The sequence below is a fragment of the Parasteatoda tepidariorum genome, chromosome 9, assembly GCF_043381705.1.
Source record: "Parasteatoda tepidariorum isolate YZ-2023 chromosome 9, CAS_Ptep_4.0, whole genome shotgun sequence".
Lineage (NCBI taxonomy): Eukaryota > Metazoa > Arthropoda > Arachnida > Araneae > Theridiidae > Parasteatoda > Parasteatoda tepidariorum.
The window spans coordinates 63,321,104-63,393,192 of record NC_092212.1 but is presented as its reverse complement, the minus strand read 5'-3'; the positions used below and the strand labels follow the sequence as shown (position 1 = coordinate 63,393,192).

Below are 72,089 nucleotides of genomic sequence, written 5' to 3'. Positions count from 1 at the left end.
AATTACATTGAATTATTGAACGTTTTTTGATAATTTGAAATGTAAACGAGCGTCTCTTGTCTGAAAGTAAATTTTCATTCCTGCAGAAGCTTCTTTCAACGTCTACTGATGTTATAGGTGCGTACTTCAAAAAGACGGTCTTACTTCTTACAATTCTTCTTCAATTAGAAAAGATTTTGCTTCACCTGTTAATATTCTATAGATTTTCTTCATTGTTTGGAAGCCAGTGTAATAATGAAAATTGATAAAAAGTAGTAAAAATTGGAAAAAATTAAAAAAAGGAACTTTAAAAAATGCATTAAAATGCAAAATACGCCCCAAAATTTAAGGAAAAATGCCCTATAAATCTAAAAGACAAAAAATGTCCAAAAATGCAATAAATGCAAATGTCATCAAAATCCGGGCCTTAATAATTACTAACAAGAAATCTGTTAAATAATCGGAATTAAATTCGTGCTGAAATATATAATCCAAAAAGAGTACTCTCATTTTTTTTCCATTCATATTCAAGAATATATCACTCATTTATTTTGTAGAATAAAGAAATTTCAATGATGAATAACTGTTAGATTTAAATAACAGAAAATTTGAAAATTTTTTTTATTTGGAAGTGAGCCGTGTTTGGAAGATTTTCACTTAAACGCAGAAAAAGACACCAGTGTTTCATGTTGTATTTCATAATTATAAAATATTAAAATGCTAAATACAATATTTTTTTACTTATTTTGACCATGCACAATGAAAAATATGTTTAATAAAAATTCTACGCCAAAGTGTTAAAACAATTATTGTGCTTTCTCAAAAAACAACAACGCAAATTTTTGCAATATTTGAGACTTTTTTAGTTTAATTATTCAATACAAATATATGTTTATTATAGCTTCTAAAATAATTAAGCCTATATCTTAATCAATTATTAGTATCTTAATATGTAATTAAATTAAGACATTAAAAAATGTAGTTATTCATTAATCTTTAATTAAATCCAATCAAAAGTTAGTAATTTCTTTTTTAATTTTTACAACTACATTTGTGCATGTTATTGAGTTTTACTTTGATTTATGTAATTAAGGGTGCTTTAAAAAAGCAGATTATAAAAACAGAAACAAGACAATAAGAAACAAGACAATCAATAAGAAGAATTTAAAATTTCTCAGTAAATTTTTCAATTATTTGAATTATTTTTGACATTTACAGGGTGTTTTAGAGAAATGTAAGTACGCTTTGAACGATCATGAATAATTTATTCCACATTTTACAAGGTTTAATTTTATTAATAAGTACATTTATAATATTCATGTTTTATAATTTTTTTTTTCAAATTGGAGTTTAAGCTTTACAGTTTCAGTAATTTTACTTTGTTGAATAGGAAATAAATTTTCTATAATATTTCTAAGTATGAATTAATTTTTGAAACACTTTCGTATTGTAAATTTTAAGAAATTTCTAGTGATAAATCATACACATTTTTTTTTAAAAATATGCAGCTATGACAGTGCTGAAAAATTCCCACGCTTTTTGGGAAAATTTCTTCTAGTGGTAACTAAGTTTATGTTTTTCTTTGTTTTTTAAGAATTCAAAGTTATTTTCAGCACCACTTCCTTCCATCTCATAGGCAACATTCAGCTATAATCTCTCAAGTTCAACATTTAACTATCCACCATTCTATAAAATATTTTGCAAAAAGCGTAGTAGTTGGCAACCCTGTAATGAGAAAATATAAAAAAAAAAATTATGTCACGTGTTTCAAAGATAAGTATTGTGGAATAAGTATGTGGCATTTGCAGAAAAATTTATTAATCTTGAAAATAACGTGAAACAGTCCCATCAATGTAGCTAAGTTTAATGTAACAAATCGTTTTACTTTAATATTAACATAGCTAATCCCCATTGGTTTCGAGTATGCTTTCAACATTTTTATTTCAAATTAGGTAGTGGTAATTAAAATAAGGCAAATTGTTATCAGTCCGTCTTTCTAATATATCTATAACAAAAAAGTTCGGTTAAAATTTTATCTTAAATAAATTTTTTTATCGTGATTATCACCACGTTAAAAATGTCATTTACCTGGTTTTTTTCACCAAACTTTTCAAATGTTAGGCGCATTATAGGAATATAAATCGGCACAAAGATCAATTATTGTTTAGCTTAAAATATAAAAAGTTATAAAACTCACTTTTAATGCATTTTTCCCAGAAAAATTTCATTGCACTTGAACCACAGAAAATTTTTTTAAATGATTATTTCAACTAGACAGTCCTTAATAGTCTTTCAAGTCAATATATGAAACTTTTTCAAAAATTCATGAAAATTAGTAAAATTTAGACACGCGAACCAAAATAAAAGAAGAGTAATATTTTATAAGGATAAAAATAAAAAAATTGAGTATCGAAAAATTGCGATATAGTTTATATAACATCTTTAAAAATTATGGATAAAAATGCTAATATCTAAAGGGAACATAAATTTTCTTAATGTTTTGAACTAAAATGAGTTATTAAAAAATTTATGATATTTAACATTTCGGTCGTTTCAAAATGTTTTCGTTTGTATAAGATAGTTAACACAATATCTTTAGAATACCAAGTTATAAACTATTAGTGTTGAAAAAAAAATTTTTTTTGCAAATTTTCTGTTGCCTTTTCTGATAGCCTTCTGATAGTGTAACCTTCACAAGCGTATGAGTGAAACTAAATACCTTTAAATCCTTGTTTCAAAGTAAAATCAAAAACAAGGTTGTGAATCGAAATTACCCTAGCAAAATACTAACATACAACTTAAAAATAAACGTTTCATATTAGAACAGAAGAAATTTAACTGTCTGGGAATAACAGATTTAATGCGAGTCTTAATTGCTCAGAGCCCTCATACAATGTAACTACCTTTTTCTTTCTATTTCTAAATACAAAACCTCACTTAGTATTCTTTGATGTCAAAAGCGAAAGTAAATACTTCTGATCCACTTTCATTAAAGGATTAAAAAAAATAAGGTTTATTTTATCTTAGTCCTTTCTACACGATTCGTAAACGCTTGAGGCGGGCACGTAAACACACCTGTTGTCTAGGCACTTGATACCAGCATGAGGTTTGAGAAATGCCTGCTTTTTTTTTTTGTTTTCAATTTAATTTTTTGATTCCTTATCTATGTGACTTGAATGGTCGATAAAATCATTAGTAATTTCCGTCAACTTTCCTCCTTCATAACTTTTTATTTTATTTTTAAAGAAGAAATGTCCAGCTGGTTAGAGATTACAAGCTTGTTCGCCCTGACCCACATTGATGGACCGCATGCTATTCCCTCCTTGTTGAAGGAAATATTATCAGGAAAGCATCTTTGTTGAGGAATCTAATTTTGATAATTTTTTCTTCTTCTCCATTTTCTTCTAAAAGTTGAGGTCTAAGGGTGAAGAGGGCATTGTAACTCGATGGATAAGACAACAGAAATGTTCAAGAAACAAAATCTCTTAACCTGTCCAGGGAAGAGCTTTAAATTCAATTTAAAACCTTTTCAAGGGTAGATTGAGATAACTCAGTTTCGACTATTCTTTTTTAAAAAAATGATTTCTGAAATTTAACTTCATTGTTTTGATTCAGTCAAGCGTAGAGGTAAAAGACACGCATTGAAAACTCTTCATTTCAATTATTTAAACTTTTTTAACGATACTGATCAACTTTTTTAACTTAAACAATAATGAAAATTTGTTCCATATATTTGAGTAGTAATATCTCTTAATATATATATATATATTCAGACCTCTATTTAACGAAGTCGCTAAATCCCGATAATAAGTTCGTTATATGGAAAATTCGTTAAATAGAAAAATCCCTTTTGAAAAACTTAAACAACGCAAACCAGGTTTCAAATTTATAAACACTAGAAATAATTAAAATAGCAATGGATACACTTTTATCTTGTAAACTAGTATCTAGTACCAATCTTTACCATAAGAGAAATCTGCATGGAAAGCAAGAATAGAACAAAACATTATCTAGTACATGAACATGTTACATACATTTTCAATAAAAAAAAGCTAACTTTATGTATAAAATTATACCTGCATTTATTATAAAAGTAATTTTAAGCAAGCATTACCACATGCGTTCGTAAGTTTAATTGTTACGGATAAATTCCTTTAATTTTGTCTGAATTTTTCGTTTGAAATGCAAACAAAAAGAGAAAGGGATTTTACTGTTCTCTGTAAAAATTAAGTGCCTTCGACAGTCAATTCGGGGTCATTTCCCCCATGAAATGAGTTAACAAGTTTGAAATGTTCTGAAATATTTTGGGCAATAAGGAAAGTGGATCTCAAAGAAAAGTTCGTTAAATAGAAAATTCACTTCGTTATTTAGAAGTTATTTTAAGAAGAAATTTCCAAAATGTTCTTGTTTCCTCGAAAAAAAATTGCAAAATAGAGGAATTCGCAAAATGAAAGTTCGTTAAATGGAAGTCCGACTGTATGTGTATATATATATATATATATGTTCAAAATGAAGAATAAAACAAAGAAAAATAATAAACAAATGAAAAAAAGAGGGGGAAATAATAAGTAAAAAAATAACAAGCAACAGTTTTAAAAAAAACTGAATGAAACTTATTGTTTTTCTTAACTTTCTTCGTGTTTTCTTGTATTTATTTATTTATATATATATTAACAAAAACGGGTTTTTTAAGTCAAAATCGAGTTTAAAAAATTAAGCAGGTACCTTAAATATTACAGTCAGAAAGTAAAACAAAATATTCACTTTAATAAATTTTGATCTAACCATCGAAATTTCGTGCATTTAGGGACATTCTTAATCCAGTTTGTTCTTTAAAAAAAAAAAAAAAAAAAAAATAAGAAGGATGCCAAATGTTGCATTATTACATACCTGCGAACTCTTCCGGATTATCCGGAAGATTTTATTTTCATATTTAAAGTGGTGGCAATACTCAGGTTATTACAATTAACTTCTTGAATTATAAGGATAATTATAAATGAGTTTGACCACCACTACATATAAATAATTACAATAAATATATAAAAGCATAATAATTCTTGCTGAAGCGAATTTCAACGTGATCAAAATTTAAATATATTTTTGAGTCAGATTGTTTTTCGTTTATTTTTTTACAACCACTCTGAAAATCCATACTCGGAAAGAGTGAAAGTTGGCAGGTATGTTATTAGGATTTATTTTGCTAAATCAGAATTTAATTTAATTTTTAAGGAAACAAAATACTTAACTTTTGGGTTTTAGTCTAACTTTAAAACAACATCATTAGATTATAATAGCATACCTGCCAACTTTTACGCATTTGGCGTAAAATTTTATTTCTATATCAGAGATGCCAACTTGCTCCGGACAGCAAATTTATATTTATAAGTGGTAGTTGATCAATTATGATTCTTAGTTTAATAAATTCAATTTAGTAGATTTTTATCTACCACTATTTTTAAATAATTCGTTGTCTTATATAATTCATAACTTTTAGTACTGTTGTCATGCTATACCTTTTAAAAAGTAAGCAAAAATAGTCAAATATTTGCAAAATTTACATTGTAGTTATTTACCGTTTTTCTAATTATTTTGGCGCGTTCGGAGCGGTTGGCATGTCTGCTATATTTAAAGTGGTAGTAAAACGTATGCTTTCCATATATTCCTCGCATTTATAAACTTAATTTATAATCTTTAAAGGCACCACTATTTTTAAAAAAATTAAGCATATATATTAATATGTAATACTCTCATGGTAATCCGTCTAAGTCTATTTTAAGTACAGCGTATGTTTCTGTCTAAAATTGTAACTTAAATTCCATTTTACTACCACTGGGGAAAATCATCATCGAAAGGAATAACACCATTACCACACTTTAAAACTTAGTATCATTACTTAAATTGTTAACCTGTCCTGGTTGTTAAAATATGTCGTTTATTAATCCAAAAATAAGCGAAAAACTATAATAATTAGCGTATAACAATTTTAATTTTAAAATTACGCTACGATCACTGTATTAGTAATAAAAATATTTCTGCACTAAAAAAACTGCTTATTTAAAGCTAAAGTGGTAATGAGTAGAAAGAAATATTCACCTGCAATAAACAAATATGTACTACCAGTTTTTCATATTTCTTTCATATGGTATATCTTATTGTGATCGAATATTAAGGGATTAATTTTTCAAAGTGATCAACTAATATGTGGTAACTATTTAAGGCAAACAATAGTTTAAATTACTACATCAAACACAAAAATGTACCTTTGTCTGACTTTTTTTTAGATATGTCTAAAAATTTTTAGATGCCATTTCGGGAATGCTATAAAATCCAAATCCATGTGCGCAGTTGTCAAAATTGTCAAGATTTTTCAAGCACGCAATAACATCATGATTTAAGATAATTGCCATTTGTCAAATAATTTAGAAAACTGTCACCAATTTAAACACAAAATTAAACATTCATTTTCAACCGGTTTCACCGGAAATAATAAGTTCTTGAGCATGTGATCATATAAATGTTTCACGACATAGCATTGCGTAACATTTTCTTGTAACAATGTTTGTTTCGTTTATTATTATTTATAAGAAAGATACATCTCTTTTCTCTTTGGTTTTAGGATTTAAGCCCCAACTAAAAGTCTTTGGTTAGTGCTTTTTTTAAAAAAGTCTTTTAAATAATGATTTTGTTTGCAGCAAAAATTAATATTTGAGCAGAATACTAATATTAACACTATGCGGTCTGCATATATTTAGTGATAAGTTTACTATGTAACCGGTTCCGTGTAACTTGCTCCGCTTTGTAAAATAGTATTTTCTAGTGGTAGCGAAATTTAAGTTACTTTTAGTTTAGTATTTTTCATTATAAGTAATTTTTTCATCACTAAATATCAAAAATTATAAGTATGATATAAAATGCAATGTTAAAGCATTAAACTACAGGTTACTAAATTAAAAAGTAGGCGTAACTATCTTTCTTTAACGAATTTTACTATATAGTTTGCTACCGCTTTATCAAAACTATTCCAGAAAGCGGAGCGGCTGGCATCCCTGTACTTTATTGTCCCTTGACAAAATGTCACATGAATATCAGGTTGCAAAGCGCGACATCTATGTGTTGTCACTGGCCACTAACGTTTGGCTTGGACATGACACCAACGTGTTGTCATCGGCTGATAGTGTATGGCTTGAGTATGGCACCAACGTGTTGTCACCGACAGTTAACCTTTGGTTTTCACGTGACAACACGTTGGTGTCACCGGACATGAAAGTGTTAATACTAGGACTTCGATTATTTTAACTTTATCTTAGTTAAACCACGAATATTAAGATTACAAACAGGGATGCCAACAGCGCATAAATATTTTACAGTGGTAGACGTTTAATGTATGATTCTTGGTTTAGTAAATTTGATTTATAGGTATTTTACTCACCACTACATTTAAACAATTTAAAAGTTTTTTTTATGCGTCGCGTTGAGTCTCGTAAAAAGTTGGTAAAACTAACCAAAAATCTGCAAATTTCAGTTTGTAGTTCTCTCTACCGTTTTTAAAAATATTTACGTTATCCAGAGCAGTTGACATTTCTATATAATACAAAATTTTATATAAAATGTTATTTTAATGGTCTGTTAAGTTTTAATTGTTTATTTTTTGCGTTGATTCTGGGATTTGAAATTCAATTACCATATATCACGAAAATTTAAGGTGTAATTTGTATTTGGTAATACATAAAGTTATTATGTATTACCATATTCAAAAACTTTATGTATTCAGTTATGCTAATTATGTAGGCAAATAAAATTTTAAACATAATATCTAACCAAATAAAAACAATTATTATAAAATTAAATGAGCTATATGATATAATATGAGCTGCATATTTTATAAAATCATTGAGATATATCTGAAATAAATTACATAATTGCGACAATTTAAAGAATCAAATATACCGATTTCTCATCGATTTTAAAAATATTTTGCATTTTTTAAAGCTGTAAAGAAAGTATTTCGCAATTTTTTTTTTTCATTTCCTGATGTAAAAAATGAAACACGTTTAACTTTTATTTAAAAATAGTAAATATTTTCTTCTATTTAAACGGAATTTCAAATTTTTAATTCACTTCCAGTTAATGACACAATTTTCGCATTTCATCATCATCAACATTTATCTGGGCGCCTGGGGCCGTTAGCGGCCTTTTTCACACAATTTTCGCATTTCATTTCATGTTCGAAGTTTATTCATTAAAATCCAGCATTTAAAGTGGTACTAAAGTTTATGAAGTTAAATTCAGCTCTGAAATAATAACGACGAGAGCTTGTTCAATATTACTTTAATTTCGTTAAACTTATTTCAGAACATTTAAAAATAATACATTTTTGTTTTGAAATATAATGTTAATGAAAAGTAATATTTGGTGGTCAAATAACAGTATTCGTCCTAAATCATTGTTCGAAGCTTCGGATGCCGACATATTTCACTTTATGAAGAAAATTTCTTCACTGGAAGCAAAACTTTATGTACTTATAGTTGTTTCTTGGTTTATTAAATTTAAAATAAAAAGCTAATTTTGCGCACCGCTACATATAAAATAATTAAGCACATTTATATACCACTTTGTACCAGTTACAGAGTTCGCAGAGTCCTATTAAAAATTAAGATGTAACAGCCAATTCTTTTTAAACTAGCAAACAAAAGTTTTCAATTTGTTTTAAACTACACAAAATATTTGTCACTTTAATTTAAAAATAACACCGTTATCACTTTTGCTATAGTTCGTTTCACCTCAATTTGGCACTACAGAGAAAGGTAGGAAATGTAATACTACGCCTTTGAAAAGTAGTTCTTCGCTATTTTGGAATTAATTACAGTTTAAATGTGCTTAAATAAATATTGTATAGTAAGAAAAGTTTATCTTGAAACATGTATTAGAAGTTTTATTATGTTTAAATGTATTTAACTTATAAATACCCTTTCTGGAAAGTGAATGTACAAAGGAGATGTTTAAATCTGGCGATAAATTAGTTTCCGAGGACGAGAAATTGGCGCGATCTTTCACGCTTAATTCTTCTTTTGTTTTGTCTTTATTAGTTATTAACTGTTAATTTGTTTTTTTTTTTGCTAGTTATTTATTGTTAGCTTGTTTGTTATAGTAATTAATTTTTATTTTTTGCATCAATTGTTAATTTTTTGGTGATTCCTTGTTAGATTGCTTTTTTTTTTTTTGCTAATTACTAAATGTTAGTTTGTTATTTTTGTTATTTTGTAACTATTAATTAAGCATTATATCGGATTTTTAAAGACTTGGGATTTTTTTTCGAGAACAGGAAAAGGCAATATCTTCTCTTATAGAGAGGTTTTTTATGGAGATTATTTTAGACAAATTCCTTTGTTTCATAGAAGCAAATATAATTCGAAAAAAAAATTACTTTTATTATAAAAGAGAACTTTTCAGAAATAAATGTGATGTCTTTATTTAAAAAAAAGAACAGTAAATACTATAAAACATAAATATGATCTTATTCATGATCAATGATTTCATGCCTATGTTGAATTTTCCTTCCCCCAAAAAACACCATTGTGGGATAAATTAATGTTCAGAAATCTATAAAAAAGAAAAGGTTGCATACAAAAATAAGTATCGAAAGTAAGGTATTTATGTTCAACTGTGTATTTATTTTACTTAGATTTAATAAAAAAATATTATATTTTTAAATATAATTTTGTTTCGTTTAAAATTAGTTTCGTTTAGTTAAAAACTATTAATAAAAAAATCTGTTTTTTAAAAATTATAACTAGAAATCAGCTTACTATTAGTATCTCAAATCAATTATTATTAGAAATGCTATAAAAAAAATCTTGTTCTTCTCTTTATTTTGTTCATTATAGTAAAATTCCTGATAAAAAAAAAAGGCGCTTTGTTTTCTTTACCGCCAATATTGGCCCCTTTCTCTCCTTTTTTTGCTACCTCATTCCTCCAACTAACTTAGAGTAACCTAGTTTCCATGACAACGACTGCAATCCAGTCTACCTGCCTTACTCTCCAGTGCCAACTTGAGGTGAAACGGAGTAAAATAAATATGCCGTAGTAAAAACATCTTGTTTTGTCCAAAAACTGGCAAAAAACATGATCCTGCTACCACTATTTATATTAAACAGGACGTCAAACGCTCTGTTGCTTGGAGATATCGGGTTCGAATCCTGCAGTTGCCCTAGATTTATCTTTGTGATGTCTTTCTCTGATTTGTGCTACATGTTCTCCAACTAGACAAGTATTTGTCAAGCCATCTTCATAATGAGCACAGAAATCTGCATATGTGTGCGTAACAATAAATAATTAAATATTTCGTATTAGGGATTTTAAAGGATTAGTCAAAAGAAGAAGAAAAAATAAAGCGGAATTCAGAAAGTTTAAGCGTTTAATATTCTACTAACTTTGTAAAATATTTTTCGAAACTTAATCAGTTGGCATTCGTGCTTTTAATTTATCAAATGGATAGTCGAGGTGGTTCGGTCGCCTCCCAATATGGAGGTCCAGGTTTGAATACCAGTGGTAGCAGGTTGTTAAGAATTTTGCTCCCTGCTTGCACCAACCACAGTGCTCCCGTAAAATATCCTCAGTGGTAGACGGATCTCAGGTTAGATTCCCCTTGTCGTCGGGCTACCAATGGAGGATCTTGCATGGTTTTCTTTCTCCATGTAACGCAAATGTGGGTTAGTTCAATCAAAAAGTCCACCACAAAGGTAGTTTGCCCCAATGCCACAGGAACTCTCTTATCTTCTGCGTTGAATTCAAAATTACAAGGTTACGGAGTTGAACATTGAAAACTGAGAATTGGATCGGCTGTTCAACGCCGGTTATGAAATAAAGTGGTCTTCTAGACGCCCTTTATAAAGGCAAGCTCGTCTCAATGCTAGGTCCCAAAGTTCCCTTGTTCTCTGGGTTGGGTTCAAAATTACAAGGCTACGGAATTGAACATAGGTACCCGAAACACCTGTGATAAAAAAATGGACTTTTAGATATCAGTAACAGTAGTGTTTAACAATAATATTTATTCTAGATGTTTTCCTATCGTAGAAATCAATGGACCATAAATGCCATGACTATGCCTTATTTTTTCATGCTTTATTTACCTCTCGTTCAACGAGGCGTTAACATAGGAAAAGAGTTACACCCCTGCATTCTATCGTCCATCAAACATATTTTCTTTTCTTTGCTAATTTTCCTCCACTTTTTTTTCTTCTCATCTAACTCTTCGGATTGTTTTCACTTCTTTTCATAAGTTTATTCACAGTAAATATGGGAATGGGCGTTTATGTTTCTTTCTTGTATGAAGAGAATTTTAATTTTTTTTTTCTTCCGCAAACCGATATAACCTCTGATGTGTCATCGCAAACCATCGCTATGATTTTTATAATTGTTGCGTATTAATATTTTATTACCACTAGATTATAAGGCCAGTAATTAAGACATGAAAAAATCGTGTTTAAAGTTGTAGCCATTGTAAAAAGTGAGAAATATCTTTAATTGGAAATATTATGTCAAATCAATTATGAGACCGGGATAGCCTGGTTGGTAGGGCACTGGGTCCATCTCCATGAGTTCGAAGGTTCGATCCCCGTCGGCCGAAGACTCCCCGTGTAGTAAATGGTGACTGATGCACGTTAAATCTGTCAAGTATCAAAGTCCTCCATGTTCCCATAGCAAATCAACACCTCTGGGTCCTCGAATCCCAGTCGATACGAATTCCGCATCCGGCTTGCACTGACCACAGTGCTGACGTGAAATATCCTCAGTGGTAAATGGATCATGGGTTAGAGTCCCCTTGCCGTCAGGTTAATCGTGGGAGATTCTCGTGATCTTCCTCTCCATATAACGCAAATGCAGGTTAGCTCCATCAAAAAGTCCTCCACAAAGTCAAAAATTCTCCCAATACTCGGCCCAAGAGTTCCCTTGTCTTCTGGATTGGGTTCAAAATTACAAGGCTACGAAGTTGATTATTAGTGATAGTAAACCCATAAAATTGGATCGGCTGTTCAACGATTCAAATAAATCAATTATCAATAAAGCACAATTAGCCTGTCACAAACAGCACATTTTTCTTCAAAACTCTAAAATGGAACTCAGACTTAAACGCTTACTCTACACCTTAATGACCTATTCCATCGCCAACCATGTACCATTTATGTACCATCTCCCCGTCACTCTTAGAGAAACTCAAAAAAATGTCTGAATAAAATACTTCGAAAAATAGCGCAAGCACGATCCAAAATACCCAACGAAAGAATCGCAATTTCAACATTGATTTTTTTAGACCATTGTATTGCGAAGCTTAATTGCAATTTTTTAAAAAAACCCAGAAGCTGTGTTTCAGTAGGAATTCATGAAATTGTTATTTTTGAAAACATGAAAGAAGACATAAGCCTCAGGCTGCTTATTTTTGTAGCGACGCATCTTTATCTAGAATACAAAATATTTAATTTTCTCTTCACTCCAATTTGTATTCCAGTTACCAGAAAGTATCACCTTAAGGTTAAATCTTCAAGATGGATGGGAAAAGGGCCGTAATCGACCTCAGACACCCAAATAAATTTTGACTGTGATGTGTTTAATGAGACTAATGTATAAATTCTAATTCTGTCCTGATTTAAAAGGTACATGGTTTTTAAAATAAAAAAAGGGTGGATATTATTTGAAAATCTTAATTTTCTTTAATTAGTTACAAATATTTTTTCAAAGCAGACATTTAAAGGGCTGCCTACTTCTTCAGAGATATTTTTCAAAGATTGAAAATGCATATTAAAAATGTATGTTTCAACAATAGATTTAAAATATATTGCCTACCACGACATTTAAATATATTTTTAAAAAAAGAGCTTGTGAGCAAATTATGATGTTTTTAGGTGTTAGCGAAAATTTTAGCACTTTAATTTTAACTTCTTTTTCAATCCATATTTCCCAGCCACTGTAAATATTGTGGAAAGCTACACATGATTTTTGAATATTAAAAAAATCATGAAAAAATATTTAATAATACAAGTCAATAGTACTAAGTTTGAAATCGAAATGTTAAAACCGTAGGAGGGAGATCGAGTTCAATGAGGCGCCGGCAGCCCTTAAAATTTTTTAATGTAAAGAAAAACTTATCGTAGCTTTTAGCAACGAGCTACAAAACAAGGTTGCGATTTTGTATCTCAATGTTTTCCAGGACTGTAATGATTACAAGAAAATATAAGATAAGTTTTAAATTACATAACTGAAACTCACTCGTTATTTTCCTTTTATAGGTTGGTGGAAAAAAGAAGAAATGTTGAAGCTACTTCTAGGACATTGGCAGGCCCACAGAGAGCCTCTCCCCTTCGTCCTTACTGATGATCCTTTATACTGTAGTCATCTCACCAAATCCCCATTTCCTGAAGTCTATTCCGTCAACAGGGTTAACCCTATATTTGAGGACGAAGAAGAGGACACTAAGAGCGTCTCCTCATCCATCCATTTAAAAAGATCCCTCAGCGAAGAGAGGAGAGAAAACGAAACAAGAGCTTCTGATGATACTGGTTATTCCTCCTGCAGTCATCCAAAAAGTCTGACCACAGCAGGAAGCCTGACGGACGATGTCGTTTCTTTGGAAGCACGACACATGAGCTCCGATTCTGATGAATGCTCCCAACCAGAAGCAGTAATCGTATCGGCTGACGTTCACCGTGTTTCGTACCCAGAGGACGTGATTGTACTATCTTCGTCAAACTCTTCCAATTGTAGTCAGACCTTCAGTGCCAATTCATACTTCGGAGGCAGCAGCGAATCGTCACAAGATCCCTTCGACAGTTTAACTATGTCAAGTACGGTGACAGAAAACGTTACCAACAACGATTACTTGCCGAAAAAAGAAGTGAAAATACCAAATTCAGCAGTCAGGGAAAGGTTGCAGAAACTGTTGGAAAGAGGAAACGATCGCCCTGAAGAAGTTTTTCTAGATTCTCTTGAAGTTAAACCCCCCGTGGAACCGGACATGGAAAAAACTAAAACTGATCTAATGAAGTCCCTTACCAGAGCCCTCAACACCAAAGTGCCAAATAGAAGCAGTAATTTACCGCAGTCAAATAATTCAGTCACTCGCACCGACAGTGCTTTAGACTTAAACGACAAATCTCTTGATCGTAGGAGTACCACTAGTTCTACCACACCAAAGACATTAAACTTCTCAAACAAATCTACCTCGAACGGAGTTACTCGCCAAGATGATTCAAGTGGTTCAAGTTCGAGTAGTTACTTAAAGCCACGAAAATATCAACAACGTGCCACTAAACACAAGGACCATAAACGAGAAAGCACTTCAAGCACTCAAGATTCTTCAGATTCGAAGAAATCCCATAAATGCAAATTGTGCGAAAATGTTCACAGGCCCTTAGCCTTTCACCAATTGCTCCCAGGTCACTGGAGTTACGACAATGTTTATCTGCCCCAAATTCCAAGAGGTATGTGCTGTTCGTGCATGCATCGCCACTCTTTTCCACATTCATCTGATGATGACGTTTTTTACCCTATATATTACCCTCCAGATATAGCTAGAGCAAGACATTCATGGGCGCCATATCCTAGTTCCCAGATGCATCTGGACAGCGCGGGAAAACATCACAAATCCTCAGAAGATCGAAGTACGTCAACATCCAGTAAAGAAAATTCCAAAGATAGCCCAAGGTACTCGCCGGATGGAAGTTCTCGAGAACACGAGAGCACAGATTCAGGACAGCTTAAAAAGTCGTTATCAGAAAGACGATCCTTGAGAGAACCTAAAAAATGCAAGTGCGAACACTGCTTGGCATCAGTACTCGACAAAGACAAGTCGCATTTGGCGTCCCACTCCTGCCCCTGCTGTTACATTCCTCATCGAAGAGTGAAATTCGCTTCTGACACAGATCTTTCTCAACACAAGCATATACATCCACCTCCTCTCCGTCTTGGAAAGGATGTCGATAAACTAATTAAAGGTGAACCAATAAATGCGGCTTTTGTAATGAATTTGCCACACTTAAACAGTCATGTCATAAATGGTGGTCAAATTACAAAGGAAAATGGCTCAAAAAATAAGAAAGCCCCACAAATAGTGCCAAGAGGATTAAAAGAACCCATAAAGGTAAATTAATATCTTTGAATATCAATTTGAACAACTAAACTATTTTCAGAAAACAAAACATAAACATTGTATTTATTATTAATAACGTTTGGTCACCGCAAGTGACCAGCCGACCTGCAAAGTGCAGTTTGCAGCTTTTAAACACCCCTCACGTCACAATTAGTAACATTTGATACGTTTATCAGGGTTGCCACATAATCTAGAAAAAATTTAAAATGTGGATACAAAGATTTCATAAGATTATCGTAAATTTCGAAGCCTTTATTTTCACATCAGTTTTAGGTATTCAGTAGGTCAGTTGTAACACAAATATTTAATTTTCAAATATTTTAATCGATGGTAATTAGTTAAATCATTTTGATTCCTTGATATTTTACTACCATTTTTAAAATTTTTTTGGAAAGTGGCAATCCTGTTTATTTATTTAAAAAAATATGTATCTATGGGATTATAGTTAATTATCGGAAAATATAAGTTTTTCTTGACTTAGTGCCGCACTTCCTGTTGTTTCTTAACTTAGACAGAGACTCTTAATCATCTTTTCTTAACTAACATGGGACATGCGCGTTCATTGTTTTACTCTTAGAATACTAGTTGTGTGCCTGCTTCGTAGAACTTAGCTTGAACATTCAGAAGAGATACTCACTGAACACCACGCATAATATTGTGGTAACACATAAATAAATTAGTTTCACCCCTTTTTTATATAAATAAATTCATTTTTTATTAAATACATATTTTATTGTCAAGTATTGATCAATCCACCTATTCAAAATATTAAAAGAATGTCGACAGCAGTCTGGAAAGTTATAAAAAGTGGTGGCGAATATTTCATAAGGGTTAGAAATTTCAAGAGTTTTTTTATTTCAGTTTAATGTTGTCCAGAAGTAAGATAGTTGGTCAGTTTTAACAAATTTATTTTGCAAATATTTTTCACTAAGTAGGGCTAAATTAAAGCCTTTTGTTATGCTTAATTTTTTCAACGATTTTAATTCGCTTTCAGACTGTGACCACCCTACTAACGGTCAGCTCACGTAAATTTACGTAAGGATTTCTTAGACGGGCAACACTGATTTATACTTTTGTTCGAATTTGTAGCATTAGTACGATGCATTAGCTATTCATTTTGTGCACTTTTTTTGGGGTATCATTAGTTATAGAACTATCAGTGGTTAAAGCGTCCTATAAAAGATTTTTTAAAAAAGGTAGAAAGAGAATTCAGACATTTTTCTTCTAATTGTTGAGTGAAGCAAAATATTTTGACAACCTGGTCATAATTTATGGATTCATATTTAGTTTAGAAACTTGTTATTGAAAGTTGAAGTTAGATTATTTGATGAACTTAATGAAAAAATGTGTACCAGTTCTCAATTTTCAACAGGACGCTGCGACCACTGTACTATCAGGGGTGCTATGACCTGAAACATTTTTCAAAAGTGGTAGCAAAAAAATATAGATAGAGAAACATAGAAGAGAAATATATATGTTAGGAATTATTCGTATCTACAAAAATTTGTTTCTTCTTTCTCTTTTTTAATTTAAAGTAAATATATGAGTAAGCAAAATATATCTCAGGATTGTTTTTATAATGCTCGAGTGAAAGCTAAATATAAACATTTTCAGTAGTCTAGCCTAGAAAATTCCTTGAAAACGAGAATGGCAGAAAGGCATTCAGTGGTATCTAACTTTTATTTAAAGTTCAAATTTTCAATATGGGGATTCGAAAAGTACTACTTACAAGTGACAATTTTTGCACCTTGTTATGCCAGTATATTCTGATCGGAGTTGGCTTCCGCATTAGACAACTACAAGTAATCATTAATTACTACCAATCAACAATTAATTAAAAATAATTAAGAATATATGAGTAATTAATTGTTAATTAACAATCGTTTACTTACTAACAATTATTTTGTTAATTTATTATATGACAAATATTACCAAGAGTGAACTTTAACTAATAAATAAATTTAATTGATTTCAAAGTGGCGGTCTTTGGCAGTGATCTAGAGAAGGAAACGCTCATTGAAATTCTCAACAATGAGCTACATGTCGTCTATTTTTAATCTATCACATTCTTGTCGAAGTGATTGCTTTAGTGAGTCCAAACTTTTGTGTGGTTTAGTTAACCCTTGTCTCCAAAATGAAATATACACTCTAATCCATGGGATTGAGGTCTGACGAGTAGGATGGCCATTCATCAAATGATGTCATGCTCGGAAAATAAGCCTTACACCACTTTTTTGAGCTTACAACCTAGTACAAAGTTTGGTTGAAACTTCCAGTTTGCATTTCCGAAAGGCTTTTTGGCCCGCTACAACAGCTTCTTGAATGTCCCCCTGGTACGCTTTTTCATTCATTTTAATTGAGAGGATTAACCTGTTAGTGCCCAGCGTCATATTTATAGGACAGTTTCCTTTTTCAAAAACATATATTGTAGTAGGACAATTGTTTCAATTTTGTCTTTTATCTAGAATTAAAAGTTTCCCTTCCACCACAATTTATTAGTAATTTAAGTTTCTCTCACTAGATGTATATCTATAAGGTGCAGGGACATTTCGAACTAAAATGGTAGCAAATAGTTGATATTAGCCATTCAGTTGAATAACATATTATAACACTTATTTCATAAAACCACTTTTTGCACCACTTCAATATAAAAAATCGGGATAAAACTATGTATCTACTACTATTTCTTAACACTTATATTTTTGTGAACTTCCATAGGAAATATAAATATTCTAACTAGAGATAAGTAGTGATGGCTTTGGTAAGTTTTTCTTCTTTTAAAATTTTTTTTCCCAATGCCCACCCGATTGGCACTCGTCATTCAGGTATCAGTAGGTCAGATTTGTTGGTCACTCTTTCAGGGGCACCATATTAGGTAGGCCAACGTTGCTCCCGCATTAGGTCAGTTAAAACTAAAAAAAAAAATTCCTTGTCCGGGATTCGAACCCAGGACCTTTGTGAGTTGAGATCAGCTCCCTGACTACTACGCAGTCAGGTCGGCTTCTTTCAAAATATAATGAAATATTTTAACAACTATTTTATGTTTTCCAAAAATAGACATTTCTGGTTGGCAACTTAGAGGAATGTCTTATAGGAACAAACCATTTGGACAGTGTAAACTTACATAAAAATTGCACAAAACAGAAAGAATTCAGCGAAGTGTGAAAGAAACGCAAGGAGGGATAAATTATCATTAAATCTCAAAAAAGAAATACAAATTTATTTTTATGATGCATTTTAGAAACTCAAAATAACTCTCTTTTTTGTTTTTAGATGGATGAACTTTACAGAACATATCCAATAAATTTCAGAGAATGGGAAGCACATTACAGACGCAGTTATCTTCAAAAAAGAAGAAAAAGGGCTTTGAATATGGTTGGCATGGCTATAGGCATCATATTAGTTGTTGGCATAGCAGTGGCACTGACTTTTGTTTTTCTTCGAATCAAACGTCCTGCATGATAAAGACTATACTTAGGAAATAATACAAATTAAATTGAATATTTCAATGCAAATAACTTACCAGTGACTATGTGGACTTCATTAAATTATTATATTCCAATCAATGTGATTCTCTTTTGTATAACTCTCGTCAATTAGAAGATAGTGATGATGTTAAGGCTGCTTCTCGAAGTCATCATACAGAATAACGCTATTTAAAGAATACTGTGACTGTTTAGCCTAACTTTAGTCAGCGTCTTCTGCATTAATTGAGAAAATGGCGCAAAAGTCACTTTTATTGTGAAACTGAAGAGCATTTGCGATGTATTTTTTTTAATATCATTTTTGAAATGTTACTGCAATGCTGCCAGGTACATAAAGATTTGCAAGATTTAAGAATTATACGTCAATTTAAAAAAAATTGTCACCCAGGTGAACAAATTTTGTCAAAGTGGAGCGATTTTTTAAATATTTAATTTATTAAAGAGCAGATAATTCTTTACAAGATGATATATAACTTTTAAAATTACAGCTTTGCTTCGAGTTCAAGGCAAATGGTGGCTATTTTTTAAAATTTTATTTAGTTAAAGAGCTTTGGAAAACACCTTTAATTCATAGTTCTTCAATGCCTTTTAAAGGAATTAAATGGGTTTAAAAGGAAAACAAAGTCATATTTATTTTAATACCATAAGAGAAAATATTTCATTTAAACTTGAAGCACATGCAAAAAACTTTTGAACAATGTTTTTATACAATTTCTAAAAAATTCTGCTAATTTTTATTGGTGTTCAGAGGCTTCTTATATAAAAAAAAAGAATCTTATGGTGGTCAGGATACTTTAGGATACAAAATTTCCACTCGTCAGTTCGCCATTAGCAATCAAATGTTTAACACTGTCAAATCAAATTAAGTTTGTTTCTTGTGTCTCAATCCAGTGACGCACGGAAGTCAATGGATGACATTTATCTACCGTTTGGGACAAAAATGACCCAGTCACACACTTTCTCACCTACAAAATCATTGTTTTTGAAACTTTATGGCAACCGTGTTTAGTCATGGTAGTAAATATGTTTAGATTTTTAAATTTAACATTTTTTTATACTTTCGGTCACAAAATTTTTTTTTAATACTAGTACAGAACCCGTTATCCGGAAATCAAAAAACCGGAACGAAATTCGATAAATTTTCCCGCAATTTTTGAAATTTTTTTTTTCCTCTTAAGATATTTCTTTCTTTTTTGAAAGATGTTTACCTTACCATCATTTTGGAAATAATCATTAGTGTATTACTTCATCATTTTTTCTTCTTTTTAAGATTATTTCCAAATATTTTTTTTTTATTTTTTAGTTGGGTTTAACAATTAAAAAAAAAAAAAAGCTTTTTGTAGCGATTCAGAAAAACGGAAAAATCAGTTTTTCGGAATAGCGATGTTCCCGATCTTTCCGGATAATCGGTTCCCTGTACATTGATAAACATTTCAACTCTTTACAGTCATATTCAATTTATAAACAATTGTCATATTGGTCAAAATTAATTTTTAATTGCACTAAGGATTTTTAAAAAAATTTAATTTCTGGAGGAGTTGCGTACGAAGAAAAGAAAAATTATTTTTATGTGTTCCCTTACAAAATAAGTAGTGTTCAAAGAAAAAAATATCTTCTATTCAATAATTAGTCAATTTTATCTAGGTGCATACAAAATTTTATGGGGAGCATTAGGTTTTGCGAAATCACATCAACCAACTTCCATTTTCGTGACTGGTCAGTCAAGCCAAATGAGAAGAGTTTCAAAGGATACTTCTTCTTGAGCTATACTCTGATCAATAAGTTGGTAAAATATTTTTAATACGTATAAAAAAAATAATAAATTTTTTTTTTAAAAATTTTAAAACCCATGTAACCCTATGAGTCAACTATGTTTTAAAATAACAAGTCATCAAAAAAAAAAAACAACTTTCATAAAAGATCTTGTGATTAAGTTTGATTCTGTGAATTCAAAGAGTGTTGCTGGTACAATGCATTATTTAAGAGACATACAAGAGTTTCTGTGTTGATATTGCCAATGATTATGTCTGAAACTGAATATATAAACTTTTCCCCAAATAATAGATGGATTTGTAATTAATCTATTTGATAAACAATATTTAATAAATCTAAGTTATTTTTCCATGTTGTTTTCCATTTATTCTTAAACATATAAATACATTTACGTGTATAAAATACATATATTTGCTTTTAGTTAAATGTAAGATGCTTTCATTTTGAAAGAAATTCACAAAATGTGTAAACCAAGTTGAATTAATTACACAATTTATATATTTATTTATGAGCACAGTACAAGGCAAAGTTAAAGGTCGCCACCACCCACTAAATACAACAAATAGGGATTATAAATTGTCTGACAGTCGTCCCACTTCTTTTTCTTATTTTTTTTTAAATCGAAAATGCAGACAGTGTGCAATTTTATTATCAAATATGAAACTATGAGAAATATTTCATAATATTCTGAAAATTACTTTATTTTGCACTTATTTGTAAAAGTTTTCTTCAATTTATAAATATTGTAATGTTAACCATATTTTTAAAATTACTTCAAAGGAAATGCCATTCAAAACTAATGCCAACAGTTTTTTTAATTGTGTAAAACTATCAATTTTTGAAAAAGTGGCCAATGTTAAAGTTAAAAATTCAGCAAATGGCCACTGTTAAAATTCACAAAAGTATCACAATTTCCTAAATTAGCTTTATGAAGCCTAATACTTCTCCACCAGAAAAAACATTTTTAATTTAATTAAAATGGTAAAAAAGCATATTATTTAATGAGTAAAGGAGACACAACACAATATGCATAACTTGTGACTTGCTCATTTTTCGTTGGCAAAGGAGGGTATAAACATTACTTATGTTAAGATACTAATAATACTTTTACTTCAAACTAAAAAAAAAAAAAAAATACTAAAGAAATCAAACAAAAACTTTTAGAAAAAATTACACTTAGCCAAATCATCAATTCAAATTAAAAGTTAAAATTTAGTAGAGAAAAAAGTTGGAAAAAAAATTCTTCAATGAGTTTCAATCACAGCTGGAAAACACAAAATATTTTTAAAGAATATTCTCTCAAAATTTTATGAAATAAATTAGATATCTCAAAATTGTATGAAATAAATACGTAGATTTTGTATAAAACAAAACAAAAGGAGGGGTGTAGCAATTTTGTTATTTAAGCACAGAGGGGTTTCTACTTTCTTTATTTTTGTTGCCAAGGTGATGAGAAAAGGCCTAAAATTACCACACACAAAAAAAAATTTGCTTACATAATATTTAAACGGCCTTTTACTGGTATTTTAGAAAGCAAGCTTTCAAAATGAATTTTCAAAGAAATTAAAATATGGTTTGAGCTTATTTAGGCAGCTGATTTTTGCCTCGATTTTTTTTTTGTTGAAAAATTCACCTTAAGCCTGACTTATTAGTATCACTACTTATGACAAAACATTATGAATCAAACAAATATGAAGTAAGAAAATTATATTCTGGAGATAAATAAATATAAAACTTCTCAAAACAATAACTAGCTTAGTAATATCATCGATTTGGTAATTAGAAGTAAATATATATAAATGAACCTTGCCCATATTTTAACATCTTTGTGACAAGAACTTTATGATGAATTTTTTTAAAACTAGGACACTTTCTACGGAACTGTTAAAGAGAAAGTCTGATCCCTAGTCTTTTTCTAGGTAAAGAAGAAAATAGAAGAAGAGAAGATACATTCTAAGTAAAATTTAAATAAAATAAAATTTCATGAGCTTTGACAAAAATATATCAAGGAAAAAACTGGCAACCAAACATGTTTGTTAATTATTTTTTAAATTTTAAAATATGATAGATCTTAAAATTTTAACAGGTTGAATCGAATTGCAACAAAATACTCTGGAAGCATCCCCTATAATTCTATTTAGAGAAACTACGATCAATTCTTTCAATAAGTTATGTTCATAATAAATATTATTTTTAGCTATTAACCCTTTCTCTCTCCCTCCCATCAAAATCACAAGATGAGTGTTATTCTCCAATTTCTCGCGCGTGTGATTTTTCTGGGCTAGAGCGTTCAAAAGTAATGCACCAAAAAAGGTTTAAATATATCCATCTCTTCTGCTCAGAATTTTTTTAGTTTCTTATTTTACACACTGGACATTGGCCTTACAATCTCGCATCTCATGCTTTGAAATTTATCAAATAAAAAATTACTAATATTTATTAATATTATGCTAAAGTTCAATAAAATTCTTTCGCAATGTTTAAAACACGTATTTTTTAATTTTTCTTGCTTACTGGAAAACCAGCATTCAATCTCAATAACCCTGAATGTCGGCTTCACTTCAAAAATTAAAATTTTAAAATTTGAAGCCAAAAATAATTATTCAAAAAATCAAAAATGAATACATATATTGTACACACCTTTTTTTAAACATATATATTTTTTAAAATAAAAAATAGGCACTTTTATGACTGTTTACTTGAAAATAATAAGGTTGTTAAGGGGTTAATGCTCAAATAAAAATGCGTTACTGTATTTTTTTGGAAAACTGAAGAGGATTGAACAATTAAAAGGCCTAATATTTTTATAATTCAAAATACAACATTTCAAACTAAAAATCAGCAGTAATCAATAATAAAATTCTCAATACAAAAATTAAATCTTCTATTTGGTTTAAATCAAATAATAAATGGTCTATGTCCAATTAATTTTAAACATTAACTAACAAACGACGAAAAAAGTTTTTATTACATAAAATGTTTAATTTTCTAGCGTTGCTACTAAGTTATGACATAAAATCAATTTTAATGACCTAGATTCTCGTAGCAATGCTAATAATTAAATAGACAGAATCTTCAAAACGATGCTTTTGATTTTAAGTTTTCCTACCATTGCATTAAAAATAATATTTTTTTACAAGCAAAATTATTGACTGCTTGTCTGAAATATATTTAAAACTTATAACAGTGCTATTACCAACTATTTTTAAATTAGGAATTTTCCTTTTAAAATTAAATGATGAGTATTAAAAATATATTACTAGTGATCTATGTTAATTAACATTTCTAATCAAGATACTTCTTTTTTAAATTAAACTGCAAATACAAAAACATTTTACTAGGTGGTCAATGTTAATTTACAATCAAGATATATCATTTATAAAATAAATGACTAGAACTAAAAACATGTAACCAATAGTTTATCATCTTTTACTTTTTCAATTAAGATAGTTCATTTAATTGTAAAATGAAATATTGATAACTTAATTTAAAAATTAAATGATCCGTAGTAAAAACATTTTCCTAGTGGTTTATGTTTATTTACTTTTTATAATGAAAATACAAATTTAAATTAAATGAGCTGTACAAAACACATTTCAGTATTTCCTTAAGCCTGTTTATTTTTAAATCAATTTAAAAAAATTAAGTCTGCCAGAAAAGAATGATTACTAAAAGCTGCATTAGATTTCTCTTAAAAAAATATTTAGAAATAGAAATATACAGTTAATTAACAAGTGCCAACTATAACTTAATTTGTACCAAAAATGTTTTTAAAATAAATGACTCATGTATTGCCATAAAAAGTTTAACAATTAAAAAATAAATAAATAAACATGATAATGTTGTAACAAAAATACTTTGTGTGAAAATCATATGAAAGTTTTGAAACAAGCTAACACATATAAAAAATAAATACTGACAAAATATGTACAATTGAATAATTTTTTTAAAAATTTATTAATATCCAGAAAACTTAACAATAATTTTTTCTCAGTAAAACATTCATAAATATTTGGAATCCAAAAATGAGTATTTGAGTAGAAAAATATTTCAATAAACTTAGATATTATCAACGATAAAAAATGGCAAAATATTACAAAAATTGAGAATTATAAAATTACAATGTATTATAAAACTACATATATTAACTTCAGTAAAAATATAAATCTATATTCATAAAATAGTATGCATAAAAAAGTATATAGGATTTGAGTGGCAGAGCATTTAGGTATATAGCAAAATAGTAACTTTCATAAGTGAATATACATACAGTTCTGTATGTATATATTAGGTATCTATAATAATAAAATGAAGAGTGCTTCTGTCTTATAACTCCAGAACCTTTTCCACTAGCGTTCAGAAATTCGGACGGTTCATAAAAGGAGCAGTTTTAGCCCTGATGCAAAAAATACTAAAAACATTTCAATATGATGGTTTGTGAAAAATGGAATTTTCTGATTGGTTTAAAACTCGCCATTGATAAAAATTAAACTGTGGATCATTCAGTTTTTTTTTATACATTCTAAAAATAACATCAGTGAATTTTTATAGCTTATAGCATACACAAGGGTGCCACTCTTCAGTCCTGAGGACTGAAGTCAGTCTTGAGATAAATCATTGGACTAAATTCCATTAATATCACTTTCCCATTTCTTAAATATGTAACATTTTCTGTTAAAGTTAAAAAAAATAATTTTTTAGAAAACAATGTTATTTTTCTCAATTATTGCAAAATGATGAAGTAATGATGCCACACTGCAATGACAGAATGAGATTCGTACTATTGCTGAAAGTAACTATTACCCCCCCCATGCATTGGCATGTTGGCCAAAAAATCAATATTTATTAAATTATTCAAAATCAATATTTATTAATTAATATTATTATAAAGCAATATTATTATATTAAAGCAATATTATTATATTAAAGCAATATTATTTATTTTTAATTATAGTGTTTGAATGAATAATAATATTGTAGCAAAAAATAAGTAGAGATGTGAATGGTTTCAGAAAAAAGTCAGCGTTTTTATTCCGTTATAGGTATAAAAAATATAAACAATTAGCTGATATTTTTGTTTTGTTTGCTAAAAATTAATTAAATAAAGAAAAAAATTTTAAAAACAAATTATTGACACCGTAATCACAGAAAGGTAAATTTTGGGGTCAGTGAGTTATGCATTCCAATAACAATGATGTACCATATTAATTCCTTTAGAAATAAGTTCAGTCTTGAAATTATTTTAGAGTGGCATCCATGAGCATACAATTAATGGGAAGAGATTATTGCACATTCTTAATAATTTGATTATGCTTTATTCATTATGTCAGATAAATTCATTGATGTTCTTAGACTTTATGAAAGACAGAGGCAGAAGTGCTTTTTGCTTAATTAAAAAACAACGATTTCTGGAACAATGACGATTAATTAATTTTGGTAATAGGTACTGATTGTTATGTACTAAAAAGCACAATTAATAAAGAAATGATATGAGACTTATTCAATTAGGAGAAGAATACTATTTGTTTTAGAGAACCATATGTTTATTAATATCAATGATGATTAATCAATTTTGGTAATATGTACTAATTGTCTCGTAGTAAAAAGCAAAATTAATAAAGAAATGATATTTATATAGGAGAACCATATTATTGGTTTAAGAGAACCATATATTCATAAACATCAATAATGATAAATTTATTTTGGTTATAGGTACTACTGCTACTATGGTAATTGGTGCACATTTAATTGGTACAAAATACACTAATACAGGTACAATGTATTACATAGATATGGCAGAAAGATTTCTGTGACCGCGCCTCAAAAAGGATAAGTACGAAAAATAATTGCTTGACTGTAGTAAATTCTGACTGTCATAAGCAACAGAATCATACCAAATGACATGCTTTTGAAAACACTTAATCTTTATTTTGATGGAATGACTTTGAAAAAATGTACTTTGCTTAATCTAATTACGCAAAGCCATAAAAATTATTTTAGATTAATTACTAATTGCGTTGGTACAACTTTTTCACTTATGTGCATGATTTCGTAACATTGTTCAGTGCCAATTTATGGATTTTTTTCACCCTGTATGACGAACAGGTAATCAGTTGGTAAACATATAAAGAAAGTAACAATGCCACACTTACATACAATCAAATAACTTTTTAAAAATTTATAAGTATCATGAAAAGTTAATTATAATTTTCAAATAAAACATTCAAAAATACTAGAATCCCAAAATATTAGTTTCAGTAAAAAACTATTTCTATGAACTTAAGTATTATCAATAATAAAGAAAAAAAAATATCGAAATAAAATATTTCAAAAATTGAGCAATAAAATGCATTATAAAATTACAAAGATTAACATCTATATAAATATAAACCTATATACATTAAATTGCATGCATTGTATAGTAAACATACATAGGACTTGAATGATAGAGCGTTCAGATGTATAGCAAAATAGTTACTTTGATATATATATGAACAAACATTGCACAGAAAAACAATGCATACAAAATAGTATTTTGCAATAATTCGCCTATAGAATCATTAAAACTAAGTACAAAATTCTTCTTTTATAATTTTGTGTTAAATAATTATAACAATCATTCGTTATTAAAAATTAGAAATGATAATGCAAGATATCATAGCAGGAAAAATGTAATGTAATAATAATATTATTCTGGATACAAAACCTGATCAATCTTTACATCATTCTCAGACGTAGGTATATTAGGAACAACTTGCTCTCGAAAAGCTAATGCTATTGTTGAAAATCGATTACCAAATTTCTCTCTGCATCGATTAAGATAAATATCATAGTAACCTTTCCCATTGCCTATACGATCACCGTTTTTGGTAAAGCCTATGCCTGGTACAATTATAAGATCTAAACCATCTAAGGAGACAAAATAAGAAGAAATTTTACGTGTGTTAAATTTAAGTCTTTAACAGCATTGATCACATGATTAAACAAAATAAATCTTGTTCAATGTTACATATATAAGGTTAGGGGTCTGTCTAGGTTTTGTGAAAATTAAAATTTCAAATTTGTCATAATCATAATTTGTGAAAATTAAAATTTATATTAAAAAATCACAAAATACACAAAAATAAGGTAAAAATATGGATTTATCCTTTCTTACAGGATACAAAAATAAAATTTTAAGAAAAAGTATTTTGTGAAACTACCGTTTTTCCTAAAGTTGAAATTTGGCCTAAACAGACCCCTGAAGGTGCAAATAGTTTTATTTGAGTGAATTTGTATTTTTTATAATTTATTAAATGGCATAAGAGTGACTTCTAATAAAAACCAACCAGTTGTTGGGATAACCATTGGAGGATCTATATTTTTAATTACTCGTACACACCATTATTTTTAACTTCACATCAGTTTCTGGATGATACGCTTGCCCCATACCTTCTAATATGGATTTAAAATTACAAACATACAGTTGAACACCTAAAGCCGATAAATCTCTTATTTGAATTGACTTAATATTAAGATCCTTTTCCTAACACAATTTTTTTGACATTTAAGAGGCAATTTCGAAATAATCTGAAAATAAAATGTATAGATTCCAAAAAAAATCTAGTAGACCAGAAAATGTAAAATTTCAGCTACCAAGCCAGTGGTCAGCAGACACTAATAACAAAGTAACCACTTTTTCTGTAAACCTTATGAATTTACAACCATTATCGATAGGTTTTTTAAAATTTAATTCACTTTTTTTTTTTGTTGCTTTAATTAAATTATATATATGAGACAAATTTCAGTTAAAGATACTGACTTTAAAGAACTTTATTTTAAAATTTTAGGGAAGGTGAAATACATTTAATGTATACATTACGACATTGAAATATGTTAATTGTCAAAAAACTCTGTTGAACGAAAAATTCTGTTTTTCTGAGTCTCTTTCTGCATTGATGTACTTTTTATCATTAAACAATTTAATTTTCAAAAGAAAAAAAAAGGTGAAAAAGTGATTTGTTGTTTATTTAATTGAGACTGCTACTTTTTTTTTTGTTTTCTCACCACATGGTGAGTGGTTCAGGTCCATGTCTCAGCATCACAGTGGAAACATTTTCAATCCTTAAGTGTACTTTTTATTTTCCAAAAATAATGAATCTTGAAAGATTTTACAAATATAACAGTATAGAATTCATTTCTACTCTTTTTGTTGTGTATTATATTTTTACAAAACATTTTAGTGTTTGTAAACCTTTTAATATTACTAACTCATTTAAATTAAATCATATTTCGGGCTGAGCTCATATTAAAAAACACATTAGTTCCGAACCTAATGAAAAATTAAAACTGGAAACTTTCATCAGACATTCTAAAATTTTTTTAATAGTTAAGATAAAAACAGGAACATTATTTAAACATTGCTAAATAAAAGTCAGAAGTTAAGAAAATTGGTTGTTGTAGTTAATTTACGTCGCACTAGAGCTGCACGATGGGCTATTGGCGTCGGTCTGGGAAACACCCCTGAGGATGATCCGAAGACATGCCATCACAATTTTGATCCTCTGCAAAGGGGATGGCACCCCCGCTTCGGTAGCCCGACGACCTGCAAGCGAAATCGAGTTACGGTAGAACAGTTTAACGAGGACCAATACCGCACAGCCTCGTTCCCCACGCAGGCTGATCCAAGTGGTTACTCACCCGCGCACTGATCGCAGCCAGTGATGCTTGACTTCGGTGATCTGCTGGGAACCGTGTCTTAACGATCAGTCCACTGCGGGACTTAAGAAAATTGGACAAAATACGAAACTTTAAAATATATGTACACATTGCGCATACATGTATAATATAAAGAGTCTGAGGCAAGAACATAAAACTTTTTAGAACTTTTAATTTTCCACATTTCTCATGAAAGAATAATAAGCATAATTCAAAATTTATGTATTTAAAACACACCTGAATTTAAAGCATTTTCATGAGAAACATCTGAATCTAAGGGCTGCTTTATTTTCCAGGAGGTTTCAGGTAAGTTTTCAAATTCATCTAGTGAATTTAGTTTCACCATTTCCATATTGGTTGATTTTGAACTGAAATAAATGTAATTAAAATATATAAATAAAGCTAGAAACTAAGAAATTAGCACAAATAATGTCGATTAAATTTACTCGTCTTTTTTAAAACTTTGTTTAGCTTTATTTAATAGCATAAAGATTTCCTTACTTGAACCTTACTAGTAAACCTTTTCCTTACTTGAATAAATAAAAATTTATACTTTACTTTAAAACTTTTATGTAAAAAACTATAATAAAAAATGAGGAAAGAGAATTTTCAAAACTGAAGAAATGATTCTTCTTATTTTTTACGCTAAATAATTTCTCACTAAATTTAGATTATTTAAGAAGTACGTTTTCTAAAATAAGAGCAAAAAAAAAAANAAAAAAAAAAAAAAAAAAAGAAATTTTCATAACGTAGCACAGTCTCTATATCTAACTCATGCTTTGGAATGCAATACTCTTTTCCAAAAGAGTGCTGCATTCCATAAAATTGAATAAGTAATGCTTTCTATAAAATTTGATGACTAATAAAACTAATTAATAAAAAAAAATCTTAAAATTGATCTGGTGAGAAATTTCATATATGTACCACTAGAAAAAAAATATAAATTTGTTTTATAAACTATCAAAATTTATGCGGAACACAAATTTATAGTAATGGTGTAAAAAAAAATTCCACTGTTTTCACAGTCTCTGTATCTAACTCATACTTTGGAATGCAGCACTCTTTTCCAAAAAAAGTGCAGCATTTTATGAAATTGGATTAGTAATATGCTCCTTAAAATTTGATAACTAATAAAACTCCTTAATAAAAAAAAATTAAAATTGATCAGGTGAGATATTTCATATATGTATCACTAGAAAAAAAAAACAGTTAAAAAAATTATAAACTATAAAAATTTGTTTGGAACACCCCCCCCCCCAAATTAATAGTAATGGTGTAAAAAAAATTCCACTGTGTTTCACAGTCTCTGTATCTAACTCATACTTTGGAAATCAGCACTCTTTTCCAAAAAAAGTGCAGCATTTTATGAAATTGGATTAGTAATATGCTCCTTAAAATTGGATAACTAATAAAACTCCTTAATAACTAAATCTTAAAATTGATCTGGTGAGAAATTTCATAAACCACAATAAAAAAAAATATGGACCATCAAAATTTTTGTGTTAATTTTTTTCCCCAAAATATTTTTAATCATTAATATACTAGGTAAGGTCAAGAAACAGAAGTCTTTGAGAAAGTGCCATCAATTTAAATCTGTTCCCCTAAAACAATAATAGGCGGGGAAAAAATTAGAGACAAAAGTTGAAATACTTTCAGGTAGTTCAAAGAAATGTGTTTCTTTACAATAAATAAGATAACAATAATTAAAAGTGCTAAAGAAAGAAAAGTTTCTCAATTCATTTTAAACTTTAGAGCTTACTCATATTTTGGAATAAAACACTCTTTTCCAGAAGAAAACATACTCCTTAAAATTGATCTAGTGTCAATCTCAATGTCCCTGCTTAGATAAACACTTATTCTCTTGCTATTCTTATACACAGAGCTCTGCAATAACTGTAATAAAAACAAGAGTTATAAGATGTCTTGAACTTGAATGTAAAAAGTAGTAAAAAAATTAAAACTTATGAGGACAAAAAAACTTTTCTCTCGACTTAATTACTTTCTAAAGGAAAAGTAAAAAATGAAGTAATTATGAGAACAGCATGAAACATACTAACTTTTTATGTTAAAAATAGGAGGCACATCAACCAAATGATTGCTACACAATCATTTTTTATTGTTACCTCAAAATTAAGCAATTTTTTTGTTCAAAAGAACATAGAATTTTTTATAAAAAATGCTTTTTCAAAAAAATTCTATGGCTATAAAATTTAAAAAATAATAATTATGCTCGGTTACCATAGAAACCTCATCCAGAAACTTGTTTTTTACGTTTTAATTTATTTTTTGATTGCTACAAAGTCTTGTCTAATATTCTTCTCTGAAGAAATGATTTAGTAATGGAGATAGTTAATACTGAATATTCTTCCAGAGCTTTAAATACTTATTTTAAATTATTTGATTTAATTTAATATGTTGATTAAACACAGTCTTATAAAATTAAATAGAATTTATGAAAAAGTAAATATAACTCATTTACTACTCAAGGGACAGAGAAAATAAACTTCTTAAGCATAAAATAGTGTGTAATAACATATCATCATATGATTATTTCATGATAAAATAAAGGAAAATTACTTTTAATTTTTTGTCTTTAATTTGGAATAAACAAAACATATTATTAACAGACAATAATATCTAGAAGGGATAAATATTACTAAGTAATACCACTAAGTAGAGTATAAATAAATAATTTACACACACATGTAAATACTGTTATAACTTTTATTATAACAGTATTTACTGATGACAGCTAATGATGTTTAAGACTATTTTGTTTATATACTTTTGTTTATATATTTATATACTTTTGGTTATATATTTTGTTTAGTTTATAAGACTATATCAAGTGATTTTTCAGCCTAACGAAAATGCACAAAACAGTAAAATGACAACTATCTATAATATAAGTAGAAATTGAAAAAATAAACTAATAAAAATTAACGAAAAAGGTGATCTCATACTAAAACTTATAAAAAAACTGAAACAATAGGGGTATTGAAGTTAACTCTTTATTTAAAAAAAAAACAGTTATTAGGTTTTGTAGCGAAAAATGAACAGCAAGTAAGACAATTGAATTTAATGTCATTATGGGTGTCAAAACATAACATGTTTTTATTAGTTACAAATTAAATATTCACCAAAATAAATACAAATCATGAAATAATTTTAAGTATTTAAGTAATAGAAAAAATAATAATAAAAAAAACATAAATAATAAAATAAACAAAATAATAAAGTTCAAGAGCAAAAATTATTGTTTCTACTGATACAAATATATGGGAGAAAGTTTTAATTTATTACCTTTTTGACATTACATTATTAACATTACTTTGATACATTATTTTGATTACATTATTTTGATATTACATTATTTAGATTTAATGAAAATGACAAGGTTAAACTTCATTGGCTTAAAAAAAAAGGTCGAATAAATCCTTATGAATTTTAAATTCATAGACATTACTAATTTCCTTATTAACAATTTAACATAGTGAAAATAATTTAAGTTATCACACTTAAAGCTTATGAATAATTTTTTTTTATCAAATTGCAATTTTAATTATTATAAAATTATATATGCTTAATTTAAATCAAATTATAATTAAATGACGCCCGGTGGCTGAGCGGTAGCGCTTCGCGCTGTCGTGCCACAGGTCCCTGGTTCGATCCTCGGGCCGGGCAAGGTTGACTCAGCCTTTCATCCCTTCAGTGGGTCGATAAATCAGTACCAAGCATGCTTGGGAACTAAACACTAGGGGTTCCGCGTTCGGCTGACCACCTGGCCGGAACATCTGCTCCTGCACCCCAGAGCCCAAGGTCAAGAAAACTGAGATGGGCACAGTAGGCCTTGACCTTCAATGGGATGTCGCGCCACTGAGTTTAGTTTTTTATAATTATAAATATTATGACTGCTAGGAACAATTTAACTGTAATTGTTTGTCTAAAAAATAAAACGGTAATAACTAAATAAAATTTAAAATGCTGACATCAAAATTAAACTTGATGGTTGTTTTTTAACATGCAACTAGTGGACAAATACAACATAAAATTTATCAAATTAAAAACCATTTCATTTTAATAATTTTAATGTTAATTAAAACCTAATAAACGTTTTCTTAATAACCTTTTTTTAACCTAAACAACAGAGATATTTTCAAAGAATGTAGATAAAAATAAGATAATATAAAGCAAAAACTATATTAAATTATGAATTGATAAAACAAAAAATTATGAGGTTTTTGTACTGAATTTTAGGTATTAACTTAACTTCAAATCTTTTATTTTTTATTACCTGAAGTATTCAATATAGTACTGGAAAAGTTTAAAATCTGACATTCTGTCGATTGCTTAGGTATTGTATATAATGCCTGAAACTACTCGGCAAGGTATGAAACAATTCATATTTCATACATTTTCTATAGAATGCTAAGTGAGAAACCGGAAAAGTATGAAATACATCTCGAATCGTTTTGAATGTAATGAAATGTAATTAAAAATGTCATTTAAGCCTGTTATGTTGTAATAACTTCAATTTCTTATTTTTTAAAAGAAAATTTTATCTCCCTTAATAAGAAAAACATAAATTTTGTTTTGTACAATTTTCATTTTCCTATAAGTATTTTGAATAATTTTTTCAATGGTACTCTTCATTATTTTATTCAGAATAATATTTGTATATTTTTTCATACTTTGCCTAAATAGCATTTCTCATTCTGTATAATGCCTTGGGAAAGTATGTCACGATTCTCAGATTTCATATTTGGCCTAAAAATACCCAGCATTAATATAATGCCTAGGTATTTATTAGTATTACTTTTAATAAAAATCTTATCAGATAAACTTTTGGCAAAAGCAAAATATTTGAAGATAAATAAAACAGGCTTTACAAACAAATTTTATAAGAAAGTATAGCGTGTCAACCATTACAACAATTCAATTCCAATTCACTAGTATATAAAATATGTTAACTCGATTTTACCTTAGGGTATCTTTTTATAGAAGAAGATTGACATTGTCGATAACACTCACCCCCCAGAAAGCTTAAGTTATTAAAATTTGAAGTTTTTTATATAAAAAATTACAAATGTTTTGTTTGAAATAATACAATTTACCATTAAATAATTTATGCATTCATTAACATAGAAATAAATTTAGAATATTTACATAGATTTTTATGAATATATATTGTTTTACTATTTTTTTCTAACTTAATTAACTTTCCTGACTGCATTTAACAATATATTATGTCCCTCTTTTCGGAAACATGTTATGGATCAATTTTACTTGATCACCCCCACAAATCTGTACTCAAAAAGGATAATCCTGTTTTTTCTCAACTTTCATTTTCTTGATTTAACTTACTTTTATTTACAGCAAATTATTAAAAAATAGTTAGCGCATCTACTCTAAAGACATAATACATTTTTTTTGTTTATTTCTTTAAGAAAGATCAATTTGTGCAAGTAATTGGTTCAAAGTAAAGTAGTCAGAAGATAAGGCAGTTAATAATAAGTGATATTAAATCAAAACTACATACTTTGTTCACAACAATATTTGATTGGAGAACTTTTTCTTCTGGAGGGATATTTTTTAATATATCTTTTAGCTGATTTCTTAATGATTTTTTGGCAGCATACAAAGCCATTATTATCTGGAAAAAAATATTATATAAAAATCTAAATTAATTAATTACTAATTTTTAATATATTAATATACTTAAGAAAACAGAAAATATTTAGAAAGGAAAAGATTTAAAAAAAAAAACATATTTTAACAAGAAAAGAATAAGTTTGTCAAATTTTAACTGTATGTAATTCTATTCATTAGCTTCAATAAAAATATACAAGATTCGGATGTGAAAGATACGCTGGTTAAAAAATTGTTTAATTCTTGCTATATTTTTAAAAAGGAAAAACTGATAACATATTACATAAGTAATGAACTAAATTTGTAAATAAAGGTACTATAGAATTCAAAAGAAAAAAAAAATTAACAGATAAATGTTGTAAGATTTTATTTAAAACAACTAAGACATAAACAATCACGAATTCCCCTCAAGAAACACAGAGAACATGCCATATTTGCTGGTCTTAAATACACTAATATAACATTTTAAACATTAAAACAAAATCTAACTGATTTTGAAATGAAATTATGTATGCTATTACTTATTTACATGTCAAACTGAAATTAGATTGCTTTGAAAGTTTTTAAAAAAAGTAAAAATTTTAGTAGCTAAAAATTTTTGTTGATAAAAAAAAAATTCAAAATTTAAAAGTTTTTAACTGGTTAGAAAATACAATTCTAAATATATTTTATTATTGTCATAAACATACATCTGTGAGATAATTATGTCTAGTTAAGTATGGCAAATGATCTCATTCAATTGACAGCTTATCAAAATCTGTGGATTTAAGGCAATTATGATTATCTTCTGAATTCCTTTCCACTAACCAAATTTTTCTTTCAAAAAAAAAAAAAAANAAAAAAAAAAAACTAAACCAGCTATTCTTGGACAAATTGTATTTCAAAACTGTATGAAGTGCAAGAAGAGAGAATCACAAAAATTAACCAGCTATTAACTAGAATTAAAATTCATCCTATGACAACAATTGATTTCATTTTTGGTGATTACCTTTGCTATCACAGAAATTGCTTGTTAACTTTTAAAAACAGTGAAGAATAAGGATGTATATTGAACCGAAGTATTAAGAGGCTCACTAATGATGTCACAAAGAAATTTGATCGGAAAAATAATTGAACAAATTGATTAGAAATATAACAAAATTTAATTTTACATCTGCAAAATAACCATGTCAAGTTAAGCAAGATCCTATTCAATTGACAGCTTATCAAAATATGTGGATTTAAGGCAATTATGATTATCTCATGTATTCATTTAAATTAACATATTTTTCCCTTTTATAAGAAAAAAAAAGGGGGGAAAACATGAACAGCTACTCTTGGATATATCTTATTTCAAAACTGCATGAAGTGCAAGAAGGAAGCATGAAACTTAACCAGCTATTAACCAGAGTTAAAATTCATCTTATGGCAACATTTGATTTCATTTCTGGTGATCAACGTTGCTATCACATAAACTGCTTGTTAACTTTTAAACTCAGTGAGGAATAAGGGTGCATATTGAACGGAGAAATTTATTTGAAACATAAAAAAATTTAATTTTACTCACAATAACACTTAGTTGTATTTTTTTTAAAAAAAAGAAAGAAACGAAATAATAAAGATGTTCATGAAATAAAATGCTATATTATTAATATATAAACAAGTAATTATTAATAATAAATATAAAACAGTTTTCTCTTACTTTATAGAAAACAATTTTCTTTAATAATGAAGAAACAAGTCTTTACGGCAGCAAGTTTCTGGCTATTCTTCTAAAATACAGAGAATTATAAAAATTGCATTAAAAAAATATAAAAAGATCAAAAATAAATTTTAACTACATTACTACTTTAGAAATGCAGGTCTAATTATACAATGTGCAAGGGTGCACTGAAAAAAAATTAAAAAAGAACTACTGCTACATTTTTAAACAATACACTGCTCGAAATAAATACGTTTTTACTGCATATATTTGATTTAGACAACACCTAAAAATTCAAATATTCTATTTAAATTTCAAAATATGAGATATTTCATTCTCATAAAATTAAATTGCTTAGCTTTCAGCATAAAATCAACAAAGAAGGTTTCAGTCAATATTTATCTATAAATAGTTTCAGTGAAAAAAAGTGATTAACTTGTCAAATAAAGAAATGAAATAAAAAGAATGGAACAAATTCAGAGCCACTATATACATATATATATATATATTGATAGATATACACATGGGTCTGCCCAAACCAAATTTACTACCGTTTAGCAGTACCTTCACAAATTCAACTTTAGGAAAAACGGTAGTTTCAGAAAATACTTTTTCTTAAAATTTTATTTCTGTGTCTCATAAGAAAAGATAAATCCATATTTTTGTGGTGATTTTTTAATATAGCTTTTAATTTTCACAAATTATGTCTGAATTTTCACAAAATAGGTACCACTTAAAAAAAACCCAGACAGACCTGACATATTATATAAATATATATATCACATATAAACATTTTACAAGAGTCAGGAAAAACCAGGATAATCTTTCAATCTTAGACCGAGAGCCCATCAAACTGTCTTTTTACGCTTCTTGACTGGCCACACTAGATCCTTTACTCTGTAGGTAACTACCACTACAAAAGTTTAACATCATTCACTAGTATATAAAGCATGCTAACTTGATTCTATCACGAGGTACCTTTTGATAGATGACGGTTGGCATGATCGATAACTCCGCCCCCCACAACTTTCAACCGAGGCCATAAGACTTATCCTGAATGTCATTGGTGCTCGACAGACATGGAAGACCCTGCGCATATTCTGACTTGTTTGGGGTTCGGTTAAGATGAGGTCCTGCGAGACTTCAGTCTTTTTATGGACTTTTTGGAGGTGTTTGGATTCATGGGAGTCATCTAGCGCTGCTAGTCGGTTCCGAGATTAGCAACAACAACAACAAGAATCAGTAAGAGACACTGGCGCCTAGGTACAGCAGTTGGCGCGATCAGGTATCAGGATTCAATCTTGAAATATCCCACTGAATGCACAGAAATAAAATTTTAAAACATAATAGTCTAATAAATTGCAAATGGGAAAAATTTAATATAAACCCTTTGCCTACACAAATCAGAATGACAAAAACTACGAGCAAATTTTGCTTGAAACTCAATTATGAATAATGCTTACACATTTCTATTTAATTTGCGTATCAAAAAATTGTTTTGTTTCCATACATTTTTACTATGTCTTTATTGCATAATGAAATTATCTTTTAACAACAAAGCGCTAAATTTTTTATTTACTACCAGTAATAATAAATACATACGAATATAATACGTATCTATAAAAATGAGAATAAATAAGTCAATATTTTGCAGTTATTAATTTTGAAAAATATTCCAAAATCAGTTTTATTTATGAATATTAAACAACTTAATCATTCTCCTGAATGACACAACCGAAAGAATATCCATTTTAAGAATAAGATTTAAATAAATATTTTGTTTTATTACACGGAGAATAAAAAAAAATCTTACACCAATTCAATCTTTTACTGTTTTAAATTCGTTTTGTTTGCAATTTTAGTAGCTTATTTTTGCTTCATTAAAGTTTCAAACTTTTAAATGAATTCATATTAAAGAAGCTTTGGTGAGACCACAAATAATCATGATATATAAGCAAAGCAAAAGTAGAGCGTAGGAAGCGTTTGCAATCAATCTATTTTTGCCGCGAAAAGTGAGTGTATATTTATTCGTTTAACATGCACTATCAAAAAGAAGTTAAAATTATTATTTCTACAGTCAATTAAAACGATAGTTTATTGAATTTTTTCTCATTTACTACCTTAATCACAACAATTAATAAATAAGTAAGTTGTTTCATTCTCTCAATGAAATGCCTGCGTCCACAAAAATTGTTGAAGCGTCGAACTTGAATTATGACGATAAAATGTTGAATTCTAATTCAGTAAGTGATTGTAATGAACAGAAAATAGAGATCGTGCATGATTCTTCTGGAAATTCTGTTGAGGAATCAGGTGATGTTGAAAATGCAAATTGCGAGAAACTTTTAAAACCTAATTCAAGCTCTGATGCATTACCTGAAGTTATAGATGTCGATGATCTAGTTAAATCTGATGGTGATATAATCATTGACTTGGAATTAGATAAGTCACATACCAAGAAAGAGAAACGACTAAAATTAGCTGAAGATGTAGATGAACTGAATAATATGCAACATGAAAAGCTAAAATTTGATACATTGAGCCAAATTTCTGATCCAGACCATCTTTCAGATAATGATTCTCCTGTTAAGCTAAAGAAAAAACTCTCATGTGATGATGAAGCACCTGAACCTTCTGTTTTGGAAAAATTTTCTGATAATGATTCTACAATTAAGCAGGTGAAGGAAATGAGGAAATTTCCTATTGATTTACTTGAAGATACAGATAAATTTTCAAATGCTAATATTGTTAAGTGTGATGAAGGAAATGCTGATTCAGATCAAAACTCTGAGACTGATTCTCCAATCAAGATGAAGCGAAAATTCAGAGGAATATCCGATAATTTATTACAAGATACTGACGAACTTGTCCCTATTAGTATTGTTGATCATGATGAAAAGAAATCTAATGATCCAGATCAAACTTCTGATGCTGATTCTCCAATTAAGTTTAAGAAGAAATCTAGAAAATTCTCTGATAATTTACTTAATAATACAGGTGAACATGATGAACCTGAATCTGCTGATCGAGATCAAACTTCTGATAATGATTCACCAGTTAAGCTTAAGAAGAAATTTAGAAAATTCTCTGACGATTTACTTAGTGCAGATGAACTTGAAAGTACTAGTGTTGTTGATCGGGATGGAAGAAAATCTGCTGATTTAGACGAAATTTATGATACTGATTTTACAATTAAACTCTCCAAGGAAAACTTAAATCATTTCAATGAGTTAGATAACAGTGAAACTGAATTTAGCAAAAGTGACAAAAATAATACAGGAGTAGAGGAAAATTTTCCTGATACTATGAATGAAAACAGTTATAGCTTAGACGATAACTCTCCAGTAAAGAGACCTAAAAATGATTTTATTAGAGATGTGAAAGGGAAAGAGTTGATGAGGCAAACTCTATCCTTACCATATTTTCACTTGCCCAAACCTGATTTTCGAGAATACATGAACGAGACCAATAGACGTCTTGAAGAGCCATTATTGAAGACCATGTCTGAATGTAGTCAAAAACCAAAGTTATCGAATAAGATTACATTGAAACCGGCTGATAATATTGTTTTTGAAATTGGACCTCCTCGAATGGATAAAGTAGAGCCTTTTCGTAAAAAAGTATTAAACATGATGAGCAGATGTAATGGTTTGAAATCTGATTCTGACGATAAAGCTACAGGTAAAAAATCTCTCCCTAAGCCTATTGGTGCTGAACGATTGTCTTGGAAAATGAAATTATTAAATGATATTGCTAAGAAAAAAGAAGCTGCTTTAAGAGAAAGAAATGAAATGTTGGAAGAAGTGTTAGAAAGCAATGAAGAAAATCAAAGTGCAGAATCTGAAACAGAAGATTTAACTGAAGATGATGTTATCGATGATAATTTTCCAGTTACTGATACTTTATCAACTCCAGATGTAGGTGAACAAGATGACAGTCTTCCAGAACTACCTATTGGCTACCAAGAATCAAATAGAAATGATGTTGACGAGCCTTGTGAGATTGATAAAGAAATAGAATCTTCACCTTTTTGTTTTTCTTTACCATCCTTTCAACCGCAAGGAGGTTTTGCAACAACTGCAGATCATTCAACATCTATTACTTCAAATGTGTCACAAATTAATCTTAGTTTTAATGAAAATGAGTCGCAAAAAGAAAATCAAAGCTTATCATTGTTTGGTTCATCAGATTTGTTAAGTTCCAATCCATTACCTCCATTATCTCAGAATGATGAAATAGTTTATGATAAAGTACTCGCCAAAGAAAATTTGCTATCTAGTAAACACAATATATCTAGGGATATGATTACAGCTGATGTCATGGACATTTGCTCTGGACAGTTTCCTGATGAAGATGAGTTACCAAAAACACCACCCCTGATTAATATTTCTGCAGATGAAGACTCTGAAGGGGATGTTAGCGACAGCAACTGTCCCGCATTTCCTCCGGCAATAGAATCCGACTCTGATAGTGAAGATGACTTAAGATTCAAGCGGAAAGTTCTTAATAAGAAAATACGACCTATTTCACCAATTGATGAAGAGTCCAGGTATGGTGAGGAGGACACTCGCGTTCATCCGGCTTCTGTGTTACTCGAAGCTAACTCCAACTTTAACTTCAGCAAGAATGAACCCGAACTCAGCTCTGATTCCGAAGATGAAAACAATGCAGATAATGTGGAGATTGATCAGCAGAATTTGAATTATGATTCTGAAGAATCTTTAATCGATGATGGCAAAGAAGTACAGAAAGCACCTCGGAATGTACGTGATTATTTTGAGAATGAGGCAGAGTTGTCTGGTGAAGAAGGCAGTTCAGATGAGGATGAACATGATCTAGATGGTGAAGATCCTCTGATTTTTGCTGATGATACTGATGTTCCTGCTAATGATGAATTACGTGACCAGATAGGTACCTTGCATTTAAAGCATTTATTGGATGATGATGACCGGATGATAAGACAAGTTAAGAATCACTTTTTGGAGGAAGGGGAGCTGTTCTCTGATGCAGCTCGTCAGAGAAAGTTCAATTGGTCTTTTAATCAAGTTGAAGCTGTTCACAATCAAAACTCATCTGGTTCCGAAAACGAAGAAGAAATCAGTGAAACGCCTTTCCATGGTGACAAGATCAAATGGATGCAAGAGAATGGTAACAATGAAAATGAAGACGAGGCAGATCATTCTTTCGACACCAGTTTTAAAGTGGGAATTAAGAAGAAAATTGCAACTCAAATTGTAGCAGATCGGGCAACACACTCTTTCAATAAAAGACCTCGAAATTCATTCTTAGATGAAGAAGAGGCTAAAAAATCTTTCAAAAAAATTAAACTCGATGTGACAAATGCTCAAGGTAGCCGTGTGACAAAGAATTTTGTGTTTGTGGAAGCTAATGAAAATGGATCCGTCAAGAAGAAAATATCGAATCCTAAGAACTCTGTTGACAATAGTGTTTTTGATCTAATATGAGAAAAAAAAAGTTTACATTATTTTATTGTACATAAAGTTGGAATGTATACAATGATAAATTAACTTAATTATTTAAAAAAAAATTTAATTTTGTTAGTAATTCTGAATTTATTACAATATTTATCTATCTATAATTATTATGAACAAGCATAGACCTATGCAGTCTATTACAAAAACATTTATTATTATATTTTTAAAGCATATTGTCTTAGCAATTTTAGTTTTTAAAACAAGAATTGCTTTCATGATGTTAAAAAATATTAGTAGTTTTATTTGTGTAGTTTTAAATCTGTTATATTTATGTATTGAGAATATACTTTTATTTATTTTCTTGCCTTTCGTTCTTACGCAATGGTTAGTCATGTGAATTTAATTTCTTAAATTCAAAAATATTTATTTTTAATTCAATTCGAATTCCATTGTAAATTTTTTATTATTCATTGTAGATTTATTGCCTTAACTTATGTTTAAGTGTAATTTTTCTTATCTTTTAAGATAATTTTTTTGTGCAATGCTGTATATTGCTTTGTTATGGGTTAATGATTATTTCAGGATTTTTCTGTATTGGCTATTGTTCATGCTAACTACAATCTTGAAGGTGCCAAAGGATTTTTTAACTTAATTTAAAAAAAAATTATGGTTTATTTATCTAGGATTGCTACGAGTCTAGCATCAAAGGAAATACTTTGTATAGGTCCTCACTGGTAATTTCTGCTTTTGTTTCTCACAAGTAACTGCTGAGGAGTCTGTAGTAAAGGAGTAAACTGTGAACCTTTTTGATTATTTAGACAGAAGTATTTAAATAGAAATTTTCTCAATGTTTTCAATAAGGGGCTTTTGTCACTTCACCAAGGAAAATTAAAAATATCTTTTCTTAGAAAATGAATTATTTTATAAGCAAAAGTAAAATTCAATTCTGCTACTTATCAATAAATTTTGGAAAAAATTGTCACCAATTTTTGAAAAAGTGATTGTTCTTTGCATTATAGATCTAATGTTTTTTTTTAATGTATCTTCCTTACTTTTAAAACTATAATCTTTGTTTATCTGAGCTAGATAAGTAAAAATTTCATAAGTATCAGCAAAAAAAAAATATATATATATATTCTCTTATTTAAAGTTTAATCCAAAATTACTAATGAACTTTATGAAGAAGATTTTTGGCTGTACATTAAACCATTTAAAGTACTTTAGCAGCTATGTTATTAAAATTTTTGTTCAATTAAATTGTTTTTTTTTATTATTATCATATTTTATTTGCCTAGCCCCTTGTATCAGATCCTTTTCATTAGATTTCTTAAATTTTTTTTCGCACCTACCTATGTTTTCCTTTCGCAGAGAAATGCATAGTGGCTGTATTATTCAGCACTATGAAGAAGAAAACTCACATTTTATCAATATTAATATAGATTATTATTATTTTAATTACTTACTGTTAGATAAATGTATGTATACATTTTAACTGTAAAGACCATAAATTTTAAAGCTGTTTGTATGCTCAACTTATTTATAAAAAGTGGACATTTTATAAAAATTGGTGGATTCTTGTGATTATTTATTTAAATAGATAATGTGTTAAAAAATACTAAATAAATTTGTATATATCTTACGAATGTAAAGTTAATTAATCACTCTTATTATAGAGATTTGTAGGCTTAAGAAATAACTTTTTCCTGTTTTCCTAGTCTTAAAACTCGAAGAAAAATATTTTTCAGTATTGCACATTTTTTTGTCAAAAAATTATATTTCTATGGTTTTTATGCTTATTTATGTAACTTCTACACCCTGATTAAAATGTAATAAAGCTATATTTTCATTAAATTTATATTCAATTTCTACCGCTATAATAATTGTATATAATTGCTTTTATTTGAGATAATAATTAAATTAGTATTACTACTAAAAATTATATTTCCATCTCATTATTAAAGATTCTCTCATTATCACTAGAAATCAAGATGTCACTATTACATATCTGCCATTTCTTCTGTATTCCACATAAGCTCTCTGCATTTTTGGCCTTTCTTCTTAAGTCTTGCATTTTCAAATTTTGCTCTTTCATAGAACTACTTATGTATGCATATACGCATGTAATAAGAATAAGTTTTTTTCTTTGTCAAAGACATCTTGAATTTTCAGTGCACTTCAGTCAGATCAATATTGTAGGTCATTAATTAATTCAAAATATGATACGTTATAAGCATTATAATACCAAAAAGAAAGGAAAAACTTTTGTTTAGATTTTTGATAAGTATTTTTGTTTTTATGCAATTAACATTAAAGGAATTTTTTAGTCTCATCCAAATCATTAGTGAAACCGTAATAAAATTAAGAGTTTAAAAATCTAAAAACTGTAAAAAACATGTTTTAAATTACTCCTAACATTAAATCGCATTTTATTTCTTTATAAGGAGAAATTTACAGAAGTACTAAAAATCATCAAGCAATTATTTCTACTACCATTTTTTGAAAGATATTGTACTGTCTTATAAGCCTATATCAAAATATTTGTTGAGCACAAAAAAATATCAAGAAAACACAAATTAAAAATGATATCTTTAAATCCAAGATGGCAAGGATAGGCCCTCTTAAAGAATATCAAGTGGAAAATCTTGTGCATTTAAAAAAAAAAAGAGGTTTGCAGATATGCAAATATGATAGTTTTTTATCTCTAAAACAAGACTTCAAACTTTTTTTTCTTTTTACATTAAAAGAAAAAAATTACATTTTCCTTAAAATAAATCTGTTTTTTTATTTTTTTCATGTTTAAAAAAAATTGAGGTATTTTACAAGGTAGCCACACTTATCAAAAGATTTCAGACTTGATTTAAAAAATATTTTATCGCCACCTCATTTTGACAAAGTTTGTTTGAAAAACAAGGATTTTTTTTTTGTTGAAAAAATCTAATATTTTTTAAAACTCTTTATTCATATTACAGGGAAAAGTTTGGTAAAAAACCAAAACAGCTGGAAATAGAAATCCAAAAATCTTATGAGTAAAAGAACTTTTATAATAATTGAAAAAATATCTGAATTTTAAACAAGAAAAAAGTATGTATGATGCGTTTGTCCACAGAGTATTATCAATGTTTTAAGAAAAATATCGGCACAAGATTTTATTTAAATTGTGTGCATAATTACAGTGTGCGATTATTAAATCATTTAATTAAATCCCTAATATTTAATTTTAAAATCTCTGAAATACAAATCTCAATGTTCGATTTTAAATTCATACAAATCGTGATGTTCGATTTTAAAATTGTGTGGATATGAATTCTGATATATAATTTTCAAATCTCTCAAACAATGAATCATAATGGTGGCTTTTAAATCGAGCAAATGTAAAATTTCAAAAATAACGAAATTTGATGTGCAATTTTAAATCGTGTAAATATGAATCAAGCCGCGAGTTTAAAACAAGCAAACATGAATTTGAAATCATGTAAATGTAGTTTTAAATTGCTTTGGCACAGGTAAGGAAAGGCATAAAAACGAATATATTTTTGTTCCCTTGGAAATTAAACAATGTATATTGTTTGAAAAGGCATATTTTTTAAATTAAATTCATATTCATCACTGATATCACCATGCCTGAAAGTTAAGTGCAGTTGCGAGAAGCAAATAAAAGAATTCGCATATCAATCTCTGCCAGATTGACCTGCATATTAAAATAAGGGAATGTTGAATGTTTCCATTATTTATTTTTGTTTTAAAATTTTTTACACAGTTTTTTTGAACGATAATTGTGTACATTTTACATATTTGGGGACTGAAGTATAAATTTTTATACTGTCACAATTTATTAAATGGCGTTAAGGAACAGTTTTGGCTTTTATATTAGTCCACTTTTATCAAATTTGGTGCAGAGCAATAAAAAACTTGATGTAAAATAAATAAATGATTATGGGTTAAAACAGTTTCATAGCAGGTATGAAAGTATAAATATTAAACTAATGGTAAATTGTTTAAGAAAAGTAGAAAATAGATTGACATGCCAGAATTAATTGATTATTCTGAATTAAAAATATGCAAAATAAGAACAATAGAATACATTTTTTAAACCCAAAAACAAAACATAATTTATTTTTCAAATCCTTTTTATAAAACAAAATGTAGAAAATAAAGCAATCTTACTTTTTTAAAATAAATAATTTTTACATGTATTTATTACAAAAACTAAACTTTCACATTGGATTTACAAGATTTTTAAATGATTCAAAACATGAAATTGTTTTTCATTTAAAGCAATATTTCTTATTCTCTCTTTACTTGGCTTTTTTTTAACTTATAACTGACTCATGACTCTGAATTCTAAGCAAAACAAAATACTAACAGAAGAAAAGAATTTTTAATGATAACAAATATAGGTATCAATATTTTTTATTTATTTATAACTCATATAACTACCTATCGTATTTTATTTTCTATATGTTTAGATAATTAGTTAATATAATGTATTATGATTAATAATTCTATTAATACTTTAAGGGTCACTTGTTTTTTATAATTAAAATAATAAATTTCATGAGATAAACTAGTAATTAACAACAATCAAAAAATTATGAAGCATAGTTATTAATAACAATGATAAAGCAATTTACATATTAGCTTATTAAATATATTATAAATTATACATACATTTAATTTATCATTACATTTTTTCCTTACTATCTTAGCAAAGCATTACATAATCAATTTTTAAAGGGCACAAGAACAATTTCAGATATTAAGCAGTAGAATAATATGGATTCGTAGAACATGAGCAGAAATAAGATGATGTGATATTTTAATGTCATAAATAGGAACGTTTCCATATTGTTGCCGAATTGCCTGGGACAGTGGCACACAAACTAATGAAAATAATAATGACATCATTGAATGGAGTCAACTCTTAAAACTTATAATCACTACATATTTTTAAAAAAATTTATTGCGAATGCTGAACTGAGAAGTTGCAATTGGAAATTTGAGCTGGCAAGATCCAATTTGGAAATATCCTTCATAAGTAAATCTATAGCAATAATTCTTCCAAAAATTCCTCAAAAGCATCTTCTTTCGATTGTTCTACTTCCTCTTTGATCTTTTGTTTCCAAATATTCGTTTCCTCAGGAATCTTTTGGGTGTGAGCTTCATCAGCTGTATTATTAGGTACCGATACAGTATCTACTAAGTTATTCTTCGAATTATAATCACTTTTTTCTTTCTTCTTTTTCAGAGCTGCTTTACCTTTATATCCATAATGCAGCTTGTCAGAGCACCGCTCACACAAACGTAATTTGACTAATGCACTTTTCTTTTCACCTTTTTCCACGTAAGAAAACAGAACCTCCCAACTGTTCAATTCATCTTTTTGATCACAACGAATATTACCACAGAAGAACTGCCCCTTACCGATAATAAGTTCTTTCTCTGTGCGCCACCTCATGCCAACTTTTTTATCCTTATAGCGAGAGAGATCGCACAAACAATATTCCTTAAAGAGTCTGTCATAATATTTCTTCGCTAGCTTTTCACCCCAGGTAGCTGCGTCATCATCTTCTTCCCATAAGAATTTATGATTTTCACGGATTATATCATGATCAGTTTTATAATTACTAGTATCTCTTCTAAGTTTTTGAGTGGTTCCTGAATAGCATAGAACGTAATCGTTGATGAGTTTTTTATGCCTCGTATAGGCGTCTAAGGCCTGGTATGCTTGTTGTTGAGAACGGCCCTGTTCTAATGCACACTGGTCATGGAATGTCTGTCTGTTTGGCTTGGAAATTCTTTTTGCAGGAGTTTTGAATGTAACTTCATCGTCTATAGATTTTCTTTTATTGCCTGGTTGGGTATCAAACTCGAACTCAGACTCATAGTCTTCATCGATAAATTGTTCCCTGGAACCACAAGCTTCACTCATTTTAAGTTTTCATAAGCAGCAAATTGATGCCTTTCAATTGTTTGATAAGAGAAATTAACAGCATATGTTTGTTTTGTTTTTTCAAATCTAAAAAATAAATAAATAACATTGAGGTATAAGAACTGCCTATTTCTGTTCAATTGAACTTGGTTGGTTGGTGACTGCCTTAGGACCGTTCACACTGCATACGATTCACGCAGCTATGATCGTCATCGATGAGATGGCTCTGCAGAACAGAAAAGAAAAAATTAAAAAAGTGGAAAAACCATTTTCAGAAGAACTCTCCTAATCCCGATCGCAACGCTCTAATTGGGAGACCTTCCCTCTTCTCAGTTGTACAGGAATGTAATACAATATTTCCCCCTTTCATTATATTTTGCGTATTTAACTATCAAAAATATTTCTTTAAAATTTCCATAATGCTTTCTTTTAGAACTATGTCCGATGTAGTTTTCTGTCCCATATAGTTTTCTAACTTAAAAGTTTTTAATCTATCTGAAAACAAAGACAAAATCTAATGTACTTATTCCTTCATGAATTAGCGATCGAAATGGTCTTGTGGGGGCGGGGAATCAAGTTAGCATGTCTTATATACCAGTAAATTGATGTTTAATTTTTGCAGTGGTAGTTACGCCACAGGCTAAAGGTGGCGTAGAGCAGCGCTTGCATGCTTTCCCCCATTAGAGTGTGGAGAGTCATAGAGGAAGGGAATATGTTAAATTCTCTCTTGATTTTCATATAGATTAAAATCGTTTAAGTTGGAAAACTATATGGAACTGAAAACTACATTAAACATAGTTCTAAAGAAAAGCACCATGGAAATTTAAAAAAATATTTTTATTAAATAAAAAGGGGAAATATCGTAGGAAAGAGGAGAAGGAAGGGAGTAGGGCTAACGGCATAAAACCGGCCTCTTCCTATATGGTGTATTCTAGCTCTACGTCCCCTATAGCCCATTTCGAAAGTCAAAAAGACAGCTTTTCTACTCTCTTCTGCTTTTTTTTCTTTTCCAAAAATAAATATTTTAATTTTGAGATCTTCTACTCGAGTTTACAACAGACAGTAACTCAAAAATCAGTATCACTCTTCTAAGACAAACGTATCGTCAATACATTTTTTCCACCTTGAGAATTTGAACAATTTAAAACATTTTTCTATTTTTCTTTGAAATAATGCATGAATATGTTACAAAAGGAGGCGAGGGGGTCGCTCATGGTTAAACCTACCATTTGCGAAAAGAAATTACCATTGAATTAAAAAGCATTTTGCTGAACACGGGATTTGACAAAGGAGATATCTTTAATTTTAATAAAAAAGTAATGAAATTCTTGGACACATTAGTATAGAAAGAGAAACAAAATCAAGAGAGAGCATAATTTTGTTCTTTATTGAAGAAGGAAAAATGTACTAATTGGGAAACAAACTCAAAGGAATTTTTAACTGTGGTAATAGCAGTAGAATGAGAAAGGGTAGGGTCAAACTTGTAAGAGCCAGAGATTACATATTCTCAACATGGTCTCTAGTGCAATCTTTACTATTTCGATTTATAGTGATATGTATCGAAAATATTTTGATTAAATATCAGATGTGTTGAAAAATTTATGTCCAATCCCATAAATTTGTTGCAAGAATTATTTAATTTTTACTTATTTATTTTTTAAATTTATGGGTCCTTTCATACAAAAAAGGGTTACATTTCCTCCGTGATAATTTTAAATTGGAAGAATTATGAGAAGGCTAATTCTTCATATTTAAAACTACTCGAATTCCTTATATTATAATTAATGACCATGAATATTTTAGTTTCATTTTATTCCCTGAAATATATTTATTTAAACCTATTTACTGAATTTTAAATTTCTTGTTGAAAATATTTTTAAAACTTAAACTCTGCAAAAGTTTAAAAAATACTCACAACCTTTAAATTTAAAACTTAGTCATTAGATTCAATAGAACATATGAAAACGGAACAAAAAATATTCAAAAATACTAATTAGTTATTAAACAAATAAGGAAATAGTGATATTCACCATATTTTAAAAATATAGATGAAGTAGAATTTATTTGTTTGTTTAAAAAGGGCCCTTAATCTTTTTCCCATTATGAATGTAGGAAAATTAGTCAATCTTTTGGAAATACCCTGAGTGTTCTTCTAGTTTTTAAAGAATTGCAAAATGGATTAATTTAAAAAAAATTACTTTCCATTTTAATTATTGATTCACTATCAATTAGTAAAATTTTTCACAATCACCATACATGTTGGCAGTCTAGATATTCCGCACCTATGTTATATTTTATTAGTAATTTGATTTTTATGAACATAATTTTAATTCTTCCGATTTTCACATAAAAATTTCCTCTTAGATTTCAGATTTTATTATTCAAGTGATCGATGCCGCAAATGTATTGCTCTACATACGATCAATATGGCACAAAGTCTTTTTCCAGGTTGCTAATGTACGACAAATAGTTATCTCTTTTATCTTTAATTTCATTTGTGGAAGAAGTAAAATTTAATATATATATATATATATTTCAAAATTTCTAACAAATGAACGCATTATTTTGCATAAAAATAAGTATAATTTTATAAACATTTCATTTAAATATAATGGTTCCTTAAGTAAGCTAATTTCTATTTGTTTGTTACACCATTTTTTTTAATTATGAAATTGATTTTTTTATTCGTAACACTGTAGAATAAGTTTCGTGTTGCATTTATATGCACAATTACTTGTATTGAAAGCTGTATTTCAAATAAGAAATTGATTTTGTTCCAAAAGCTACATATTTTTTTTCTCAAAAGGGCATTTTTAGTTTAGTTTGTTTTTGTCTGAGTATTCAAGTTCATAAAAAAACGTATACATGTACTGTCAGCTCCTGCTATTGAAAACTATTATAATTACTATCTTAACTCGTGAAAACTCAAAGGTATTAATTTAGCCGCTGATACTAAAATTCGTTGATAAATTTTAATTATTCCGTTAGGCAGAAATGTTCGGAAAATGATTTTCTCGCATGACTTCAGCATTAGCCACTGTTACAAATAAAACTGTAGACTGTTCTGTTTCAACTTATACAGCACATTCAATTATTTTTTACTAGCTCAAAGATCACAAAGTTAAATGAAACCCCGTGTTTGCTTTGTTTATGTTTGTGCTTTTAAAACGCGTTTCTATAGAGTAAAACAATTTTAAATCAATGGTAATTTATATAAATAAAAATAATAAACTAAAAATTAAAATCAATAGATAAAATTTCTTTTTCGTGCAAATCCATAAAAAGTTTGATATTTAAATTATATTTGATTTTAAAATTATATTATACGATTATATTATAATATTCTTCCGAATTTAAAAATAAATTTATGTCCATAACTTTCAAAATTAAAAATAATTAAATAAATAACAACAATTTTGCAAAAACATTAAAGAACCTAAGAATATTATTCAATAAAATTTTAGGTTACTTTGAATTTTCGATTTCCTAGAAATGTACTTTTAAATCGTTACTTTTTTTGTTTAGTACTTGTAATTTTTACTCGTTACTTTTTAAAATAAGAACTTTTCTCTCTCTCTCTTTTTTTTTTCTTTTACAAAATCAGTGTTACAAAGTTTTTTCACACCATGATAAACGAAATGAAAATATTTCTAATAGAGAAGAGTATTTCAAAGTGTGTATATTTTTAAAAATATAGCGACAAGTTTCACACCGTTTTCAGGCCGGGCCTTTGACGTGCCATATTAGGTCTAAAGAGGTTATATTTCTTTACTGATAAATATCCAGACACAAAAGCAGGTTAATGTATGAAAAATACATGAAAAAATTGAGAACTCATATTTTAAGAGCTTAGTGGATAAAGCGCTTGCGACATTTTCAGTGTTTTTTAATGAGGGAAAATAATATAAAGTTGTCACATCAATATGGGTATGTTAAATGTAACGAAATTACTTTTGCTTTCACATAAATTTTGCACAAAATTATTTTATGATCATCTAAATGATTTTATCATCATCAAAATTTATCTAGTTGCCTGAGGCTGTTTACGGCCCTTTTACCATCCATTTTGAAGTTTTGACTTGAAGCTAGTACATTCTGGTCACTGGAATGCAAATATTTTGTATCATAGATAAAGATGTTTCGTTACAAAAATAAGCAAACATTGGTCTGAGGTCATCTTTCAGGTCTCAGAAGTAAAAATTTCATTGAATTCTGAGGTTTTACAATTTATGACTTTTTCCGAAACATTTGCAATTAAGTTTTGCAAAATGATGGTCTGAAAAATGAATGTTGAGATAACGATGTTATATTCTCATTTTGAATTAACTATCTTGCTTGTGTGGCGTGTTATATTTTGACATCTTTTGAGTTCCTGGAGTAATGGAGAGACGTTACATTAGGCTTGAAAGATTTAATGAACGTTGGCTCCGGGGATAGAGCGTCCGCTTATCAATGAGGTCAACCGGGTTCGAAACCCGGCATGGCTGATCGATACGAATTCCGCACCCGATTAGCACCGACCACAGTGCTGACGTAAAATATTCTCAGTGGTAGATGGAGAGTGGGTTAGAATCCCATTACCATCAGTCTAACCGTGGGATTTTTTGGGGGTTTTCGTAACGTAAATGCAGGTTAGTTCCATCAAAATATTCTCCACAAAGGCAAATTTCTACCTATACTTTCTAGGAGTGTCCTTGTCTTCCAGTTAGGGTTCATAATTACGAAGCTATAAAAGTTGAACATTAATCGGTGTTATATGGTTGGTTGTTCAATGACGATTATAAACTAAAATCTAAGAGGAAATTTAAAAAAAAAAATAAAACAGTGGAGAAAACATTCGTGATATTGTTTTCTCAACTTAGTAAGCTTTTTCTAGATATCAGAGCTAGTATCTAGAAAATTGAAGCTGATATCTGATGATGATCTGTAGGAAAAACCATTTTATTTCTAGATTTCTTAAAAAGTTGAGAGGAAAATGTCAACATTTTTAACTATGAACTATCCAATACTATTTACTTTTTATAAGATAAAAAAATAGCCCTATGTACATAGTATATTTGTTATGATTCATAATAGGCAGGGATACTTCACTCATCCTGAATGCAAGGTTAATATGAATCGGTTTTACTACCTGTTTTTTTCCTTTAACGGGGCATTTACAGCCCTGAGAAAAGTATTGTACAAGATATAGATCTGTGGTGTTTGAACAGTTTCAATAATTAAGTTGAAACCTGGTCCTTCAATAAAAATTGAAATTTTGTGGCGAGTATTTTATTAAATTAATTTATATAATTTAACACATTGCAAGCGGGAAACTTTTCTAAAACATGCATTACAGCTGTTCTAGATTAAAATTTAAAAAAAAGTGGTGGGCAATATTTATAAAAAATTGGAAATAACTTCAAATTTAAAAAAAAAAAAAAAAAAAAAAAAAAAAAAAAAAAAAAAAAAAAAAAACTACGATTGATTGTAATACTGATTGTATACTGAGTCATTTGTTTGTGGTAATCACTAACGGAAAATTTCTTTGATAAACAGAGCGGAACCACTTTTTAAATTTATATATGAATCTCAGAAATTTCAGAAACATATTTTCACGTGACCCGCTGGCAAAGTGTTAACAAAGATTTGAAATGCAAAATTTCAAAGAAATTTTAAAGCACATGTGTATAGTATTTATTGACCAGAAAAATGGTATTTTAAAATTTTATTGCAAACACGATAAGTAAAAAATATACTCTTCAGACAATGAAATAAATTCAGTGGATTCAATGATTTAATAAATGTTATTAATACAAAATTAGCCGAACTTTCTACTGTTTAAAGCTCAAATAACACATAAGAAAAATCAATAGCATAAAAATGTTGTTGTATTAATATGAAACGAGAATATTAAAATTTTATCATGAAATTCAGTTTAAACAGCCTGAATTGTATTAAAAAAATAGAAAGGCATTAACAATAAAAGTTGAAAAACAAATCAGATAAACACACATATAAGAACTACAAGCATTACTAAAAGAAGTCTAATGTAAATATTAAATTATCAAAGTTGAAAAATTAAGCATTTTATATTTTTTCTTTTTCAAAAAAAAATATCTATTATCTTTCAAGTGATAAAAAATTATGTTTTATAGAGTACCAGAGCCTCTAAATTGAATATCAAGGACAATTTTAAAGCAAAACCTATCTCAAAAACACTAAAAGATAACTCTTAGAAATCTGAAATGCATAAACATAGAACATGTATTGCTTATTCTGAAGCTGCAATGTATTTTATGTTTTAATAAAAACTTTTTAATATATAACTCTTTTAAATATAATATTAAGATAATATTTAAAATTTTACTTAAAATTTTTTATTGAAAGCTAATTACAAGTTGATGCTAAATGTACACATAACAATATATGTTATAGGTTTTAATAAAAAAACTTTTATAATATATAATAATTTTGCACAATAAAATAATGTCAGAAATTTTAATTTAAAACAATTTTAAACGCTAATTTCAAATGCTGAGGACAGATTATTACAGTATTAATATTTTTATACAAAATAATTAATAAAATTTGAATTTAAATTTTAAAAAATGATTTTTTCCCAACATAATATTTGTAGTTAAATTAAAAATTTAAAACATAAATTTAAGAAATTGCAAAAAATTGCGCCTCTAAAAAATTGCATTAAACACTTAAAATAATTTCATTATCTTTATAAAAAATATTAGTTCCTATCTCCCATGTTTAAGCATCAGTTTTAATCATTTCAAAATAATATCAAAACATTCTTCAATTAAAATCTAACAATTTTATAACTTCCTCAAAGACAATGAATAGCTCTTTTTGCCGTTGTTAAACAATTGATTAAATGCAAAGTAAACTGCGGTTAGCCATTTGAATTGGCTATTTAATATTGATAAAAATAAACATATAGGTTTTCGTACAATAATTAAATTAAAAAAAAAAAAATACAAATTACAGTATTTAAATATCGTATTCAAAGATTTTTAAGTTCAAGTTGTCTTTAAATTCAAAGTATATAAAAATTTATCAATGCTGTAAAATACAAAGACTTTTCTTTGGTAAATCAGTATTTGAATTCAATAAACAAAGATTAAACAATACACTTACACAATTGGGTACTTGAACTCGAGAAGAGAAGCGATTATGCTCTAAAGCGATTTAAATCAGATTTAAATTTACCTACGATGACGTCACTTGCAGGCATCCAATTAGCAACAGGAAAATATGTAAAAGCATTTTTATCTGAATACTACATAAGATAAAAGCTGCTTTAGTACTGTATTATAATATGCAAGTTCAAAAAAAAATTGCAAAAAGGCAGCTTCTTGTAGCTAGAAATGCTAGTGTTGAACAAGTAAACACAAAATAATGGTAATCGCTAACTAAATAATGACAGATGAAAATTAAAATTATTTATGTAGTAAATTAACAAAATATAGAAAAATAGAAAGCAATACCATAAAGACAGAACGCTTTTATAATTTTCAGTTAAAAGTATGTTTTGCTATGCTGATAGCGCAGTATGTAAGTTCACTCAGATAATGTTAGAGCTAAAGAACACAAGCTTTTAAGAACTTTATAATGGACAATGTAATATTAATCCAATTTTCTTTTATGTCAAAAAAAATTTGAAAATTTACTGATATTTTAATTGCTAATTCCAGATTGTCAATGATTTATCAACTTATTCAAAGATTTTAAATTATTGTCTATTATATATGAACTCTCCAGTATATGAACCTCCAGTAATAATGATTTATCATTTAAGCCTATCATGCTCGAAACAAATGCTCCTGGAACACTTTATCTGGATCAATTTTTATTGTTCAAACTTGACAAACTTTCAGGACTCGCTATCGAAAGTGAAGTATTTAACACATCCACGAGTCTATTAATATGTAAAACTGAAGGGTGATGAGGGCCGAAAACTGCCTTTCGCTTCTGAACATTTTTCTTCAAAACTTTGATTGCCTCGAGATGTTTGCAGTGTTCCTTTAATAAGATGCCCAACTGACTTTCAGTATCTAATGTATCGACATGATTCCAACCTAAAGTTTCTTCTTGTCTGCTTAAAACTTCTTGTAAACCTTTCAGAGCTTCATCGGATTTTGTTTGAAAGCATAAAGCAGTGTTTAAGTTATACAACACTCTGCAAGTATCTGAGTGAGACTCTCCCAGTAGTTTCTTTCTTGACTCGTAGACACTCTTGAAAAAAGGAATAGCTTCATCGTACTTACGAGAAAGAAGTAAAGTTTGTCCAATATTATTTTGAGAAATTAGAGTTCTATAATCATTTGTGCCATATAATTTCGAAAATCTCTCAAAAACTGTTCTATTTGCATTCAATGCTTCTTCGTGTCGGCCAAGACCATTCAAAACCAAAGCCATATCTGATAAAGTTTGTAGAACATCAAAATTATTTAATCCAAAAATCTGTTCGAGCTTGGGGTATAAGTCTTCTAAGATCTTTATAGCTTCGGAATTGCGTTCCAATCTGTGTAGAATAAGAGCTATAAATCCTCGCGTTTTTAAAGTTTCTGCATGATTCTTACCGAAGTTTGTTTCCTTAATTTTAAGTATATCCTTACAAATATTAAGCGCTTCAGAATGGTTTTGCTGCTTATAGAGTGTTGTAGCTATATTCTCCTTAGTTGCCAACACGGCAGGATTTTCAGAGTCTAAAATTTGTTCTTTTTTCTTAAGCAACTCTGTTTCTAACTTCAATGCTGTGTCATATTGTTCTCTTGCCTTACATCCACCAGAAACAAAATTAATGAACTCGCTATCTTTGCAAATGATGCGTTGTAACTCAGTTATGAAGGGAAAGTTACAACAGATAGCCGAAGTTAATAGGGTTTTCTTTTCTCCATTCTTAGCGTTAAACGTCGCCTTCATGATATTGCTCGAGAGCGATTCCTTCAGATTCTTTATAACTTCACAACTGCCTTCACAGACATTTCGAAACGAATCATCAATCAATTTCAACAAATTGATAATATCACGGTTCTGAGTTAAATCCAGGGGAACTTTCTTGGTTTTTGACGAAACATTGTACACAGCGCCACTTTCTAACAAACTTTTAACAACTTCAAAATTGTTAAATTTGCACGCATAATGAAGAGGCGTATAACCTTCACCACACAACGAATTAGGATTCCCTTTGTTTTCCAATAAAATTTCAACTATTTCGTTATAGCCTTTCCATGCTGCGTAATGAAGAGGTGAAACCTTTTTTGAGTTTTTGGCATTAACGCAAACTCCTTCCTTAATAAGAGATTTAATCCTTGTTACATCATTCTTTTTAACAGATCGAAAAAGAATCGTTATCCGCGATAGTAATAACCTTACATTTGTATTGTCCACATTGGGTGATTCTGCTTCAGGAATTAGTATATCAGTACGATTGTAAATAGCTCCATTATCCAATAAGACTTTCAGTACATCCTCGAAACCCAACACCGAAGCTACATGAAGAGGTGTCACTCCGTCATCGTCAGAATCATTTACATCCAGTTCTTTCTCAATCAAATATTTAACGATGTCCGATCGACCTGATTGAGCTGCATAATGAAGAAGAGTCTTGTTGGAACAACTGCGTTCTTTCAAGCTTTTATCGTTATGATTGATTAAGTATTGCAAAATGTGTAAATGTCCGTCTCTGGCTGCTATGTAAATGGGTTTTGAACCAGATGAATTAGGCAAATTTGCTGAAGCTCCTTCATCGATTAAGAACTTGACTATATCTAAATTGCCGAAATTCGCTGCTATATGTAATAAAGTAAAATCCCCGTTACCTGGGGCATTTAAGTTTATATTTCGAGTTTTGCAAATTAGTTTCATAATATTCAAACGATTACTTGAAGCAGCAAATTCAATTGGTCTTCGATTGTCACTATCTAAAATGTTTATGTCCACTTCTCTGTTTAGCAATATTTCTACGGTTCGGTAATGACCTTGAGCAACTGCAAAGTGTAACGGGAAGGATGAACACTTGCATGTTTTGTTAATTTCAGCTCCATTATCTACTAAAAGAGTAACAATATCATCGTATCCATTACTAATAGCAAGTGCCAAAGACTTTTCGAGATCTCCATTTAGTTTTGTTTGTAAAGTTACTTTATTAGCTAAGAAAGCTGAAATTACAATTTTGAGACCTTTAGCTGTAGCTAGTTGCAGGAGTGTATCATGTTTTCCATTAAACTGCTTTCTGATATCAGTTCCCTTTCTCTGGAGAAGAATTTGACAAACATCTTGAGATGAACACTGAATAGCTTTGTAGAGTGGATCCCCAGCATTTATATCAGCTCCATTACGGATCAGAAGACGAACATTTTCAGTGCAATTACGTTTTGAAGCTATACACAACGCAGTGTCTCCATAGGATGTCACTGAATTAATAGAACTTCTGGAATTTTCAATAATTAGTTTCACACACTCAAAATTATCTCCTTCGGCAGCATAATGCAGCGGTGTATATCCCGCGTCATCTGGTACATCTATGTTTGTAGAAATATCAAATAAATATCTGACTATTTCGATATTACCTACCATGCAAGCTATGTGCAAAGGAGTTTGCTTAGAATTGTTCTTCTTTTCAACATCTGCCCCTTTACTAACGAGAATTTTAAAAATGTTCAATCGGTCAGTATAAGAAGGGCGAATTGTTTTGTTGTTATCGATAATTTCTCTGGGTATTTGCATTTTTGATGTATAACAAACGATAATTTCTATATTTCGCGAAGGAACAGAAGCACAAACATGCAACAGAGAATGTCCTTCGTCGTGTGTTGAAAAAATATCAGCTCCTGATTGTAGGAGAAGGGTAACAGCTGTTAAATTGCCTGACTTTATGGCTAGACTAAGAGGAGTTTGACCATGTCCATCTCTGCAGTTAATGTCTACACCATATTCTATTAAACGCTTCAAAATTACATTAGAACCACGTATGATGCTTACATGAAGAAGAGAGAATCCATCAGGTCTGATAGTTTTGAAAGGTGCACACTTTTCAATCAAATAATTAACGATATCAATATCACCATTATAAACTGCATATTCTAAAATAGAAGCGCCATTCCATGTGATGTATTGACTATTGACATCATGTTCTAACAATATCTTCAATGCGTTTATATGTTTTTCTCTTATGGCGAAATGTAAAGGTGAATGTTGCCCATCATCTAAAGCATTTGAGTCAGCACCTTTGTAGAGTAAAAATTTAACTATTTCACTATGTCCTTTTTCAACGGCTTTATGTAAAGCTGTCTGATTTTCTACGTTTCTTGCATGTATGTCAGCTCCCTTCGACAGTAATGCTTTAACAATCTCTAAGTGGCCAAAGAAAGCGGATAAATGCAAAGGTGTCGATCTCCGCTCATTAGTTGCAGAATTTACATCAACTTCTTTATCGATAAAATAAAGAACCAATTCCAAAGACCCTTTTTCAGAAGCAGTGTGTAGTAAAGTAAAACCATCATAGATTCGAACCAAATTTAAATTTCTAACATCCCGAAGAAACAATTTAGCAATCTTAACTCTGCTATAGAACACTGCTCGATGTAAAGGCGTCATGAATAATGCATCCCTTACACAAGTGTTGGCCTTATGATACAGCAAAGTTTCGACTACTTCAAAACAATCATTTTCCACAGCAAGGTGAAGTGGTGTGTTGTTTTTATCACTAACTTCGTTGACTGGCATTACTAAATTTCTTATGAGGTAATCAACTATATCTTTGGAACCCGAAGCAGCAGCTATATGAAGAATGCTTCGATTATAAAAGTCCTTAGCCTTGTAGTCAATTCCGTAATCGATGAGAGTCAAAAGAATCTCAAGATTAGAAGATTGAGCTGCATAATGCAAAGTGGTCATTGAATTATTATCTCTTCCATATACGTCCCCTCCTTTTCTAATCCAAAGATCCATTTCTTCTATGGAGCCACTTGATAATGACAAAAATAATTTGTTTTGAGTTTTTAAATAAGAAATATATTTGAATTGGGAATGCGCATTGGAGTTTTCTATTGCCTGCTTAACCCACGATTTCTTTCTTTTTTTGCGAACATCTTGTTTGGTAAGTTTGACAGCAAACAGAAACAGAGATTGAACGATGTTTACTAAAATATCCCCCAAAGCATTTCCGTGTGCAAGATGATTTCTTAATTCTTTACTTACTAACAATGGATATTCAGAGTCCAAAGAAATTTGATTAGTTACTAAATAACTTTTTGAGTTTTTTAAACCCGATAAAATGGACAATACCAGCATTTCAACTTCGGCTTGGAGAGTGATATTATTTTTAAAACTGATAAATGTATCAATTTGAGTTTCAGACAGATTATGCTTGTCAATCAATTCTTTTAAAGCTGTTATGTCAACTTGCACAGATGAAATATGATTTGAGTCAACTGTTTGCTTGATTTGTTCAGAATTTTGTTTCAAATAACTGTCCCTCAATTCGCAAAGATATTGAGCTTCTTGTTGTCCATTTCCTGAAACATAATATATTTTTTGAATCAAGCAACATAACGTGAATAAATCATTCTTATTTATTCGGTGTTGAACGTTCTTTAAGATTTCTCCCGATAAGGTTCCGACTTCTTTCAATTTTTCTGATTTCATTTGTGGGATCAAATAGTCCAGCGCTCGTCTTGTAAGTTTCTGAAAAACAAAAATTGCGTAATCATCTATGTTGCTATCAGATGCGTGAATAGGAGCAAGCGTTGCAATGAGTTTCTGATACATCAATTGTGAATTTTCATAACTATGTTTGTTAGAATTTATTATCTCATCTATTTTACGAAAGAGATTTTCTTCGAAATGCGATTTTACGTCAAGAATTTTCCTAAATTCAAAAATTAGTCTTTCCAACTCTGATGTATTGGTGTTCGTCAGCAAATCACGAGATAGCCAATCTTGTATACTTGAGATTCGCAGCATCTGAAATATTTCTCTCAATCTATCGATGTCTTCGCAATCGCATATCTTTTCCAACAGAGCTATGATGGATTTGCACTTAATTTCATTGAGAACTGAGGTGATTCCGTGGTGTATGTTCTTTAAATCTTTCTGAACAGATGCGTAAAATTCAGCACCGTAAATTTCAATCATTTCTTTACATTTGGACAGTGGAAAACCATGAGAAAAAGAATTGCGCAATGCAATTAAAATCTTATTAGTTTCAGGAGGTAAAAACGACATCAAGTAGTTGCTCGTAGCAGATGATAGCTTCGGCGATTCCAAGGTGTTTTTTAAATTTTCGCCCATGACTTGTAGTGCTCTTATGATGACCGTTTGGCCACTTTTTTCAAGTGGATTAACTTCACTGGCTATATCTATATACTTTTTAATAATATTAAGAGATTCACTATCTCGGATTAACTCATGGTTGCGATAAAAATCTTTAAGAGAAGGATAATTTTCAGTGATGCATTTAACCACATAATCACGTTTTTTGTAACGAATTGCACTCAAATTTTTTAAGCTCACTTTGCCGACTTGATTGGTTTCTTTCATTAAACAGTCTATAAAATTACCAAGATAAGCTACGATGTCAGTTCTTAGCACGAAACAACTGTGATAGTTTCCCCGGTGATTTAAATAACGCACATAAGAAATAAGGTGGTACTCCATTTCTTCCCAAGGAATTCTGTCGTACGTGGACTTAAGCCACTTTTTAAGAATGAAAATATTCAGGCACGCTTGTTTCGCCAGGAAAATTGTCTCCGATTCAGAACCTGGATAATTTTCAGCTTCCTTAATCATGTTATAACAATCTGAAATTAGTGATATTCTTTCGTTGATATCATCATGCGAATAAATCACTTGGCTATTAAAGAGTTTATTCTCGAAATACAAGTCCAGTAGAGTACTGTGCACGAAAAGCTGCATCTCCATTGATATATCAACGTTTTTCAACTTCAACTCATAGTAATTCTTCGACAAAATAGAGTATAATTCAACTGGACGGGAAGAAAAATAATCTCCTGGCCATTTTTTAATTAAGACTTCAAGAAGATTCGTATTCCCTGACCGCAATGCGTAATAAAATGCATTGTGGCATTCTTCATCGGTATCAGCTGGGAAAGGTAAGGCTCCGCTTACTTTAAGGAAAAGGTCATCGATGATTGTGCAAGAGTCACTGAATATATTGTCTAGAATTTCTACTCGATTATACTTGGAAGCAATTATAATTACATTTGGTGTGTTGAAGGTAGTATTTTGAGACTCAAAATATTTAGGTAAATCAGGAATTTCACTAGCATCATTTAGCAACGCCAACAGATGGGATAATTTTTTAAAGTTGGCCTTGTTGTTAGTTTCTATGGCGACTCTTAAACTTTTGAAAATTTCCATGTAAACGAGGATACGATTCATTTCATCGAATTTTAGATACTGTTGTACAGCTTCGTTGTCTGATAGTTTTAATAGATGCAGTAAAGAAATATCCATTTCTAGATCTCTCTTATAACTAGGTAGCCTTTTAAACCTAAGAAAGATAAAGAAAAAAGCATCTAATTATTACGGTTACGTTATAAAAATCATGAACTATAACAACGATCATAGTCTACCTGCAAGAGAGAGACAAGTTAAGTAGTAATAGAGTTTTAGCTTTTCATTTATGTCAAACGATAGCATAAAGAATTGTCAGTATTAAATCATGTTTTTTTGAGGGCGACTCAGTTTCAAATACCAGCTATATGAATTATAGTCTGATATGCTGTTACCAGGGGTGATTGTGAGCTCAAGTCAAATTCCGGAAAATTTCTTGAGTTAAAAAAAAAAAAAGTTAAATCGAAAAATTAGAAAAAAATTTAAACAAGGTTTTTTCCTTTTTCTAAATATTTCTTCTACAAAAATGATTAATAGAAATCAATAAAAAAATGTATTTATCTGTACGGGGAAATGGAACACTGATATCAGTAGAGTAGATCAGTACAATGAACTGGTCATGATATATTGAATATTGAATAAATATTGATAGATGTATTGACAGAATACCTAACTGATCAGCATCTATTGATACAAGTACCTCACTGATGTCAGTAGGCATCAGTTGAAGTGTGAAATACAGACAAGTATAAACCAATAGAGTACCTACTGATCAATATCTATTGATACCAATACACTGCTGTTATCAGTTGAAGTATCAATAGAAACAAGTACAGACCAATAAAATTCTATTGATCAATATCTATTGATACCAGTACACTAGTAATATCAGTTGAAATATCAATGGGAACAAGTACAGACCAATAGAATACCCTACGGTTCAACATCTACTGATACCAATACACTACTGATATCAGTTGACATCAGTTGAAATGTCAATAGAAGCAAGTACAGACCAATAGAATTCTATTGATACCAATAAATGTTTTTATTGATTTCTATTGATCATTTTTTGTAGAGTCCTAAGTTTACTTAAAATATATTTAAAATTTTACACATACCTATACCATTTACACATACCAATGATTATTTGGAGAAGTAATTAAAATTTACAAATATATCTTTCTTTCTTGAGTTTATGATTATAATAACTATTTACTGTTAAAAATGAATATTAATCTTGAATATAAGCTTATAAAGTATCTCTCTGGCTCACCCTTACCAACAAATAGAATAAACTGTGTTTTTAAGTTCCACCTTTGAAAGTTTGATTTCCGGAAACTTTTGTGATCAATGATTTTGTGAAACGTCTGAACCTTAGATCTACGCAGCACAATCAGCCCTGCTGTTACTCACTATGCCTTCTCGTTCCACGAGCTATCGTTTGGGATTTTACTACTTGGGATTGAGAAATGGACTTTCCGGGCTATTTCATCCACAGAACTGTTATTCAGGACTTCAAATGGATGACGGATCAAAGTTAAAATTGCAACCTAGCGTATATGGTATATGCGTTATCTTTATAGTCCTCTATAAAGACAAGTTTCTCAATATTTTATGCACGAGTTTGAAACTTTTGAGTTATGTTCAAAAATACTATTGCGAAAATATTGCTAGTTTAATGCTTAAATACACTTATTAATTAGCCTGATCTTTGAAGAATTAAAAAAAAAATCTATAAAATTGCTACATTTTGATTTAAAAGTTCGTGTAAGTGCTCTTGAAACAATGTCCGTATTAAAAAACCCCATTAATTTATCGATTTGCCAAGAAAATAACCTTATAAAGAAACTTATACTTCAAGCGTGTCTTTTTCAAACTATAAAAAATACAACAAAATAAACCCAAATGGTGTTGTTACCATTTTTCTTTCATATTAAATGCGAAAACTTTAAGTTTTGAATATCTAAAATTCTGCAGAAAATTGATTAAGAAATATAATAATCTGGATGTTGAAGATTTTTTTAGCAAATTGATGACAAACCAGAATATCACAATTATTTGATTCTAGTTTGTTTAGTCGTTTGTGTAATTTTTGTTTCAGTTTGATGTTTTGTTATCATAAAGGTTTTAATTTAAATTATGAAAATAAAATCATACAATTTGTAATATAGGTGTACAACAAACTATTTTTTTTCTATTCTGTTAAATTGCGCATACACCATCATGCAGGCTACGATTTCCTGATAGAGGAATCAATTATGTTAGAACCGTGTAAAAACCTAAGATGGTGGTATTGTTAGTTAAATTTTCATCTGCTTGAGCACTGTCTATACGTTATGTTTTTCACATTGCAATATTTACTTCACAATTTATGTTTCAATAAAACTTTTCATTTTCCGGCAACTGTTTTTCGCTTCCTCAAGTTCAACAAACAACAGTTGGTAGCGGACTGAAAGGTTACGAATCATCAAGAAAAATGATTTAGCGTTTGGAATTATATAAAGTTCATACCGACTACTTTTCATCATTGGGCAATGGAATAGAACCTTTTTTGAACTTGAAAAGACTGATGTTGACTTTAACTGACGAATCTCTGACTGACCCTGCTAAATTAACCATTTAGGAGACTACAAATCAAGAGACAGTTTCTTAAATAAAATTATCACTGTTCCAGGAGCAAGCTTTGCAATATGCCGAATAAAAGATTGCAAAGGCAGACTAGAATTTAAGCGACATACACTGGGCTCGAAAAAGGTAGAAAGTTTGGCTCGGGTAACCGGACTTAAGAGCTTAGAGACGCTGGATTTGGATGCCGTGACTAATTATATTGTTCGAATCAAAGGACTAGCTACAAAATGTGCTACCCTAGGATTAAAAATATGTGATAGGGAGTTAGTGTTTTAGACGGTCAGAGATCTAACTGATCTAATAAATCAAACAAGTGCTGAAAACTCAACGGAAAAAGTCGATAGAAGAAATTTTACGGGAAGAGGAAAAGGATTTAATTCCAAAATTTCACTGACAAAAGAATTCAGACTCAGCGTATGCAACCCAGAAGAAAGTTTATTTAGGAAGTCTTGTTTGTAGACGGCCTGGACAATTAGAGTAAATTTTATTCTAAAGTACAAGAAATGGTGATTGATAGACACTACATACCTTCGACAAGAAGAGTAATAGCTCATAGAAAGTCTGATTTTCAAGATACTTTGGCATCCAATAGTTCTCCGGATAACTTCGCTACGTCTTCCTTAGTGCAACAAGGAGTAATTAACGAATGTTGGATCCTGGACAGCGGGGCTACATCTCACATGTGTAAAGACAAATGTTGGTTTGAGTCTCTGAAGTTGAATGACAGTAAAATATATGAAGCAGGTAAGACATTGGATACAGAAGGTACGGGATAAGTTAAAGCAATTTCATTGAGTAATATTACAAAACTTGTTATGAGTAATGCATTGTGTGTTCCAGAATTACGACAAAATTTAGTTGAGTTAATTGTTTAATGGAGAAAGGTTATTATGTTAAATCTAATTCAAACTCAGTATTAAAGATTGCTCCTAACGGATGTTTAGTTTTAAAAGTAAATAATAGACTAGAAATTAAGTTAAAATCTATTGTTGTTAAAAATGTATTTATTTTGGAGTAAAACCACTTTCCGAATATCTCGGAATTAAATGTAACATGGCACAATAGAGTATGTCACTTAAATCCCGAAAATAAGCGCACAAATAAATGTGTTAAGTGTTAAATTTAAAAGTTATTATGAATTAACATGTGAATCTCGTGATATCAGTAAAATTATTAGAAAACTCATCCTGGCTTTTTGTTGTTGTTTCTCAATATCAGCAACCTGCTTGGCGAAACCAAGCGAATTTAAGGCAGAGGGCGCGTTTCCTGCTTTTCAGAAGCGCCATCTATGGCCAAGAATACGCATTCAGCCAAACACTCGTCACAGCCCGTTTACAGGGCGGATCCATTCATTCATCCATAGATCATAATTTTGACTGTAGCAGAGAACGATTAGTCTCCGATTCAGTACCAGCAGAGGTAATGATTTGTAATTGGAACTTGGAGGACTTTGTAACCATACAGATTTAACATGCACTAGTCACCGTTTACAACACGGAGAGTTTTCGGCCGACGGACTTCACTAATTCTTGGACAAGGAATAGACGCCGTACCAACCAGACTATCCCGGAACTTCTTAGCTTTTTAATTCCCAAAATTTCATCAATTTTAGTTTTGATGCATGGTGACTAAGTGAAAAATGATCATTGATTTAAGATAAAATAGTCATTTTTGGAGTATTAAAAAGTGATTAACTGAAAAGCAGAGTTAGAAATTCCTGCGTTGCAATTCCTTCATATTATAAATATCGAGAATTCAAAAACTAAGTGGAAAAAGGTTGAGAGGAAACAATGATCATCAAAAATTGAATATTATGTTTGTTACTTAAGTGCTAAAAATTAGGCAGCTTTACCATAACTATATAATAACTATAAACGATCAGTTTCCCGTAAAGAAATAGAACATAATACAAGTTTCATTTAATTGATTAAAGGCAGGAACAACACTGAAGAATGTTGCATTCATACAGGTACTTCATCTTTCTTAATTTGGGTTTGGGAATTTCATATCTAAAATTAGTTTTGTTCTGAAAACTACAGAATTTTTTCAAAATGAGATTTCTAGTTTAGTTTATTTTTGTATTAATGTACAGTTTTTATTGAACATATAGGTTTCTGTACTTGTCTATGCCTGTAACTAAAAATAACACTTTAAAAGAAAACATGATTTTAATATTTTGCCTACTTTCCAATACTCTTCATGTAGCAGAGAAGTGGGAACAATTAGTATCTACTTAAGAGAATTTAAAAAATCCTGGTTAGGAATATAATATTGAATTGCATAAAAATTGTTGCTTGTATAGAGAAAACGATTACATATTTAATAGCAGCGACCCGAGAATAAATCTAAGATCCGTGCAAAATTTTCATGCGAGCGTAATAAAAAAAAATTGTTCCCCAGTGAAATTAATAAATAAAAACTTAGCACACTGATTGAAGTTATTTTCGATAAGTTATTATTTATAATGCAATTATAATAAGTAGCAAGCAGTTTTTCTAGGAAAAAATAATTGTGGCAACTGCTGTTTAATATGTTACATTTTCTGTGAATTTTTTTTACATCGATGTGGGAGGGAAAGTTTTATTTCTATTGACTTCATTTATTTGCTAAGATTAAAAAAATAATAATAAGGGATGGATGACAAACAGCAGACTATAAATTCGCTGCCTATTTTAACATCTATTAGTATACGCGTTTATAACCATTCCATCTACTGATAGACAAAACAAAGCTATTCAAAACAGGAGAAGAGTTGTATTTGAACAATCAAATCAATATGTGAACAATTGTATCAAAGAAAAGCGGCGTTGTAATTTAATATTCACAGAATTATTTTCTCATTCTGCGGTTAATACAGGGAAGAATTTTTTTCGCCACAAGTTCTAATTTTCGCCACAAGAATTATAATAAATCTATGATGAGGGGTTATTTTTTTTTTACTTTTCATAGAAACTTGCGTGTCCTAGGAGACGTGTTATATAACTTTCTTTTTGCGTCCAGTCTACAATTCTTGGCATACTTGCTCATCGTACCAAATCAATCATTTTGACTTATGATGTACTAGTTCCTAAAATTTTGCCAGATCCTTGCTGTACCCGGCTGTCAGAGAAAGTTGGATCTTTTACCTTATTCCGGGTAAATTTGAATTTATGACTGGGTCAGTTTGCTAATTTACAATCCAGCGGCGTTTAACAACTCGTTATCTTTTTTGGAAATTATTCTCTTACAAGGGAAACTAGGGAAGTGTGACTCGCCAATTTTGAAATAAACTAGTGGGATGTATGAAGAATAATTTTAGGGGACAACATTCCTTTCGGCCCATAGAAGGTCCTGTGAGAGATAAAAAATATATTCAATCGGTATTTTATAACTTCAATGTGGACCATTAGTTATCATAATTATCTCATACTCCAATTAATTTTGTGGTACTTTTACGTACTATATAATGCATATTTATTGTCAAATTGATTTCGGAAATTTTATATGTCTGTAGTTTTTCAGAAAAACCTGTTAGGTTAATTTAAAAAAAAAATTGACATCAAATTTTTTAAATTTTTTTTCTCCAGAAATTTTCCAAATTAATTGGAGTACGTAATAGCAAATCAATAAATTAATTAATGAATAATTATTAATTAATTAATCAATAATTAATTAATAATTAATAGTTAAATAATAATTAACTAATAATTAATTGATAATTATTTAATAATTAATTGATAATTATTTAATAATTAATTGTTAATTAATAATTAATTAATAATTAAATCAAAATTAATTAATTTGCTAATTATTTTATTAATTAGAAAATTAATTAATCAATTAATTACAAATTAATTGCAGTATGAGACAATTACAATAACTAATAGTCTGCATTGAAGTAATAAAATACCGATTTTTCTATATACAGTGACCTCTCACTTATGCACCTCCTCCTTTATGCACCTTTTTCATTTATACGACGATTTTTATAGGTCCCAGTACATTAGATAGGAAAATAATGATAAACATCCTTCGTTTATGCGTCGCTCTAAAAATAAAATTTTCAATTATGCGCCGAAATTTTTGGCTGGCATTTTAATTTTTTTATCCTTTAAATATTTTTTCTTTTTAGAAAAATGTTTTAAATTAAAAATGAAGCAAATAAGCAATCCTTGTTACAGATAAAAAGAAATATATGTTCCTATTGAATTTGCGTCCCCCTGTGACCGTTTCATTTCTGCTGTTTCTGGAAAGACATTCCTTCTAAAATTTTGAATCGGGTGTCTCATCTGTTACACCAACAACAATGAAAGTCCATCCATCTTTTGGAAAATGACCATTCCTCTTGTCCAGAGTTTAGTTTTACTCCCATGCTGTTTTCTAGAAAAAAAGACACCTGGAATACGAAAGAGACCGCGATCACTTGCTTGCAGTCAGATGGACATTATGAGTAATTAAAAGGAGGTGATCTGTTTAGTGACGGAAGTACTTGAACAACTTATTGTACAGCATATAATGACGTCAAGTACTTTTCTTAGAAATTTATCACGTGATGTTTCACCGCCTCCCATAAAACTCAAATTTTTTGNCTATGGGAGGCGAATGCTCTATCCATACCGATTTTTCTATATATTGAATTCTTTTTTATCTCTCACAGGACCTTCTATGGGCCGAAACGAATGTTGCTCCCTAAAATTATTTCTCATAAGGCATACATCCCACTAGTTTATTTCAAAATGGGAGAGTCACACTTCCCTAGTTTCCCTTGCTAGTTGTTGTTACTCGTAATTATAATGCAAGCTTTTATTTCTCGTAAAATTTCTTATCTGGCCCAAAAGAAAAAAAAAACAAACAAACAAGAATCAGGTTTTTTTTTTCCTTTAAGAAAATGCCCAATAGGAGAGCAGGTCGTTAAACGCTGCAAGATTGGAAAATCGCGACCGGAAATCCGACCAAGTATTAAAACATTAATGCAAAACAATATAAAAATCATATAATTTTCATAAGAGTAAATATTTTACAAGATATAGTTCAAAAGAAATAAACTGCCCACCTATAAAAATAAAACCATGTTATTATTTTTAGATTTTTTTAAACTAAATTTTAAAAATAGTTCTTAAAAGAAATCAGGATGACTTTTCGGATGTCGAATGATAAAATGAAAATTTTGTTATGAAGTTGACACATCTACTTGTAGTAAATCTGATAACTAATTTGCCGTTCGATTTACTTCGATTTTTAGAAGCATTTATTAACAGGGTGCGTAGCCAAATTATTCAACAAAAAATAAGCACCTTTTAAGCACGTTTCAAGCATTCAAAAAATATTTTTAAGCACTTTAAAAAATATTATAATTAGGCAGGTTTGGAAAATTTTTAACAATTGACGGTTTTATATTGTTTTAACCGTCATGTCAAAAAAAAAAACCTTATTGTATTGTTTTTGACAATTGACGAAAATCATGAAATTTTGAATCATATAAAATGAATGGTGTTTTCTTACGCTACGGACTGACTATACACCAAAATAGATAGGGGTTGAATTAATTATGAAAACGTCGAATACCTAAATGTGAACTGTGTCATTTTGCATAATTCGTAGCGAAAATGAACGTAGTAAAAGAAAAATCTCATTTTGAAAAATTAAGCACTTTTTGAAAACACCCAATTAAAAAAGCACCTTTAAGGGCTTTTAAAAAACGAAAATAAGCACCTTTAAGCACTTTTTAAAAACGCTACGCACCCTCTGTATTTATGTAGCTTCTGTTAAACGTAGGTCATTTTAAAAACATTTTAATAAAACGACTGTACAAGAAAGAAAAACATCAGGGTTTAATTTTCATTCGTTCGATAATTATAAATGTAATTAACGCGTATTAAGATTTACTTTAAATACACTTATACTTTAGATAGTTTTTGAGAAATTTTATGATAACTAATGTTAAATAAAATACTCATAAAGTCGTGTTGCTGTCCTTAAAATCACCGATGGCTAATTTTATTCATTCTAGCTTTCTTTTCGATGTAAACCTGTTGTTGTTACTAATGCCACTTACCAATATCAACAAGCTTGCTTGAAACCAAGCGAATTTTTAAGGCAGAGGTTGCTTTCTTGTTTTTTCTGTGGCACCATCTATGGCCAAGAATACGACATCAGCCACACACACGTCACAACCCGTTTTACAAGGAGGACCCAATCATATTTCATTCACATATAGTTATTTTGACTTGCACCAGAGAATGATCAATCTCCAATTCAGTACCAGCAAAAGTATTTGTTTGTTATGGAAAATTGGAGGACTTTGTGACCCAGACAGTTTCAATGAGCAACAGTTACCATTTAACAAACACACTGGCTGGATTCGAACTCCCGTTCTTACGAACACAAATCCAACGTCCTATCAACCAGGCAATCCCAGTCTCAATATAAACCTAAATTAACTTATAGAGATAGTATAAAAAAATTCAAATGAGTTTTTTTGTTTATTTATAATAAAACAACATTTTATTTGTTTATAAAACAAAATATAATATTTTATTTGTTTATAAAACAAAATATACCTTATAAGGGTTTATTTATCAATTGTAGTCAAAATAATTGGCTCCGTCTCATCATGCTATTTTTCACTAAAAAAATTAATCCTCAATGCTGTTTAAATTAATAATCGTATGAGAATAAATGATTTCTCATTGATAAGAAAATATTTGTGTTTTGTTTGCGAATTCCTATTAGACGCTAAGCTTACAAACCTAACTAATAAACAAATAATTGCAGTTATTTAATTTCTGAAAGCTAATTTGGTATTAGAGTACGCACATATATCAAATTTTTCTTCAGGTAATTTTGAGTTCTTCACTAACTTTAAACAAAGATCAATTTAATTCTATATTTCTGTTCATTTAACGTTATTAATTTAGTTAACATTGTTTGCAGCATTAGATTTCTGAAATTGCATATCCTTTCAGCGGACACATCTTTTTAGCGGAACTATTTCTCTGTTCCAAAGGTACACACTTTAACAAGGTTTTATGTTTGTCGGCCTTGTCTGTGATAGAATTCGATGAACGAATAACACTAGTTGATTAATGCTGTTTTTTTTTATTCCTATATCGTTTTTTCTCAATAAATTTATACCTTATACATTTAATTAGTTTACTTCTATCTTTTCTCCCATCATTTTTTTCCCTTCATAATTTAGTTACTTTGGCTAGGGATTTTTTCTATTTTCAGGAGATTTAATCGTCGATGATGCCAACCTTTATTTATCAAAAGGTACCTCTAGATCAGTGGTTTCCAACTGGCGGCCCGGGGGCCGTATCCAGCCAGCGAAGCTTTTTTTGTGGTCCGCGAACTA

At 29.4% G+C, this 72,089-nt stretch overlaps 5 protein-coding genes across 11 annotated transcripts in view; 2 read left to right on the top strand and 3 right to left on the bottom strand.

Annotated features, from left to right (window-relative positions):
- LOC107454538 (nucleolar protein dao-5) overlaps positions 1-20,514 on the top strand; it is a 122,997-nt gene extending 102,483 nt beyond the window's left edge. For 2 of the 3 annotated variants that reach the window (XM_016071765.3, XM_016071764.3), the window contains exons 2-3: positions 13,263-15,112; positions 18,395-18,683. In XM_016071765.3, coding sequence (XP_015927251.1) covers positions 13,283-15,112; positions 18,395-18,583 — 2,019 coding nt within the window. In that variant the 5' untranslated portion in view covers positions 13,263-13,282 and the 3' untranslated portion in view covers positions 18,584-18,683. Of the gene's footprint in view, positions 1-13,262; positions 15,113-18,394 lie in introns of all 3 variants that reach the window. The other variant, XM_071185484.1, reaches the window with a different exon arrangement.
- Positions 20,515-25,900: 5,386 nt separating this feature from the next.
- LOC122270296 (5-formyltetrahydrofolate cyclo-ligase) lies at positions 25,901-38,294 on the bottom strand. Of its 5 annotated transcripts, none has more exons than XM_043047072.2 (6): positions 38,220-38,294; positions 36,407-36,476; positions 34,616-34,729; positions 30,836-30,969; positions 29,314-29,444; positions 25,901-27,288 (listed from the first exon to the last, which is right to left on the bottom strand). In XM_043047072.2, exons 3-6 carry the CDS (start codon positions 34,721-34,723, stop codon positions 27,068-27,070), a joined length of 594 nt encoding a protein of 197 aa, XP_042903006.1. In that variant the 5' UTR covers positions 34,724-34,729; positions 36,407-36,476; positions 38,220-38,294; the 3' UTR covers positions 25,901-27,067. The 5 variants fall into 5 exon arrangements, with proteins under 5 accessions (XP_042903006.1, XP_071041586.1, XP_042903007.1 ...); XM_071185485.1 differs by having other exon boundaries at positions 26,972-27,288; positions 38,009-38,227; XM_043047073.2 differs by lacking the exon at positions 38,220-38,294 and adding an exon at positions 37,870-37,941 and having other exon boundaries at positions 26,972-27,288.
- Positions 38,295-38,379: 85 nt separating this feature from the next.
- LOC107454536 (claspin-like) lies at positions 38,380-42,825 on the top strand. Its single transcript, XM_016071762.3, has one exon. It carries the CDS (start codon positions 38,578-38,580, stop codon positions 41,869-41,871), a length of 3,294 nt encoding a protein of 1,097 aa, XP_015927248.2. The 5' UTR covers positions 38,380-38,577; the 3' UTR covers positions 41,872-42,825.
- Positions 42,826-45,919: 3,094 nt separating this feature from the next.
- On the bottom strand, positions 45,920-47,899 carry LOC107454539 (protein FRA10AC1 homolog). The gene has a single exon (XM_016071766.3). It carries the CDS (start codon positions 47,768-47,770, stop codon positions 46,883-46,885), a length of 888 nt encoding a protein of 295 aa, XP_015927252.2. The 5' UTR covers positions 47,771-47,899; the 3' UTR covers positions 45,920-46,882.
- Positions 47,900-55,524: 7,625 nt separating this feature from the next.
- Positions 55,525-65,465, bottom strand: LOC122270295 (uncharacterized). Its single transcript, XM_043047071.2, has 2 exons — positions 65,285-65,465; positions 55,525-62,282 (listed from the first exon to the last, which is right to left on the bottom strand). The coding sequence occupies exons 1-2, from the start codon at positions 65,308-65,310 to the stop codon at positions 55,607-55,609; spliced, it is 6,702 nt and encodes a 2,233-aa protein (XP_042903005.1). The 5' UTR covers positions 65,311-65,465; the 3' UTR covers positions 55,525-55,606.
- Positions 65,466-72,089: the final 6,624 nt, after the last annotated feature.

Bases quoted from the DNA above. Each gene is read 5' to 3' on its own strand.
- LOC107454536 (XM_016071762.3), top strand. From the start codon at position 38,578: ATGCCTGCGTCCACAAAAATTGTTGAAGCGTCGAACTTGAATTATGAC.
- LOC107454539 (XM_016071766.3), bottom strand. From the start codon at position 47,770: ATGAGTGAAGCTTGTGGTTCCAGGGAACAATTTATCGATGAAGACTAT.
- LOC122270296 (XM_043047072.2), bottom strand. From the start codon at position 34,723: ATGGCTTTGTATGCTGCCAAAAAATCATTAAGAAATCAGCTAAAAGAT. The intron at 30,970-34,615 runs GTATGTAGTTTT...TTTTTATTACAG, and splicing joins CAAATATTGTTGTGAACAAA to TTATTGCAGAGCTCTGTGTA. The intron at 27,289-29,313 runs GTGTGTTTTAAA...TTGTCTCCTTAG, and splicing joins TGAAAATGCTTTAAATTCAG to ATGGTTTAGATCTTATAATT.
- LOC122270295 (XM_043047071.2), bottom strand. From the start codon at position 65,310: ATGAGCTATTACTCTTCTTGTCGAAG. The intron at 62,283-65,284 runs GTATGTAGTGTC...TATCTTTCTTAG, and splicing joins TATTACTCTTCTTGTCGAAG to GTTTAAAAGGCTACCTAGTT.